At 39.2% G+C, this 66,285-nt stretch overlaps 1 protein-coding gene across 3 annotated transcripts; it reads right to left on the bottom strand.

The window, feature by feature from the left end:
• Positions 1–7,496: 7,496 nt before the first annotated feature.
• On the bottom strand, positions 7,497–61,224 carry LOC130076707 (otoferlin). 3 transcript variants are annotated; one of them, XM_056241900.1, is made up of 42 exons: positions 61,042–61,224; positions 59,866–59,936; positions 59,526–59,628; positions 59,305–59,359; positions 53,097–53,228; positions 52,875–52,937; positions 51,643–51,727; positions 51,392–51,551; positions 50,225–50,411; positions 48,443–48,629; positions 47,229–47,452; positions 46,792–46,900; positions 41,775–41,952; positions 41,555–41,675; positions 39,988–40,088; positions 38,082–38,172; positions 37,871–37,987; positions 37,637–37,789; positions 35,303–35,492; positions 35,090–35,214; positions 33,049–33,183; positions 32,794–32,955; positions 31,966–32,085; positions 28,163–28,324; positions 27,910–28,072; positions 27,257–27,327; positions 26,817–26,846; positions 25,958–26,089; positions 25,787–25,850; positions 24,540–24,634; positions 20,430–20,573; positions 19,916–20,053; positions 19,705–19,832; positions 19,455–19,625; positions 15,841–16,001; positions 15,577–15,719; positions 15,401–15,489; positions 15,222–15,320; positions 12,298–12,539; positions 12,018–12,196; positions 10,845–10,945; positions 7,497–7,753 (listed from the first exon to the last, which is right to left on the bottom strand). In XM_056241900.1, the coding sequence occupies exons 2-42, from the start codon at positions 59,912–59,914 to the stop codon at positions 7,573–7,575; spliced, it is 5,340 nt and encodes a 1,779-aa protein (XP_056097875.1). In that variant the 5' UTR covers positions 59,915–59,936; positions 61,042–61,224; the 3' UTR covers positions 7,497–7,572. The 3 variants fall into 3 exon arrangements, with proteins under 3 accessions (XP_056097875.1, XP_056097874.1, XP_056097876.1); XM_056241899.1 differs by lacking the exon at positions 7,497–7,753 and adding an exon at positions 8,521–8,776; XM_056241901.1 differs by lacking the exon at positions 7,497–7,753 and adding an exon at positions 8,521–8,776 and having other exon boundaries at positions 59,872–59,936.
• Positions 61,225–66,285: the final 5,061 nt, after the last annotated feature.

The raw sequence follows: 66,285 nt of genomic DNA, 5'->3' as shown, positions 1-66,285 counted from the left end.
TGGCCACAATTTGGTGTAATAAACAAAATGTGTGTTCCCCCCTCTAATAACTGTAATAATAAAATGTGTCTTGCTTATAAATCCTTCAATGCTTCCAAATCACTTGTTTATATGCATATCTGTTTCCTTATCATTGGGCAGATATAGGCTGATGCATTTTTATGGTTGTGGCCCATAATACTAAATTGGCCTGTATCTTGTGCACACGTAGAACTGGACAACAGGACGGCTTGAGGAAACCGGCTAAAATGTCTTCACACACACAAACAAACAAAAAGACTAAAGGCATTACATGGCATTTATGATACTGACATGCATTTATGTCAAGTTTAGATTGAGAGAAACATTTGCATACAATGTTGTTACCTACATGAAGAAAATAAGTGGACATTTTGATAGAAAGGCACCATGTTTGATAAATTCACACACTTTCTGTGCATTTTGTGTCATGGGATGTAGGGTTCATCTTTACGGCCAGACCTCGTGTTTCTGGCCGGAGTTGTTGAGCCATTGTTCCTCTTTAGCCTGGGCGTTTCATCCTCAAGCGTTTGGTTCATCGGCACAGCACAGTTTGAAGATGTTGCTCCCGAGTGAAATCAGGTTTATAGACTGGATGAGACTTCAGTGCCTGTTCTGTATAGGCTTGAAAGTCAGTCAGGACTCATTTAAAAATATGACAGTATTAAATGATAGTTTTGAAGAGAGAATTCATAAAAATAAAAATAATTTAAGGCAGTTTTGTTGGGGAGTTTACATTAATACAGTTAAGTTTATACAACAACAACAAAAAAAACGTGTTTAAAGTCCCCATGAATTCAAAATTGACCATACTTACTTTTTGTTTCCCTAAATTGATCGTTTTGTGGTGAACAATTCATCCATGTAAGTCAATCCACACAAAATTTTTTTTTGACTTCGTAATCTTTAATCAAAATCTGAAATTTCCCCTCCCCTCTGCATTGGAGGACCTTCCCTGATGATGTAGGTTTGACGGTTTGGGCGTCTGCTTAACATCCGTAACCACGCCCCTCCAACTGACAGTAGACAGGCGGAATGAAAACACCTACTTTTCTAGATCCAATCAGGTGCTAGTTGGAAAAAAGCCACGCCCACTATTTTTCCTCATTTAGTATTCCGTTTCTCTCGGAAATACGTCACAACACTGGAGAAAAGTCGTTTGCAACTTCCGGTTCACGGGGACTTCAAAGTTGTACTTGATCCACCTATGCATTAAAGGCACGCTGTAATTTGTTGCCGCTAGAGGTCGCTTATTCAGCACAAGAGTACAGCTCGATGACGCCGTGGTTTCGGCTCAAGAGCAGTGGAGCTTTTATTATGCCTCAGACTCTTCCGGTCTACAGTTTAGGTTAGAGATGCGCGGGTGAGCTCCAACATCACCCGAATCCACAGCCAAAACCAATCATCCATCGCACCAATACTTTTCTCAGGTTTAAGTATCCACACCCGATGGTCAAATTACAATTATTCTTGTGTTGTCACGCGTGATGATAAATGGATGATCGTCACCTTCGAGTGGACTCTGCGATGGTTGATGCGCGCATCTCTAATGGTAACATTATACACTGATGAATGAGCGCTGCTTTTAACCACTTCGCTGCACTCTAAAAAATGCTGGGTTGTTTTAACCCAAATTTGGGTCAAATATGAACAAACGCAATTGTTGGGTTAAAAATTTAATTTAAAAATTGAACCCAATGACTAGGTTTATCTAGCCTGGTTAAAACCAGACCATTCTCAGTTGTAACTGGCAAAGCGTCATAGACAAATCATTTCCAGAGGGGCGTCACCAACGGACGTCACGGATAGACCTAAACCCAATCAGAGCGATGAAGGAGATGACGTATGCAGAGAAACATCTCCGAGTGTTGTTCTTTGCTCGGTTTTTAACTAAAAGGAAACGTTCAAATCGCTTAAAACAGACGCGATAGCTGATTGGAACGAGTGATGTTCGACGGCGGCATCCATCTTTGTAATGTAGGCTACAAAATCTGCTTCAAAATCCCAGCGCTGTCGTCATCGTGTAAAGCCCGCCCCAACGTTTCTGATTGGTGCCGCGATTTCGGCGGATTGGAAATGAGCTTGAATGACTAACTTGCCAGAGTAACTTTCAGAGCAAATCTAAATTTGCCGGAAGTGGTCTGGGTTTTCCCAGGCTAGGGTTCATCCATATTTGACCCACATTTGGGTTAAAACAACCCTGCATTTTTTCAAGTGTAAAACGCTCCCACACGGTACTTTTCTGTCTTTTATTCCTTTCGTTTTGTTTTTAATTCTTCTTTTTTACTTCACTCTCGGACCTGCTCCATTTCTCCTTAAAAAAGCGGACCCCGCGTATAGGCTAGATCTTAAAAAGAGTGCAAAATGAGTGCCTGTCTGTCTGGCCGGGAAAAAATTTTTTGTAGACATGCTCATATTTTAGAGAATGTAGTTAATATTTTCGTTAATAATGATTTATCATATCCATACCGCGACCCACCCGAAATTAATCAGAATGTTATTTTTATTACTTGACCCGCCCGATCCGCGCATCACTGGTTTAGATACATTTGAGTGTGTTGAAAGTTGTAATAATGCTACTCTCGCTACTATGCGACACTTGTTACACACTGCTGTGAGATATAACGATATTAGGTATAGTAAAACATGGTACTCGCGGTAAATCAAGAAAACGAGAGTTAAACAAAAAGACTAACTGTGTCGAGCTATATAAGAATGATTAGTTTTCTGTCGATGAATGCATCCAAACAGCTGCTCACCTGTCTAATAAAACATAATATATGAAACCGTCTTTGGTGTTTCCATGGTTTCTACAACATAAATCCGGAAACCGTGGGTACGATGTCATTGATAAGCGACGCACAAACACGGTCCGTATTCTGGTTAAAAATGCCTATTTCAATGGATTTAAACATTCTTGTAAACATTTGGGGTAAAGTACACAAGTCAACAAAATATATAACATTGTTCTAGTGGTTTTTGGATATTTTAATCCAAAAATCTTACATAATGTGCCTTTATTAGTAATAACATCTCTCTTTTTTTGTTACAAACTGGATTGATTTGATTTTGTAACAAAGCTGCTGAGAACTTATGAAAGGCTAAAGTGAGTTGTGTATTATACAATTTCTCCATTGAAAATAAAACAAAAGTCATTCTCTAAACTCACACCAACCTAAAAGAATGAACGCAATATGTGCCAATGAAAGACACACGACTGTTAACTGATTTCTCCATTCTGCTAAATGCACACATGCAAATCATGTTTCAATCAAAGCATTTCAAACGTAGGATGTAGATTACGCTACTAATGTTTTCTCCTCTCAGAGCCTCAGGAGTTTCTTGGCCACATATAGCCAGGCATACTGTATTGTGAACAGACAATGCATGTTTACATGTTTACATCGCTCATTTAAAAAAAAAAAAAAAACGCGACGCGCCAGGCATTACGTAATCACGTTGGAAAGGTCATGCTGGACGTAGGCGTAAGTACCGCCCCATTGTTTACAAGCGTGGAGAAGGAGGATCGTTCAAATTTGATTGTATGTTGAATGACATTTGTCTTTGTGTCAGTGTATTGTTTAAAATGGTCCTTTCGTGTGCGTATCCTGGATGTTTAAAACAATGGGGCGGTACTTACGCCTACGTCCAGCGTGACCTTTCCAACGTGATGACGTAATGCCGGGCGCGTCGCAGCGATCTTGGATGGCATTGGGGTGAGTAAAACATCAGGAAATTTTCATTTTGAGGTGAACTAAATCTTTAAATGTGCCTCTTTATTGCAAAATATTGAATAGACAGTAATTGCGTTCAAAAATAATGTGTATATGTGCAGAAAATGCAGTATGACAAAATGCAGCATGAAAAGATTAATAAATAAAATGCACATTTTTTTTTTTATTGATTTATTAGTGGCAGCCAAAGCACACATTAACACATCTTTCAGTGAAGAAATAACTTCCAACAATCTTCCTTTTAAAGTCCTGTTACCCATGTACTTACTATGTACTTACTATGTACTAGGTACTAACCCTACCCCTAACCCATGTACTTACCTTATATTAGCCAGTACTTTCTAGGTAAGTACACTGTAAGTACACGCAAGTACTGTACTGTAAAAGGAAGCGTTACCAAAACATTTACATTTCCCTTTCGAATGGGAACACACACTGCGTCCGAAGACACTGAGGCCGTCGCTCGTCTGAGCTCCAGCTGGACCATGAAGGGCCTGTTTACACCTGGACATTTCATGGGGTTTTACTGATCGGATTGCTATCTGATTTGTTTAAATGGTTCAATTTACACTTGCCCACATAACACGGATATAAATCTGATCTTCAATTCCCGTGCTCAAATTTACATCAGCAAAAGCAACAGTTATGAGCTGCATTTTATTTATCAGCTCATTTCAAGATCATAGACCGCAATAGGAGAGAGCGCAACAGCACTGGAAGACCATTTAGTCTCACTACTTTTAATGAAGATGATTGTGTTTTGAGCGTCCACGACTTTCTGTTATGTTTGCGCGTTGGCTTGATGAAGAGATGCACAGATTAATCTACGGCGATGCGTGTTGCGGTAGCGCCGTGATGTCTGGCTATAATATGTCATATAGCCTATATAACACGCTCTCACGCGTTTATTTTTTAGCATTTTTGGGAGGAGTAAAATTTACATATGTGGTTTCAACAACCAGATGCATTTACACTTGTCCAGTTTCGTCTGGAAAGGGTCTCACTCCTGATGTGGTTTGAGCGATCCCATTTAAATCCGTCTCGAATGCGTTTTGGAGGGCATTTACACCTGGTCTCTTCACGATCGGACAGCAATCAGATCTGAGAAACGCCTGAAGTGGCCAGGTGTAAACAGGCCCGAAGTGTTCGGCCGCCTTGGTAAACCGTCTTTGATTAGACCCGTCTCGGGCCCTGTATTTTATATTTGCTCAGAGATGCTGACGGTTGAGCATGCCTTTTCAGCTCCCCTGGGGTCCTCAGGGGTCGAACCAGATCCCACTACTATAGTAGTGACAGGCGAGGAGAACTTGTGTTTCTCTTTGCCAGTATTCCCTCAAAGCTAATGCCTTTCAGGGAGCCTGGGATTGCCAGACCTACTCTGTCCGCGCGCGGGGAAGGCTTCTTCCTTGCATTGGGCTTTGAGCTCTAGGTTGTGGCCTTAGGGAATAGAGAGAATGTAGTGTTTACATGAACGCTAAACGTGATCGGGTTGATGTGTGTGTTTATATGTCTCAAGCTTCAAATCGGAACAGATTATTTGACATGCGCACACTGCACAAATATACAGTTTCCGCTGTTTGCACATAACAATTATTCTCCTTCATTCGTTCTTTATTTGTTTTAAACGGCAGACTTAATATTGATCCATTTCTGGTCATAATTTGTAGACAATGAGCATATGAACCGTTGTGCCGCTGCTTATATTTATCACGCAGTAAAAATTCCCAAAACCAGTCGTCTGTGGATGAGAGTCTGAAACGAGGACTGGTGGGCCGTTGTCCTGCTCCACTTCACACACACACGCAGTGAAAGGAGATTTATATAATGACCGGACACTCATTTATACAACACTTTATTCAACAGGAACAACAGCTCGTTCCACGCGTCATTACGCTATCTCTACATCATTGCACATGCGCAGTCCTTTCAGTTTCGGTTTTCAAACCGATCAAGCGTTTACATGTTCTCTCGATCGGATTAGAAGAGGAAAACCGCCGAAATCTCATTCGGATCGAGCTCAATCGGATCGATGAATGTGTTAACATGAAGGCTTTTCAGTTCGATTGAACCGTCAATCTGATTGCTAATGGATTATTTGGTTGCATGTAAACGTAGCCACTGTCAGTTCTGTGTTTGACCTGAGTGAGGTCCGGCATCTGTTAAAGCGTCTTGTGCTTGTCACAGCTGTTCCCTCAGTATAGCGGAGCGGGAACTGATTCCCCAAAGTGTCATTGGACACAGTGCGAGTTCCCATTCGAAAGGGAACATCTCAGGTTACGAATGTAACAATGGTTCCCTGAGAAGGGGAGCGAGACACTGCGTCTCGCTGCTATGCTTCAGGCACACCTGCTCACGTCTCCTTCAGTCAGAGGAGTCGTTGACGTGTACCTCAGGTGCCCTCTTGTACTCGATCGCACACGTAGCCACATCACGGCTGTTGCCAGCCAATCACATTGCTGCGTTAGATTCACGTGCTTCACGCTCGAGGCTTTCCCCAAAGTGTCGTTGGACGCAGTGTCTCGTTCTTTTCTCGGTGAACCATTGTTACATGCGTGATCTGAAATGGTGTTTAGATTTTGTATGTTTTCTGAAACACAAACAGCTAACAACTAACAAACTATGGTTGGAAAGTAACACTTAAAATTTGAAAAGCCAAAACTGTAAATGCGTTTATAGCGTTTCCCAAAACTTTATGTTGTCAGTTGGGCTTTGCCCATTCAACCAGTAATGATTTTTAATAAAGTATGCATATGACTTCAACAAACAAATACATCATTCCAAGTGAAATAACACTGAAGGAATATCAAATATTGCAGGTATTGAGAAAGCGTTTCATGCACCTAGAAGCTTTTTCACCATGTAGCCTGGCATACTGTACAGAAAAATGCCCAGCATTGCTATTATCAACAGAAGAAGCACAATTTTGATGACCAGCCACCTGTATTGGTTGCAGATGAGATGGCGGATGGCCTTTAGCGGGCTAAGGAACCACAGCATTGTAATGTCAGGGCGGCTGGTGGGAGAAAACCATTGAACAAGCTTTTAAAAATTGTGAACATAGACAATTTTTTACATGTTTGTCTTATTGATGACATGCACTTTTGGCAGGTTCAAAGTAATAATTAAAATGCTTTCATGTGTAATGGTGCTCATGCATGGACTGGAAAGAAGTGTGCAAGAGAACCTGAGTGTTGAATCTCTAATGGAGAACAAAGATGGCTGTTCAATTTATGCTTACAATGGATTTTAAATGTGCCTGTTTATTGCAAAATGTTGAATAAACCGTAATTGTGCTTAAATATAATTCATGATTGGATTGGTTTGGGTAAAGGTGCTGGAAATGTAGCATGAAAAGATTTTCACCAACTGTTAATAAATAAAATGCATGTTAGGTATTTTTTTAAATTGTTTATTTATTAGTAGCAGCCAAAGCACACGACAACACATCTTTCAGTGAAGAAATAACTTCCAACAATCTGATAGCCCCAGAAACGAACCAATTGATATAAAAAACATTTGATATACAGAGAAAAGACTACAAGTTTTTAGATGTTGTATGTTTTCTGAAACTCAAACAGCTAACAACTATGGATGGAAAGTAACACTTAAAATGTGAAAAGCCCAAACTGCAAATGCTTCTATAGTGTTTCCAAAAAAAAGAAAGTACTTTATGTTCTCAGTTGGGCTTTTCCCATTAAACCAGTAATGATTTTTAACAAAAAAAAAAAAAAAGTATGCATGACTTCAACAAACACATACATAATTCCAAGTGAAATAACATTAAAGTAATATCAAATATTGCAGGCATGGTGAACGCTTTTCAAGCACCTAGAAGCTTTTTCACCAAGTAACCTGGCATATTGTACAGAAACAAGCCCAGCAGTGCAATTATCAACAGAACCAGCACAATTTTGATGACCAGCCACTTGTATTGGTTGCAGATGAGATGGCGGATGGCCTTAAACGGGCTAAGGAACCACAGCATTGTAATGTCAGGGCGGCTGGTGGGAGAAAACCATTGAACAAGCTTTTAAAAATTGTGAACATAGACAATTTTTACATGTTTGTCTCATTGGTGACATGCACTTTTGGCAGGTTCAAAGCAATAATTAAAATGCCTTCATGTGTAATGGTCCACATTAGTGCTCATGCATGGACTCAGGTGTGCAAGAGTAGCTGTTCAACAAAACCTGAGTGTTGAAGCTCTAATGGAAAACAAAGATGGCTGTTCAATATATGCTTATGAATGGATTTTAAACGGGCCTGTTTATTGCTAAATATTAAGTAGGAATTGCGCTCAAAGATAATTCACGATTGGATTGGTTCTCGAGTATAGGTGCAGAATATGTAGCATGAAAAGTGGCAAGATTCTCGCTAACAGTTAATAAATAAAATGCATGTTTAGTTTATATTATTATTATTTTTATTTTAAAGCACACAATACCATCCTTCAGTCAAGAAATATAACTTCCAACAAACGAACGAATTGATAAAAAAAAAAACATTTTACATCAGAATTGGAGGTGCAGAGAAACTAGACATCTACATTTGTTTAGATTTTGTACGTTTTCTGAAACACAAACAGCTATGGATGGGAAGTAACACTCAAAATTTGCAAAGCCAAAACTGCAAATGCTTTTATAGCATTTACCACAAAAAAAAAGTGCAACGGTCTCCTGTCAGCGTTTGACGAACTTTAAGTTCTCCGTTGGGCTTTGCCTATTAAACCAGTGATGATTTTTTAACAAAATAAGTATGCATATGACTTCAACAAACAAATACATCATTCCAGGTGAGATAGTGTTGAAGTAATATCAAAAATTGCCGGCATTGAAAAAGCTTTTCAAGCACCAAGAAGCTTTTTCACCATGTAGCCTGGCATACTGTACAGAAACAAGCCCAGCATTGCTAATATCAACAGCGCCACCACAATTTTGATGACCAGCCACTTGTATTGGTTGCAGACGAGATGGCGGATTGCCTTTAGCGGGCTAAGGAACCACAGGAAGGTTGTGTCAGGACGGCTGGTGGGACAAAGAAAAACTCATGATAAAAATCTGCGGCACAGCAGAGGGTGAACGTTAGCTGTCAGAATTATTACGGATTTATTCTCAATTTATTCAGACGTGCGTAACGAGGATATATGGCATTTATGGTTTATGTTAACACAGACAGCTCCACTTGAAGTGTTCAATTCACTTACCGTGATTTAAGCACATCAAGGCCTGGTTTCACAGACAGGGTTTCAGGAATTAGGCTTTAGTTTAATTAGGATATTTAAGTCGCTTTTATAAAGGTGCCTTAGAAAAAAATATTACTGGTGGGAATCTTGAGATGAAACAATGGCACTGATATATTTTAAGATATGTCAAAGCAAGTTCTCAATGCAACAGCTCAAACATTATAGCATTTTAGTCTGGGACTAGGTTTAAACCTTGTCTGTGAAACCGGGGGCAAATGTTTCTTTGGAAGATTCTTATTTATAATTTCTTAATTTCTTACTGTTGGGAAAAAAAGCTTAATATTTATGATGCACAGATTATTAACATTGTCCACACGTTTAGTGTCATAGGAGAAATAATCAGATATTTGTTTTATAATTAATTTTATGGAAGGTATTAATGACAGGAGAGATTCCCTTTAAATCAGGATATGAAACGCCATATTTTTGGCTTTATGGCATTTATTTATTTATTTATTTATTATAAATGTATTCTTCAATCAATCCTGGAAGCAAGAAAACATGAATCTACCATATACACCAAAGAGCCAAAACATTATGACCACCTGTCTAACATGCTGTTGGCTGCCAAAACAGCGCCGACCCGCGAGACGTGGACTCTCCAAGAGCCCTGAAGGAGTCCTGTGGCTCTGGCTGCAGATCTTTCGAGTCCTGTAGGTGTCGAGGTGGAGACGCCGCGGATCGAACTTGAAGGTCCAGCACGTCCCACTGATGCTCGGTTGGATTGAGATATGGGGAGTTCGGAGGCCAGGGAAACACCTTGAACTCTTCATCATGTTCCTCAATCCATTCCTGATCAATATGTGCAGTGTGGCGGTGCATTATCCTGCAGAAAAAAGCCACTTCCACCAGGAACACCAGTGTCGTGAAGGGCTGGACCTGCTCTGCAACAATCTTTAGTCCACATGAATGTCCGGACCCAGAGTTTCCCAGAAGAGCATCACACTCCCTCCAGCGGCTCGTCATTATCCCACAGTGATCCTGGTGCCGTTATTTCCCCAGGGAAATGGCACACATGTCCACATGATGTAAAAGAAAACGGGACTCATCGGACCAGACGACCTTCTTCAGCTGGTCCAGCTCCGCCGCTCTCGTGCCCATTGTAGACGCTTCGATGGTGGACGGGCTCATCATTGGCTTTCTGATTGGTCTGCGGCTACGCATGTGTTGTGACATTCCTCCCATAACCATCCTTAAAATCTTGTGTGACTTGTGCCGCAGTAGACCTTCAGTTTGCTCAGACCAGACGGGATGGCCTTCATTGCCCTTCGTGTTGACACTCAACATGATGATCATGATTTGTGTTTGTCCCTCCTCGGACACTGTTGGTAAAGTCTCGCCACTGCTGACCGGGATCAACACACACGTCTCGCCGTTTCAGAGATACTCTGACACCGTCGTCTCGCCATAACAATCTGGGCCTTGTCAAAGTCGCTCAGATCTTTCTTCCTGCCCATTTATCCTCTATCCAACACGTTGATTACGAGAACCGAAAGTCTGCTGACCATCTAATCTAACCAGACCTTAATACATGGCCTTGTTAGGAGATGATCGACGATATTCGCTTCACCTGTGATGGGTCATAATGTTTTGGCTCAATATAGCAAAATAAGTCAAAACCCATCAAACCTTTGCAATTGCAAACTCTTAAGGACTGTTTTTTGGGCTGTTTTAAAAAGTATTTCTTTTAAAAAAAAATTGTATGATAGAGTGTTTTCAGTATTATAAATAAATGTTTGAAAGTGTAGTTCAACAAACAAGATGTTTTTAGTGAAAGTGAAAAATTGTCAGTAGCAAATGACTGCAATATTGAAGGTAGATGTAAAAGTTGGTGTAAATGCTGCTCTTACTTTGGTTTCTCTAGAGGCTCTGGTTCATTGCGTCCTTCACCAACAGGACTCTTCTCGGCCTCCTCACCTGTCAGCAGGTGAAGCTCTGCTTCTACTTTTCCCTTAAAGGATAAAAAATACCCCCCATTAAACTAAACATCAGAGCTGAGTAAAAAAAGGCTGCAAGTGTACACTGGTAGTTTAGGAGTGACATTTTATCATTCACAGGGTTAGATCATGCAAAAAAAAAGTAATTTACTCTGTTATGTGTTTACAATTTGTATGATTATCGTTCTTTCACTGAACACAAAAAGATATTCTGAAGGATGTTCAAAGCACAGTTGGAAGATAACTTTAACTACCAAGCTCCAAAAATGTCCAAAACACCATGAAAAGTATCTTTAGTCCACAGTAGTCCATATGATTTGCACTTTTGTTCAGAATGTTGTGCATCATTTAAATGAGTTTGAATATGCAGAAGTGTAAGATTTGGAATTTGAAAGCATTAATTGGAAAAAAAGGAATATTGCACATATAGTAGTCATACTTAATGTGTAATCTACCAGCCAGCTGCCTCGTGTACAACATGGCATGAGCTGATGGGTCCTGATGTGTAATCCTTCAGCCAATGAACTTGCCTGCATTAAAATAGTCTAGTGCTAGTGAGTGTCACTGTAAGTTCACTGTGTTCACATCACTTTGACCCTCCTCCTCCCCAGCACCACCTGTCTATATCTGTTTACGGGGATTGATGCATGTCCGTTTGTGCAGCTGGATCTTCACTGACACATGTTTGTGTATGTCTTGGTGTAACAGACGTATGTCAGTAAGAGGTGTGCAAGTAAACCACTCCCCTGGCTTCAAGAGGCGTGCTGGCGACTGATGATAGAGGCTACGGTCTTTAGCGTCCTTGTTAGCCTGGAAACCCCGGGTCGAGTAGGACCAGTTACATTGGAATAATGATGCTGAAAATTCAGCGTGTATGCCAGTCTTCAGTTTCACTTGATCCTTTAGAAATCATTCTAATATGGTATAATATTTGACGCTCAATTGATTTACAAAGTTTAAACCAGCAGGCACCACACGCGCAAGCACTTCGGAAAAGTGAATCATTTTGCAAAGCAATTGGTTCAATTGACTCAAAAGTTTCGAAAAGCTTTGTTTCTCTTATCACATTATTTGCAGGTCACTTACTGTAATTTCCATCTCATCATTTTCATCACGGGCCACAAACGGCCACCAGCCTTTAATTCTCTTCTGTTTGAAGAGGTTGACCATGGGCATATCTTGCTCATTTATAACCATGTCAATGGAGCACTGCTTCGCTGTCTTTGCACCTCGAGGAAATCGATTCAGGTCAAGTTCGATTGCACCTGAAACAAAAAGCAAACACACATGTGACTGTATGAATGAAGGCCATTAAGACTCAGCCTGAATCTAAAATGACTTTACAAAGTAAAACACAACAGCACACCCAAGAAATCGTCTGCAGAGAAATGATCCGCGTCCCACACTTGCAAATTCAGTCGGGCAGGAATTTTATACTCAGTCTCATCCCAAGAAAACATGGACTCTTTCTTTGAAATGACGATCTTCTCTTCGGCCTGTAGGTAGTCAAAGGGATAAACATAGCGCCAGTTGAAATTGCCCTCTCCGGTCAGCGAGTGATAGTGGACGTCTGTGTCCTGCTTGTCTTCTTGTTGGCCTTTCAGCCATCTGTTGGTCACAAGTTGCATAGTGATGGTACAGTTAGTTGGTACCCTTGTGATCACTTAAGAGATATGATCCTTCAGATATATAGATATATATACATATATATATATACATATCTGATATGTACATACCTTTTTTCTTGGAATTCCGAGATTATATCTTACAATGCTGAGAATGAAACTTGGAATTGCGAGAAATAAAATAAGAATTGCAGAATATAAACGTGCAATTACGAGAAAAATGTTAGAATTGTGACATATAAAGTAGGAATTGCAAGAATAAAAGCATGAATTGTTAGGTATAAACTTTTTTTTTTTTTTTATCCTTTTTTCATTGCGAGTTCATACATTGCAATTCAGATATTTTTTCTTAAAATTGACAAATAACTTCTCTAAATTCTGTCGGAAAAAAATAGAATAGCATGAAATAAAGTCAGAATTGCTAGATATAAACTCTCAATTACAAGAAAAAAGTTAGAATTGTGAGATAAAAACGTCTCTGTTACGTATGGTAACCCTCGTTCCCCCGAAAGAAGGAACGGAGACGCACGTCAGAGGTGATCCGACGAATGGGGATCTCGCTTGAGAGACCAATCCACTTCGAGTGTAAACTAAACGAGTCCATGTGTTTCACATCGCTGCCCCACCCTGGGTACGTCAGTGGTCCCGCTTGCACGGTGTCTGGAAGCCTGGCTAGCGCTCCCCAGCCCGTCTCGCAGGCTCATCCGTACCATCAGACTCGGCTGTGTGATTCAGTTCGCCCCACGCCCTCCCAAGTTCAGGGGCATCCACTCCACCTCCGTGAGGAGTGAGGATGCTCCTGTCTTGCGGGCAGGGACTTGCACATTGGCAAGCGATGATTGCATCAGCTGCTCTGCCTCGCAACGCGAGCATATAATGAGCAGAAGGTGCGTCACATCTTTGTTTTTCCGCTGAGGAGCCAGACCTTGTGACTCGGCCGTACAGCGGAGGTTCAGCAACTGTGGCAACGGGACGTACTTCTCCGTTCCTTCCTTCGGGGAATGAGGGTTACCATACGTAACGATCCATTCCCCTTCAGTTGGTCACTTTCCACATACGTCAGAGGTGATCCGACAAATGGGGATATCTACCAACACGCCACTGTTGTTGGCCCTTCCACCGCTCTGCTTGAGTCTCTTGGTCTGCCCCCTAGAGATGGGGCGGAAGGTAGGAGCTCTAAGCAGAAAAGGTCAGTCACTGCTGTTGAGTGACCTTGACCCACTCAGTGTGACTAATTGGATAACGGGCTGGGGCTGGGGAGCGCTAGCCAGGCTCCCAGACACCGTGCAAGCGGGGCCATGGACGTACCCAGGGTGGGGCAGCAATGTGGAACACAGGGACTCGACTCGGGAGGCACTGAGGCATCCCGAAGTGGAGTCTGAGTGTGCCATGCAACACTTACCTGGTTCCAGGGTGGGGCAGAGGGTGCGTGGGAAGGCCTAGTGGCATCCCCGAACCGCACACTGCTGCCTGCTGGCGAAAGAAGAGGGGGACAGGGGTGGCAAGGCATGGAAGCGTCGCTAACTACCATCCGCACCCTCTTGTGACCCAGAGATAGAGGAAATTGCTCTTTTATTGAAAATGTGGGTACCGCTGAACTCCCAGACAAACTGAAACAACAGATTCTCCACCCGGCCCTCCTTTTGGGGGAGGGAGTGGTGCGGTCACCATCTCCCAGAGAGCAACTCCTTCCATCGCTGGGTCGCCCATCTCAGGCCCGCTTGCCCTTACGCTAGCCACCTGGTTTGTTGGGGGCATAGACGGGCTGGGTGCTCCTCTTGCAGCCGGTCGCCTGCTGCCTTAGGCTGAGCAGGGGCGGAGGCAGCCGTACCATCGCCGACGACTGGGTGGAGGCAGCAGCTGGTCGTTGGGGCAGGATGTGGTCTGTCGCCTCCATCTGCTTCTGGGCTGCGGAAAACTGCTGGGCAAAGTTTTCCACAGCATCGCCAAAGCGGCCGGCCTGTCAGACAGGGGCGTTGAGGAACTGAACCTTGTCTGGCTCACGCATATCTTCAAGGTTCATCAACAGGTGTCGCTCTTGGACCACTAACGTGTACATTGCCCTACACAGGGAGCATGCAGTGACTCTGGCTCCGAAGCGAAAGACAAAGATGCGACGGACCTGCTGCTCATTATATGCTCAGACTGCGAGGCAGAGCAGCTGATGCAATTATCTCATGCCAATGTGCATTGGCTCGTTTAGTTTACACTCGAAGTGGATTGGTCTCTTGAGCGAGATCCCCATTCGTCGGATCACCTCTGGCATAGGCCGAGAGTGACCGACTGAAGGGGAACTTGGAACTGCGTTAAAAATGTCTGAATTGTTACGTATAAACTCAAAACTAGCTTTTTTTATGCGTGAGTTTATATCTCACAATTCTGACTTTATTTTTCACAACTGACTTTTTTCTCACAATTCTGACTTTATTTTTCACAACTGATTTTTTTTCCACAATTCTGACCTTATTTTTCGCAATTTACTAATTTTCTCACAATTCTGACTTTATTTTTCGCAACAAAAAAAAAGTCCGAATAGCAAGAAATAATGTCAGAATTATGAGCTAAAAAGTCACAGTTAGCTCTTTTTTAATTCCATGGTGGAAACAAGCGTTCATAATATACACGTACATAGGAACAAGTGATTTCAGTGAAAAAGATCCCGTACCCTCTAACAAATATGTCACTTGATTTTTCTCCTGTGAAAATGTCATCGTCCTCCAGAACGACTTCATCTGTGTTCCACACGATCACCCTGAGCTCGAATCTGTCAATGACAAAAAGGTATTTTGAGTATGCAATGTTTATCTATATTTGGCCAAAAGCTTTCAACCAAGTGGTTCCTACTTTTTTGGCTTCCTAGGTGAAATATCAATAGCGGGTCCGGGTGCAGGCATATCCTTCGGGAACATGTCCACCCACATCTCAATTCTCCCCTACATCACAAGCACTCATATTCACTAGCGGCTCATTATCGCCATTTCGTTATCTGACAGTGGTGCTTTTGGGACATTATTCCTGACCTGCTCAATCCCAGGTTTATCAGGATTCAGGAGAGGCCTCGTCTCCACATGCTCTGGAACCAGCTTGCAGCCTATTCTTGGAATATCTTCCCAGTGTTTTAGTACAGCAAGAGCCAGGTGCTCATCCGTCTGTTTCTTCAGTCCTGCCGTAGAAAAGTATGTGCATTTGTTCTGATGTGCTGCTCTCCGATGGGAACTCAGCAAATTTAGAAGACCACCCTTATACTTGTTCCCTTTCGAAATGCTTTGTGAAAATGTACATACCATTTTCATCCTCAATTTCAGTTGGTCCCGTGTAAACTCTGTTTGCCACTTTCACTCTTCCTCCCGGGCCGAACTGGGGCGGATCCATTTTTCCATCTTTGCAGAGTTTGCCAAGGATTTGCGTTGGTTTCAGTGGGTCCCTCCACACATTATAGCCATGACTAAAAGAAACAATTGGAAAAGGTTTGTCCATCTTTTTTGAAGCAATATTTAGGGGCTATTTATACATTTTATATTAGTAAATTTAGAATATTCATTTAAACTAAATGAAAATGATGAAAAAAAGTTTAAGATTTTTATATTTAATTTCAAGTAATGAAAATGTTACATGCAGTTAAACACTTAATTTATACACTGAACACCAGGGTTATTATCGTTAACTAAAACTATTTTAAAAATCAGTACTTGAAATAAACGTTATCTGAAATGGGAGAGAATATAAAAATGTAACTTATTTAATTTCAGCTGATTGCAACATTTCTCATTTTCACTTAGTTTAACGTAAAGTACTAAAATAACTAAAACTGAAATAAAGGTTAGGAATGCACCGAAATGAAAATTGAAAAACAAAAATTTAGGATGCACTTGGCTAAAAACTGAAAATAAGTAATAAATTATTAATTAATCAATATTTAGATCTGGTGACTTTGTTCAGCTCGTGGACAGCATGTAAAAACAACATGACCAATTGTAGTTGGAAATTTACTCCCCCTCAGTAAATAGTTTATATATTTAACATATTTACAATATTTGGAGGGGACTTACATGTTTAAAAAGTTGTTGTTAAGCATTAACCTATTACGTTAATGTTGGAATTGTATTAATTTGATTTGTTACATTTTTCATAATTGGTCTGTTTTTATCCCCCAGGATACGTCGATATATATATATATATAGACCAGGCTTTTATGGCTCATACATGCAATTCATTGCAAAGCAATGATAATTGAGAGATGCACAAATAAATGTCCCCAAAGAGGTAATGTTATGTCACATTTGACATTTACAGTTGTAATTGACTTTCATCTGTTTACAATGAACAAGTAAAAAAAAAAGTAATTGAAATAGCTCAACAAAACAAGAGTTTTAAGTGGTTTCCCCAAATTCAATTGAAAATGCAACTTTGAATAACTTCTGCAATCTCAAAATTATTCAACCCCTTTATGGCAAGCATCTTTAGTACTTAGTAAAAGACCTTTTGCTGTTCTGAGCTGCTGCAAACGAGATGTGTAACCAGACACCAGCTTCTGGCAGCGTTTCTGAGGAATCTGAGCCCGTTCCTCATGAGCAATGGTCTCCAGTTCAGTTATATTGCCTTCAAATCCCACTAGAGATTTTATATGGGGTTAAAATCAGGTGACAGTGATGGCCACTGTAGGATCTTCCAGGACTTCTTCTGCAAACAAGCCTCGGTGGAATTTGAGGTTACTTGGGATCATTGTCCTCTTAGAAGGTCCAATGACACCCAAGATTCAGCTTCCTCACTGACGTCAAGACGTTTTCTCCTGGGATTTCCTGATACTTCAATGAATCCATCTTGCCTTCCACACACTGCAGGTTTCCAGTGCCAGAGGATATAAAGCAGCCGCAGAGCATCACCGATCCACCATGCTGAACTGTAGACAGTGTTCTTTTCAGCATTTGCTTCATTCTTCTTCCTCCAGACACACCGCTGATCCATAGGGCCGAAAAGTTCCAGTTTTGTTTCATTGCTCCACAGAACAGAATCCCAAAACTTCTGTGGCTTATTTATATAATTTTGAGCAGTTTTCTTGTGCTTTTGGTTCAGTAGTGGTGTAGTCTTTGAAACCTCAGTGCCTGTTGCCACCAAGTCTTGCTGCAGGTCTTTTGCAGTCACTCGAGGGTTTTTCTGAACCTGCCTTCTCAGAAATCTGGTTGCAGCCGTTGATATCTTCCTTTTTCTGCCCCGTCCAGGTAGTGTTAAAGTTCCTTTAACTCTGAACATGCAAACTATGATTCCAACGGTGTCTTTAGGAACATTTAGTCCCTTCGCTATTTTTTGTATCCTGATTCTTGTTTGTGAAGGGCGATGATATCTTCTCAACTTTTTGGACCATTCTTTTGACTTGCAGACCATATTTCTAACATGTAGTAAAACGTGACACTTAACAAACTTAGCCAGTTCAGTTATTTCATGTGTTTTAGCTCAAGCACACCTGGTGCAACTAATGAAGCCCTTGATTAGTTTCACCAGGTGTGCTTGAGACAACACCTGATTTGTAGATTTGTGCTGAGGGATTCTATTCAGGGGGTTAAATAATTTTGAGACTGCAAAAGTCATTAAAAGTTGCATTTTCAGTTGAATAGAACCACTTGAAATATTTATTATGTTGAGCTATTTCAATTACTTTTGCTTGATTTGTTAATTGAAAACAGCTGAAAGTCTGTATATTTTGCCAATAAACCTGATTAGCAATGGGGGTTGAATAATTTTGATTACAACTGTACATTAACATGAAAAAATATATATAAAAAGAACTTTTAACATAAAAAAATTATGTATGAATAATCAAAGAAACCCAAGTTACAGTCCAGTAAATGTTTATCTAACATTTATTTTATAAAAATCATTAAAGATTTCTAAGCAAAAAATACTTTACTTGATAAAAACAAAGTCTGAACTATCAATCAGAGGACAGAAGGCATGAAGTTTGTGTACAACAGGTTTTTCAGTCATATTGATAATTTAATGGTCCAATTAAAATTAGCATATTATTAAATATGATACAGAAGGCTAATATATTCATAAATAGGCATTATGCTTATTGTTAAACAACATTTTACCAAGTATGTTTAGTTTAAGTTACGAGAGAATAAATGTTTTAAAAATTTGGCTAAAATGTTGTAACATGCATTGCCAAACAAGCATTGTTTTTTCATTTAATTTTACACCCCCAAAGGGGCGACGTATCCTGGGGGATACAAACATTAAAATAAAAAATAAAAGTAATGTTACAAACATTTAAATTGCACATAAGGCAGTTTTTTTTATATAAAAATAAATCATTGCTGATTAATGAGGTTATGGACATTGAATAGCTTTCTTGAGGTTAAGTGAATGGCTTTGAATTTCGTAATTAAATCGACAGAATTTTAAAGTTGAGACATTGCTTGATATTAAAAGTAACAAACCATAAAGCTTATTGCGTTTATTGGATGACAGGCGTGCTGAAAATGTTTACTGAAGTTTTGTTCACGATGCGTATCAACAGAAAACAGCACAGACTAAAAGATTTCAGATTTAAGAAACCATATAATTTCTGATTTAAATCAAGAAATTAATATTGTCAATCCAGAGCTAGTGTCCAAACAGCTGACATGTATAACTGTTGTAGCTTATCCATGTTGTGTGGACAAAACAGATGCTGAACACAGTCGAAAAGAGCTGTTTCGAACGAAAAGTTTCGATAGCCGAAATTTCGGAGCATCTTTAAAAATTAAAATTAAAATAACAAAACTTACAACAAAATTACAAAAAAAAATTAATTAAAACCAAAATTGTAAAACACAATGATACTAAAGTAACACCACTGAACACAAACCCCATCAGTAAGTCACAAAGTGTTGATGTGTTTAAAAGAAGAATTGCATACATTGCATATTTGGAGCTGATACCACATGTTGCTCTGTGTTTGCTGTAGTAACGGTTCTCCAAGTCAATCTTCGTCTCCCCAATCAGGTCATCGGTTCCCACCAAATCCCAGTCATAGATGGACACAGTGAGGGTAGAATCCATTGGGAGTGTCGCTTCAATATCAAAAAACCTGGGAGTTTGAAGGCAGTTGATGTTAACATTAATATTATCTAGTAATGAATGAGAAGTCTTTAATCAACAGTACTAACTTTCCAAACACAGGGTTGAGTTGCTTAGAGATATAGTTCTCTTTGTCCTTGATGTCTGAATTTCCGAGCTTGATGGCGATATATGGGTCGGCCTTCCCATTGATGTCTGCGGGATGCAGATCTGTTGCCTGAGACAAAGACATAACAATTGTACAAATGTCCAAACACAAAAAGACTCAACTGCTCTCAGGTCTGTGGTACTACTACATACCCTGATGACATAGACCCGGACGAGGATATTAATCGGATCGTTGTGTGGGATGTTCTGGAACATGCCCATGTTGGAATCAAATCCCGTTTCTCTGTACGCCTCATCCGATACAGGGACTTTGTAGATACACAAGGAACCCTACAGTAAACACAGCACACAAACTCGGAGATGAGCTTCAGAATGTCGAATGCGTTTAATACATTTGCGGATCACTCTTTGCTTCACATTATTTGTATGGTAGAATGTTTACGAAGTACAAATTGCACAAAAATTTGACTTTGACATTTACTGTATCAAACTGTAAAAGACATCTGTTTCATAGATCGATGAGGGGGAAAAATTAATCTAGTCAAGGAAAAAATCGGGAGTCTTTAAAATAGGATAATAGGGGCACTTTAATAATAATAATAGTAATAATAATAAAGCATGAGTAGATGTGTCCAAATGTACAAGGAGAATTAGCAAGTCAGAAACAAGAGGAAAGATGGCAATTGGGTAATGATTGACGACAAACCTTGAATTTGCCAATAAGTCTGTCTTCATCTGCTGCATTCTGCTCAACATCAGCATCATCAGAACACTTCCCTCGATACAAGTTAAAGGTGTGAAGCCAGTCTTCAAAGGTGCCGTACTCGTATTCAAGCTCTCTGTTGTACACCTGTAGAGGAAACAAGAATCCCCACACTCCTTTACACCCACAAGGCATCCCATATGTAGGGCTGGCCTGGGGGTCGATTTCCAAAAATAATCAATTCCAAGGTGTTGGGAATCAAGAGTTGATTCCAAAAGTTGCAATCCAATCCATCAAAGGAAATCGACCCCTCTTTAAGAGCCTTTTACAGTTCAACAGAGCTAATCATTATTCTGCCTCTCACTTGCGAATAATGATTGGAAGTGCAATTCATTCCTGTAAACAAGTTATTTTGGACATTTTGTTTCAATGAACCGGTTAAAAAAACCCGAATCTAATAAACTCAATGATTTAGTATTACATTGTAAGACTGGTTTATGTTGTCCACAATTGAAGGTTTTGAATGTCGCTCGGAATACATGAAGAGATTATAGATAAATGATGTAAAGGTCTTTATCTTATTTTTATTTAGAATAAAATGCTACCTTTTTTTTATTACATTTTCGTTCTACCAGCCAATGATAGTGCTGAAAGAAAACATGTGAACAGCCTATGAAGATTGCAACTTCCATGCACATCTGACTGACAGGTTTGATAAACAGCACATTCTTATTTAAGTATCGTTCCATTTCTGTGGGTCACTTATAATGTTTTGTTAAAATACCGACACTAGGGGTCACTCTTTGGAGCTCCAAACACCTTTGACCTATTCAGAAAAGGACAATGAAATTTGAGTGTGGAATTTGCATGTCTGGGTACGGCCCCGGACATACAAGAGAAGCAAATTTCCCATTCACCTCATTGCTGCTGGAACCTGAGCACATATTAGCGATATCTCTTCTCGTTTATACAGATAAGTGCACAGAGTTTCCCCGGTTGCATCAGCGGCATTCTACAAGAGGCAGTTTCCTTAATAAAAGAGCTACACTGCAGATTGCATCTTTTCAAATATGCCATTCCATCCATGTCCTTCTGAGTGCGGGCGATTTCTCTCTCCCTCGGAGGGCCACGAGCGCTGTCTTCAGTGTATGGGGGGCCCTCGTGTTGAAACAGCATTCGTGGATGGGCCCTGCGCTCACTGCGAGAGCATGCCAATGGGAACGTTGCAGTCGTGACTATCGTACTTCGTCTCGGAGGTTTCCCAGGTGGAGCATGCAATTGGAGTGCATTTATGCCCACAAAATGTTGCCACTTGGAGGAATCATCCAAGGCTCCCATCCAAAGCTTGTAAGTTTACCTCATCTCTGATGGTGAGGGCTTACAATGCTGAATGTCCACTGAATGTCCAGCGCTCGTGGCCCTCTGCCCTGCATGCAATGGCAAGGACAAGGCCTGTGGCTGCCGTCGACCAGCAGCCATATCACCCTGTAGCCCAAGACTGTTTGCCCACTGAAGCTAAGCAGGGCTGAGCCTGGTTAGTACCTGGATGGGAGACCTCCTGAGAAAACCAGGTTGCTGCTGGAAGAGGTGTTAGTGAGGCCAGCAGGGGGCGCTCACCCTGTGGTCTGTGTGGGTCCTAACACCCCAGTATAGTGACGGGGACACTATACTGTCAAAGAGCACCGTCCTTCGGATGAGACGTTAAACCGAGGCCCTGACTCTCTGTGGTCATTAAAAATCCCATGGCACTTCTCGTAAAGAGTAGGGGTGTAACCCCGGTGTCCTGGCCACATTCCACCCATTGGCCCCAATCATGGCCTCCTAATAATCCCCATCCACTGAATTGGCTCTATCACTCTCTCTCCTCTCCAACTATAGCTGGTGTGTGGTGAGCGCACTGGCGCCGTTGTACTGTGGCTGCCGTCGCATCATCCAAGTGGATGCTGCACACTGGTGCTGGTTGAGGAGAGAACTGATATGATGAAATGATATGATTGTAAAGCGCTTTGGGTGTACAGTAGTACATATGAAAGCGCTATATAAATGCCTCATTCATTCATTCATTCATTCAATGTCCATCCTGCAAGTTTATCAGGCTAAAGCATTGTAAGACCTGCACAAGGGTAGTCCTGATCAAGAGGTCACGAAGGAGCTGTGCTCGGCAACTGACTAGGCCTGACGGGCTACAAGGGTCACATCGGGTGATGTCCACACTTGTGGTCCAGGAGTGCCCACCTATGGTTAAACCTTGATGAGATGTGGAATGACGAGAAAGTGTGCTTCGCTCACCCATCGCTCAAGGTGGCCTATTCGGCCACTGTCTTTGCATAGTGTCTGTGTAAAAGTAGACGGAGGCTCTCAAGCACATCTTACCTTGGCGCGGGTCTACTTCTAGACCCCCGGGAGCCTACGAAGCCTCCACTCGAGGGAAGGAGGTACCGCCTTCCTGTCAGCAGGCCACCAGGAACCCTCGTAAGGCTTCGAAGCGGTCCTGAGACAGGCGACCCAGGGAAGCAGAGACTGTGGACCTATTCGTCCCAGGAATTGGGGTGAGCCTCACTCCCGTCAGAGGGGGGAATGAATTTAAAAAAAAATCTGAAAAATAGCAAATTCCTCTTTCCCTGGGTCACACACAGTGTTCATGGCCCTCGTTTTCACGATGGCCATGCATCAAAGATTCACACCAGAACCTTGGTGGACGCGAACACTTTTGCCCGCGTTCTTTTGCAACGGGTCTATGCAGAGAGAGAGGTAAGTGTGACAAGCATCAATGCAGTTCAGCACCCTCGACTGTCATCAACTGCCTCTACAGCGGGCCCCGGGAGCAAGGTAGCTGTTTTGACGCCATTCACCATGAGTCCCAAGGGGCTAAAGTCTCCCTACGTAGCAACCCTTCCTCCACCTTGCCACAAGCTACACACCTCGGTTCTGAATCGGGCCCTGTACAGGCTTGCATTCAAGATGTCCACACAGAAACACATGCTCTCATTGTCCAACATCAAGATTTTCGCGGCGATAGACCTCAAAGACGTGTTCTTTCATGTTTCAACCCTTCCTCGCCACAGGCCCTGCGGTTTGCCTTCGAAGGATGAGCATACCAGTACAAGGTCCTCCCTTCGGGTTTTCCCTGTCTCCTTGTGTCTTCACGAAAGTCACAGAGGCTGCCCTTGCATGACTGGCTAATCTTAGCCCACTCACAAGAGCACCTAGCCACTCACATCCCAGGCGACCTCAATCGCACAGTCGATGCGCTCTGGAGACTTCATCCCCAGGTGGTCCAAGGGATCTAGAGTCAATTTAGGGAAGCATAGGTAGACCTGTTCGCCTCACAGAAATCCTACCATTGTACACTGTGGTATTCCCTGACCGAAGCCCCCTCGGTGTCCCTCCTGCCACAACTATGAACTACTGCTGAAGTGGACGAGATGTTGTCTCAGCTCCTGAGCATGCGGTGTGTGGTGCATGCTGGCCTCCTTTTATACCTGTATGTCCAGGGGTGTGGCAATACATGCAAATTCCACAGGCCAGTTGGCCTTATTCTGAATACGTGAGAGGTGTTTGTGGCTCCAAAAAGTGACCCGGTATTTTGACACAACATCTCTGTTCCCTCCATCAGGGAACGAGGTTTACACTAGTAACCAAGATGTTAATGTTGTGGTTATTTTTGCATAGAGTTTACATTCTATGCAACAACAAAGTTAAAGTAAACTTTATAATTAAATTTAACTTTGCACATGCATTTTAGACGTTATTTTCTTGCACCATCCCTGCAATAAGCTCATGTCTTTGAATGAGCGTAACATTTATCTTCATATTTGTGAGCCTTCATTTTATAAGAAGGCTACTTTCTATGATCTTTATATCTTGTGGTCGTGGCCAGATTAAGTAAACATGTTCCTCCAATCTTTCAATTGCAAAAAAGAGTCGCAAACAACAGTGAGGAATTGATTCTTGAAATCAAGTCCAGAACCAAGAATCTGATGGGTCGATTCTAACACATTTTGAAATGGAACGGCCCAACACACTTGTTATCCAAAGAGATGAACGACTTCACCTATGCCTTCCCTTTTCAAATATACTTTTGTTATTAAAAATACCTAACTACAAATGTACCTTCAGCTCTTCTATTTTATGCTTCTTCTTCTCTGGTCCGCCCTCTCCAGTCATGCCTTTGTTCTTGTTTCCCTTTCCTCTCTTCTTCTTGGTCCCTTTCAAATCAGAGGCATTAGGAACATATTTGGTCATCAGTGCAAAGAACAGAAGAGAACAAACAATCATTGATTTTCAATATTGCGAATAGAGGGTATACAACAGGATTATTTGAGTAATATAAATGTGGATTATATGTACATAAATATCTGTCAACTAACTTCATCTGGGCTGTACTAAAAATATATATATTTTTAAGGAAATTGTAGATGTATTGTCGGTAACGCTTCCTTTTACAGTCCTGTTACCCATGTACTTACTATGTACTTATTATAGTAATTATAATTACTGGGTAATATCTAGGTACTAACCCTGAACCTACCCCTAACCCATGTACTTACCTTATATTAGCCAGTACTTTCTAGGTAAGTACACTGTAAGTACACGTAAGTACTGTACTGTAAAAGGAAGCGTTACCGTATTGTCTTACATCATTATTTGTCTTATGCATTAATATATATTGTATGCTAATATCAAGGTATGTCCAATTTAATGAGGAAACTCACATTTTAACTGGACTGAAGCAGCTTAGGTTTACTAGATTATCCAGGTGTAATTTTATAGTAAAATCATGTTCAAATGTGAGTCTCAAATATGATCATCAGGCTTTTAAAGAAGGTTTATTTGGTCATCTCTCAATCAGCATTGCATTATGTTTTAAAACTACAGAGCTTTGATAATAAACCTAAGCATTTAAATATCATCTTACTAAGACATATCATTGGCAGATATAGAGCAGACGAATGATATTCATTTGCATTTTATGTAAGTAATCTGCTAAACTGTTATAAAGATCTCATTGATTTACACGCATTCGAATTTCATCTTGTTGTTCATATAAATATCAGCATTTGCACCAGTTTTTGCTCAGTTTGGGCCTCTGAATAAAATATACATATTTTTTTCCTTCATTCTCACTGTTATCAGACTATATTAGCCATAAACACCTGATCTATCAAATATGATACTCAACGAAAAACGCTTTGTTTTGTTTTTTAATCTATTTTGTCTAATGGTTCAATAAACTGTTCTGTTTCAAAACAATACTTCATGTCAGGCATTACAGGTTTAAATTTAACGTTGATCGATTTTATTCGATTTCTACAGGTGTATTGTATTAGAGACATAATAAACTACACTGCTTCAGTTACCTCCACCCTCTCCAGAGTCAACATCGTCCTTTTCCTCAGCTTCTGATTCTTGTGCTTTAAGGACCTAAATCGTTCATAAAAAAGTATACATTTTTATCAGTTAAAAAAAAAAAACACTGAATCATACATTTTTATGGATTTCAAGGCATCTTCTGGCAAATGTAAAATAACCTCTTTCAGTGTATCAATCGAGGCAAAGTATTTGGACCACCAATCCAGCATGCTTTCATCCAGTTCCTCCTCTTCAACCTCTTCCCCCTTCTTCCGCTTCTTTTTCCCTTTCCCACCTTTGTCATCATCTGGCTGCCACAATGTTCAAGACACAAAATTCAAAAAGCCCTTTTCACACAAAAATAATGCATTTATGAATGTTAATTTTTCCCAGCTAACGGAACATTCTCAGAACTTTCTCAGAAAAGTTATGAACAAACGTTCTACCAGTAACATTAATGTTTGTTCAAAGTTATCTGGTCTTTGATAATGTTCTCAAAGCGTTAGCACAAAAACATTTATACATTCAGGGAACTTTTTTTTCGTCCCGTCTAACGGTTTTAAAATTTAAAACGGTTTTCTAGTTGTTTCAGAATGTCCAGAGAAAATTTCAAAAGTAATATTTGCATAATGTTTACAAAATGATGAAGTGGAATGTTCCTTAACGATTGCATAACAAAGAAGAAACGGTAACGCTTCCTTTTACAGTCCTGTTACCCATGTACTTACTATGTACTTATTATAGTAATTATAATTACTGGGTAATAACTAGGTATTAAACCTACCCCTAACCCATGTACTTACCTTATATTAGCCAGTACTTTCTAGGTAAGTACACTGTAATTACACATAAGTACTGTACTGTAAAAGGAAGCGTTACCGAAGAAACATTTTTAAAAAGAAAAAATGTTTCTAAAACTTTATGGGAACATCAGCAAAACATTCTTAGAACATATTTTTGTTAGCTGGGATGAATGTTACAGGCACTGAACATAATAATAAAGAAAGAGAGAAACACATTTGATATCTGTATACTTACCATATCAACTTTAACCACAGCATCAGATGCCTGCAAACAGATTCAATAAAATTAACAAGTTCAAAAGTCAGTTTAAAGCATAATCTCTTATTTAAATATAAGCAATGTTTTATGAAATTGCTATTGCGTTAGAATATGATTTACCGTATACCAGCCAAAAGTTTGGACACAACTACTTATTGTTTTTAATAAAAATCGAATAGTTCCATCACAAAACCTGTGTAATTACACACATGCGTGATGTAGTGATGAAAACATGTGACACAAATGAAAACACTCAGGAATGAACAATAGTGAAGGAGAAACATGCATCTTTTTCTGCTTCTGCTTCACTATTCAATCCAACACCTTAAAACAATGTACATTATATGTGACTCCAAATGTTTGACGGATAAAGTTAATAGACATTTTTTAAAAATATATTCTGTAGAGTTTCCTACTGAGTCAAGTTTGACCACGGTCTCGGTCTTCTTTATGGATGGTTCTGGCTCTGTGTGGATCACGACCTCCTCTGTTGAGGAAAAACAATGTTACTATAGCTGAGAAATACGGGATACAAAAGTATACACTACCAGTCAAAAGTTACTAAATCTAAAGGTTCAAATATTTTTCCATTTCCATTATTTACCAAACATGACACATGTTTAATTATTTAAAGGCTCTTAGATGAATGCTCTCACATGATGCTATAGACCTTATGTAGCCACGCCCCTTTTCCGCGCTGAGCTCATTGTCTTTTGACTTCCGGTCTGTATTTTCACAGCGATCTTGCCTAGTTATGAATGAACGGCTCGTTAAAAAAAATTCCCAAGGTCCATTTGTTAAGACATATGCTTTACAATGCTTATCATAAACATTACAATGCTCATGATAACTTTCGTTAACTCTACAATAAGTAAATCAACTTCACCAGCTAATTACTCCTGGACAGCGATGCCATAGAAATATACAGAGCGACCGCAAAAACGGAAGTTTAAAGACAATATTCTAAAGATGGCGGCGCCCTCGTTTCTCTGGTGCATAAGGTCTATAAGTCAGTCATTTAAAGCTTCTCAACTAATGAACAGCGTTCCTCTCAGGCCTGCATACACACCCATAGCAGACCAGCTATTGACACTCTTGTCCGCCGGCCTGTAAATGAATTTGCGTAGAGATGTGACGGCGTGAGAGCCGACTAGCGTGTAGCGCCCGAACGCCCGGCAGTCCACCACCCGAATGTTCAGAGGAGGATGGAGAAGCTCGTTCTCAGGAAGGTCCTGGCGAAAAATCCTCAACGTTATCAAATCTGTGTCGCGCGATCAACGATCATTTAGAAAATCCCGAGATATAAAAGTGCAAAGACTCACCACTTCAAACCATTTGACCAGAGTGCTGAAGTTGGGATTCTTCTTGTAGTTCTGAATTAGCGCTGACTGAATGCCTTTCCCCGCACACTCGATGTCCACGCGGGGACGGTCAACTTGGGCCAGGTTCACCCGCTTCAAGTCCCTCAGGCCCCAGAACAGAACCTGCACACATATCGGGTTCATTTACATTCAGACATTTTTATTTGTCCAAAGTTTTTTAAAGCTGTATAAGAGCATCTAGCTTTTTTTTAAAGCAGCACTAAGTAGGAATTCCGTTTTTGTCAAACAGCGACCCCTAGAGTCGCTGTGGAGTACTTGTACTGTCGTGAATAGCACTCACGCAGAGATGGCTCGCACTCACGGCCGGATCCCCTCCCCCTGTACACCGGTACCTGTTCAGTAGGATGGACGCTGTAACGAGTGGAAATAAGGTGTGGCCCCTTTAAGAGCTGCGCGCGCCCTGTTTAACTGTCGGCAGTCTGTATTGAATGTGCGCCTCGAACACCACATGTATACGGCGCCGGGTTATTTCTGTTTGATGCTCATTTTATCAGAATTTTATCAGATCTGTTTTTTGCCGTAAAGCAATTCGTTACCTCGCGAGACCTGATATCATACGGCCCGCCGGCCCAAAGTTGCAAGGGTGGTTTTGCGGCTCACAGGCACCAGGGGGGTGCAAGACGACCACCATTCAACACGAAATCAGTAATATAAACATTACAATGACTCCAAAGCTGTTCGGTTAAGGTAAAACAGTTACTTAGTTCACCTTTAAAGGGGGACCAGTGACGGTTCTGGCACTTCTGTGCTGTCATTTTGTAGTATGCATATGGGACAGGCTCAAATCCTGATTCGTTTCAACAATAAACCAAGCAAAATTGCAACTTATTGCGCTGCATTTTCACGCATGGAAAACAGTGCACTTGACTTTTTCATATTTGATCAAATCACCATTATTATTTTTAAAGATAAGTTTTCACTGTAATAATTACTTAAATTTCTTCAAAGCCAATTATATTCTTTTGAATTATAGCCTGAAGTGAGAATATACAGGTCCTTCTCAAAAAATTAGCATATTGTGATAAAGTTCATTATTTTCCATAATGTAATGATAAAAATTAAACTTTCATATATTTTAGATTCATTGCACACCAACTGAAATATTTCAGGTCTTTTATTGTTTTAATACTGATGATTTTGGCATACAGCTCATGAAAACCCCAAATTCCTGTCTCAAAAAATTAGCAAATTTCATCCGACCAATAAAAGAAGTGTTTTTAATACAAAAAAAAAGTCAACCTTCAAATAATTATGTTCTGTTATGCACTCAATAGTCAATACTTGGTCGGGAATCCTTTTGCAGAAATGACTGCTTCAATGGCGTGGCATGGAGGCAATCAGCTTGTGGCACTGCTGAGGTGTTATGGAGGCCCAGGATGCTTCGATAACGGCCTTAAGCTCATCCAGAGTGTTGGGTCTTGCGTCTCTCAACTTTCTCTTCACAATACCCCACAGATTCTCTATGGGGTTCAGGTCAGGAGAGCTGGCAGGCCAATTGAGCACAGTAATACCATGGTCAGTAAACCATTTACCAGTGGTTTTGGCACTGTGAGCAGGTGCCAGGTCGTGCTGAAAAATTAAATCTTCATCTCCATAAAGCTTTTCAGCAGATGGAAGCATGAAGTGCTCCAAAATCTCCTGATAGCTAGCTGCATTGTCCCTGCCCTTGATAAAACACAGTGCACCAACACCAGCAGCTGACATGGCACCCCAGACCATCACTGACTGTGGGTACTTGACACTGGACTTCAGGCATTTTGGCATTTCCTTCTCCCCAGTCTTCCTCCAGACTCGGGCACCTTGATTTCCGAATGACATGCAAAAGTGAGCAACAGTCCAGTGCTGCTTCTCTGTAGCCCAGGTCAGGCGCTTCTGCCGCGGTTTCTGGTTCAAAAGGGGCTTGACCTGGGGAATGCGGCACCTGTAGCCCATGTCCTGCACACGCCTGTGCACGGTGGCTCTGGATGTTTCTACTCCAGACTCAGTCCACTGCTTCCGCAGGTCCCCCAAGGCCTGGAATTGGTCCCTCTCCACAATATTCCTCAGGGTCCGGTCACCTCTTCTCGTTGTTCAGCGTTTTTTGCCACACTTTTTCCTTCCCACAGACTTCCCACTGAGGTGCCTTGATACAGCACTCTGGGAACAGCCTATTTGTTCAGAAATTTCTTTCTGTCTTACCCTCTTGCTTGAGGGTGTCAATGATGGCCTTCTGGACAGCAGTCAGGTCGGCAGTCTTACCCATGATTGCGGTTTTGAGTAATGAAACAGGCTGGGAGTTTTTAAAAGCCTCAGGAATCTTTTGCAGGTGTTTAGAGTTAATTAGTTGATTCCGATGATTAGGTTAATAGCTTGTTTAGAGACCCTTTTCATGACATGCTAATTTTTTGAGACAGGAATTTTGGGTTTTCATGAGCTGTATGCCAAAATCATCAGTATTAAAACAATAAAAGACCTGAAATATTTCAGTTGGTGTGAAATGAATCTAAAATATATGAAAGTTTCATTTTTATCATTACATTATGGAAAATAATGAACTTTATCACAATATGCTAATTTTTTGAGAAGGACCTGTAGATTATTAATGCCTTAAGTGCCACTATGCCAGCATATTATAAATATTACCCTACAAGTCCTTTCAAATTTTTGACGTATTATGTATAAAGAAATTAATTAATTTAAACCATCAGCATTGTAAACTGCACTGTCTGGAAGCACATTTAGTGAATTAGAGGCTGTTCTCTGTAGTCTAACATGAGACGCAGATTCCTTAGCAAAAGAAAGTCATTTTCACAACATGCTGACATTTAAATGGATATATAATACATCTCACATTAAATGCTAAAACTCTGACTGTATTGTGTTCCCAAATTAATATTTTGTAAAAATATTACCGTCCAGCTCTAATCTGTCAAATGTGACTATAAGATATTGAGTTGTTATAAACATCACAGTTGCCACGAAATCAAAACTGACAATTCTTATTTTTTAATGGGATATTGCAGAATTTATCGGTGCACATCATTGTTTTAAGTTCATGTTCCTGGTAACCTTGAATCAGAATTACAGCGACACCTGTTCCCTGCTGATGACGAGGGCGGGGCTTTAACCTGTCACTCACATAAGATCAGCCAATCGCAAACCACAAACATCCAATCAATTCCCCACAGACACAATCAAGCCCCGCCCACATCTGTTCCTGTTCCAGAAGCGTTTCGCTCGATATACGACACAATAGAGAAGAAAAGACCAGCGCAACTTCTGTTTCATGCAAACTTTCACATCATGATTTTGTATAAAGCTACTTTAAAGCAATGTTTTAGAGCTGTGAAACGATTAATCGCGATTAGTCGCATCCAAAATAAAAGTTTGTGTTTACATAATATATGTGTGTGTACTGTGTTTTATTATTTTGTATATATAAATACACACACATACATGTATATATTTAAGAAAAATGTGTTATTTATATATACATTTTTATATATAATAGAACTTATATATATATATACAGTGTACATAAGCAAATATTTCTTAAATATATACATGCATGTGTGTGTATATATACAAAATATATTATATAAACACAAACTTTTCTTTTGGATACGATTAATCGTTTCCCAGCCCAATGAAATTCACCAAAAGGCAATGAAATTTGTACCTAAATACAATAATTGTGTAACGTAGGGTAAAACGTATTGAGGTCACCTAGGCCTCAAAATGACACAAGATAACGATGAACTCACCTCTATTCGGTATTTACTCAAGACGGGTCTTATGCCGATAGGAACAGGCAGGATTGGACCGCGATCGATATCTGTCGGCCCATCTATTGGAGGCAGGTCAGCCTTTCCAGCGGGTCCGATCTGAAAGATTTACACAGTACATGCATATATATACACACTCACACACGTTTACATAAAATGGGGACGTTCCATAGACGTAATGGTGTTTATACTGTACAAACTGTATATTCTCTCCCTTTACACTAACCCGACCCTAAATCTACTCATCACACACACACACACACACACTAACCCGACCCTAAACCTACTCATCACACACACACTAACCCGACCCTAAACCTACTCATCACACACACACACACACACACACACACACACACACACACACACACACACACACACACACTAACCCGACCCTAAACTTACTCATCACACACACACACACACACACTAAACCGACCCTAAACCTACTCATCACACACACACACACACACACACACACACACACACTAACCCGACCCTAAACCTACTCATAACACACACACACACACACACTAACCCAAACCTACTCATAAAACATGCGCACACACGCGCACACACACACACTAACCCGACCCCTTAACCTCCTACCCATCACGCACACATACACACACACACACACTAACCCCTAAACCTACCCATCACACACGCACACACACACACACACACACAGACACACTAACCCGACCCCTATACTTCCTACCCATCACGCACACATACACACACACTAACCCCTACACCTACCCATCACACACACACACACGCACACACACACACACACACACACACCTGTAGCAGTTCGAAGGCGGCGAGCATCTCTCCCGCAGTGCAGTTTCCCCGGTAGATCTGGTAATACTCTAGTTGAGGAGGGAAGCGTGGCGGCCCGTAATGCTCATCTGACATCTTGGTTATGGGTTTAGCGAATGTCCTACCCATGAAATCGGCTTTTCCCTTGAGAAGCAGATGGAGATCGCAGCACATTTATGATTGTGAAAGCATGAAACGCAGAAGAAAATGAACGCTTCTGAGGATATGGGCACTCACGACAGTGTCCTGGTCATAGATCTCGATGACGATTATAGGAGGATCGTCTCTCAGTTCGCCGGCCTCGCCGTAGAGCTCCACATTATCAAACACCAGCAGCTGATCCCATGTAGGACACAACGTCTCATTCAGGACCTGAGAGAGATACCCAACGTATCATGTGTGGTGATGCACTCAAACAGGTCATTGCTCTGCTCAAGCTGTAAAGCAGCGACAAACTACTTTTTTCCATAAATATTGTCAGTTCAAGCCCGTCAAGCTCTATTATGTTCAATTATTTATTTTCTTCATTTGGCCTGATAGTGCTGAAAAAACGTTTTTTGGGTTTGACACCACTAAACATGGGATGTCGGATAGACGTCCAGATCATGTCTATATTGGGTCCGTCGGTCCATGACCACTTCTAGACATCTATTCGACATTCAAACTAGGTCCACTATTTGGACGTCCAACCATGACCCAACTTGGACGTCATATTGACGTTCAACATTTGACCTTTGAACTGGGTAATTTGTCAGGTGCAGGAAATTTACATGATTTAATATGCAATATTTTTTTATTTACAAATATCAACATTGTTGTTATCAACATGATTAATACATTTGAATATAGATATTTATAATTGTTAAAGATAATTTTCCAAAAATTAGTCTTAGCAGCCAGTGATAATTGGAGACGCACAGGTGTAATATTGTATAGCTCAAACAGTAGAGCGTTGGCGCTTGCAACGTCAAGGTCATGGGTTCGATTCCCAGGAAAAGCAAGAACTGATAGGAATGTAAATGTGTAATGCAATGTAAGTCACTTTGGATAAAAGCGTCTGCCGAACGCATACATGTAAATACATCGGAAAACACGGCCTCTACCCTTTTGAGACATGGGACTACGGTTATAGAAGTTGTATAAAAACGACGTCTAAAATTAGTCTAAATTTGATGTTGAAAAGACGTCCACAAACGACCACATTTGGACTATAAATAGCCCTTACACCGAGGTCCAAGGTCAACATTAGATGTGCGGTAGACGCCGGGAAAAGACGTCGCCTGGCGTTACAAAACAACCCCTTCAGTGGACCGAAACTGGACGTCCAAAAACTACATAGAAAAGATGTTACATTGTGCAGTGGGCATATAAACCTAATTGACCTTCTATTATTTGATGTAGCAAACAGGATGTGGAATTGTGATTTAACTAGCCTGTTTTAAGTGTAGCACATACGTAACATTCAATCATATTAAAATAAAAAATATTGAATAATACGTTAATTTTCGATTAAATTACCTATCAACATGTCATCATACACACAACACAGGGGGTATTAATAATATCATATATATTACTAATAACAAGGTAACACTTTATTTCGATAGTGGACATTTTACTAACTATAAGTAACTTTGCAACTACAAGTCAACTAACTCTCATTAAAGTATTAGTGGACTGTCTGATTAATATCTGCTAATTTTTATTGTGATGGTCCTCAACAGACACTCTACTGACTATAAGTAACTTTACAACTATTCATGTCAACTTATTCTACTAACCCTAACAGTCTACTAATACTCTGAGAGTTAGTATGTACAGGTGAAACTCGAAAAATTAGCACGAATATCGTGCAAAAGTTCATTTATTTCAGTAATTCAACTTAAAAGGTGAAACTAATATATTATATAGACTCATTACATGCAAAGTGAGATATTTTATTTGTTATAATTGTGATGATTATGGCTTATGAAAACCTTTTCACAATATTCTAATTTTGAATTTGGGGTTTTCATAAGCTGTAATCCATAATCATCACGATTATAACAAATAAAGGCTTGATATATCTCACTTTGCATGTAATGAGTCTATATAATATATTAGTTTCACCTTTTAAGTTGAAATACTGAAATAAATGAACTTTTGCACGATATTAAAATTTTTTGAGTTTCACCTGTAGTTGCAAAGTTACTTATAGTTAGTAGAATGAGCTACTAATAATGTCACCTAAATAAATGGAAATGTTATGGATGGCACTGGAAGAACACTTGTATCTCACCTCTGTGACATGACTGTGAGTAGAGAAGAAAACCCTGGCGAACGGGTCAGATAGGCCTGTGCTGTCGGCCGCAAACAGACTCCTGGCCTGGTACATGTGAATCCTCAGCTGGAAGATCTGCTTCACTGTGGGGGGGGGGGGAATAAGACTAAGACTACACCAACTATTGATAGACCATCTGCAGCCAATGATATAGATGCATGGGTCTCTTACTGGTGTACATCAGGCTGGTGGGCGGCAGGGACTGGACGCCAGGCCCTTTCACTGCCATGTTCTCCTCGAAGCCGTTCGGCAGTCCGCTGAGGTAGTCCTTCCGCTGCCGGCTCAGGCCGAGCCACAGGTACAGCTCAGTCTTAGCCTGAACCGTCCAGCCCGCAGGGCCAAAGCTTTTCTTACCAGGAAGCTGGAAAGACAGAGTGAAAGTATATGAGTACTTGTTGCTAAAGCATGTCTATGGAAGCGTGTTTCCGCCACAGAATGAAAAATAAAAAAGGTAATTGCGACTTTATATCTTGCAATTCTGACTTTTTTCTCACAATTGGGAGTTTACATCTCACAATTCTGACTTTTTATCTCACAATTGCATAATATACAGTCACAGTTGTGAGATATAAATTTGCAATTGTGAGGAAGAAACTCGAAATTCTGACTTTTTATCTCACAATTGCATAATATACAGTCACAGTTGTGAGATATAAATTTGCAATTGTGAGGAATAAACTCGAAATTCTGACTTTATATCTCGCAATTCTGACTTTTTATCTCGCAATTCTGACTTTTTATCACTCAATTGGGAGTTTACATCTCGCAATTCTGACTTTTTATCTCACAATTGCATAATATACAGTCACAGTTGTGAGATATAAATTTGCAATTGTGAGGAAGAAACTCGAAATTCTGACTTTTTATCTCACAATTGCATAATATACAGTCACAGTTGTGAGATATAAATTTGCAATTGTGAGGAATAAACTCGAAATTCTGACTTTATATCTCGCAATTCTGACTTTTTATCTCGCAATTCTGACTTTTTATCACTCAATTGGGAGTTTACATCTCGCAATTCTGACTTTTTATCTCACAATTGCATAATATACAGTCACAATTGTGAGATATAAATTCGCAATTGTGAGGAATAAACTCGAAATTCTGACTTTTTATCTCACAATTGCATGATATAAACTCGCAATTGCGAGGAATAAACTCGAAATTCTGATTTTTTTTCTCAGAATTGCACGTTTAAATCACGCAATTCTGACTTTATATCTCGCAATTCTGACTTTTTATCTCGCAATTCTGACTTTTTATCACTCAATTGGGAGTTTACATCTCGCAATTCTGACTTTTTATCACTCAACTGGGAGTTTACATCTCGCAATTCTGACTTTTTATCTCACAAATGCATGATATACAGTCATAATTGTGAGATATAAACTCGCAATTCTGACTTTTTTCTCAGAATTGCACGTTTAAATCACGCAATTCTGACTTTATATCTTGCAATTCTGAGAAATAAAGTCAGAATTGTGAGATGTAAACTCGCAATTGTGAGATAAAAAGTCGCAATTATCTTTTAAAATGTTTTATTCTGTGGCGGAAACAAGCTTCCATACATATCAAGTAAAAGTTAACAATAAGCCAATTAAAAGTATCGTATCATATATTTTTTATTATTCCTTTTTTAAAGGTTGTTTCCACCACGAAATATAAAAGAGTAATTGCAAGTTTATCTACAATTCTAAGAAAAAAAGCTTAAAATTGTGAGTTTATGTGCAATATGTAATGGTGATTTGAGCCATTTTCCAAAGGATTTGATGCGTGAATCCATAACATGTCTTGTAAAGCTTTACTTTTTCTTTGTCTTGTTATATTATAAGAGAAATCAAACTCAAAACTACTTCACAATTAGTCTTGCACAAACCCTTCTTTCTTCTTTCTTCTTCTTCAAAATTGTTACGCGTACGCAACACTTATAAAATAGGTAAAAGTCACGTGATACAATACAAATAACACAAAATCTACATTTATCAAAAACCATAATCACTCTTAATATAAGGAAAAATATTACTAAATTATGAATGTCGTTATGGCTCTAACACAATACATTACGATTCTGAAATTATTCTCTCCGAATTGTAAAATATAAACTCGAAATTGCGAGTCAGAATCTCAATTCTATAAAAAAAAGTCTGAATAGCGAGAAATAAAGTCGCAATTCTGACTTTTTTTCAAGCATTTTATATCAAGGAATTATGACACTTTTTCATTTAGTCAAAGTCAGAATCCCAATTTTGAGAAAAAAGCCAGAATTGCGCTAAGACATTTCGCAATTGTGAGTTATAAAGTCTGAATTGTGAGATATAAACTCACAACTGTGAGAAAAAAGTCAGAACTGTGGGATAAAAATATATATTTAAATTTCTTCTATATTCTCGCCTTCACAAGTGAAATAAGCACAAAAAAATAGTTTCCATATATACAGTATATTTATATAATAATATGGTACTTGCTGTTTTTGAGATATGTTCAGAGTGCATTCATCCCAACCTTAAAAAATATCGTCTGGACCTTCCCACAGTCCTTTCCGGTTTCTTCCTCGACTGGAGAGAAGAGGATGTCTTTGGAGGGGACGCGGGCGTATGCAATGCGCTTGTTGTTGCTTATCATCCATATGTAAATATCTGGAACGCTATGTTGTGGCTATGATGAAAAACCAAAAGGATTTACATGAATATTTTTACAGTGATTTGAATTCATCTAAGCAAGCATTGTGTGCACTACCTCATCAGACAGGAACCTCAGCTTGTGGAGGAAGTTTTGTGCCAGTTTTATCTTGTCTTTCACGTTGCTTTTCTTAACCTGTGACCGCATGGTCTTTGCTTGCTGGCTCATGTTTTCCTGTCAGAAAAATGTTTTTTTTTTAAACATTATAATAGTATATAATAGCATTTATTTGTAACAGGTGCTTTTAATTGAAGTCTGAGTGTTTTACCAGCTCCTGCATGCATAATTTGACCCTCTCCCGGTCCAGTTTCGTCTTCCCGGCCTGATTCTGGTCATTGTTTGCCAAAGTTACAAAGGTACTGAAAGAGATATGAAATTTGCTATTATTATATCCTTCCTTTAACTATAGGTATAAAAAATGGTTCAATGATACATTTTTGTACAAATATAACAGTCGTTCAACAGTGCCATTTGTGCCTCAAAATTTCAGAAATGTTTACAAAGTAACCACTACTGTATATGTAACAATATAGGAAGGTAATTCCCCCAATATAGCTGACCCAAGATTAGTGGTCAACAACAGATTAGTGGGTTTTTAATGGCCGATCATAAATATTTGGTTAAAGCCTTGCAAAGTACTATTAGATATATATTTGTAACTCTAGACTTAACCTTAAACCTGTCAATTGCATCAGTATAAAAGAGGACCTATTGGGCTTTTTTCCATGTTCATCTTTCTTAAATGTAATGTTGCTGTTTGAGCATGAAGAAGGTCTACAAAGGGAGATCTTCTCGATATCAGTGTCAGTGTTTCTGAACTCCTGAAACGCCTCCATTGTAGTCTTGAGTTTCTTCCGGGAACGATCACGTCACAATATTCCTCATTATAATAATTAATACGCAATATAAAGAATAAATGACTCGAAGAACACAGGTAAATCAAATATCATTGCAATCATGTTTATTGTCTTCAAAACATCTTTATCTGCACTTTACAGCGATCTCGGATAGCTTTGTTTATGAATCACGACTTCCTGAATGTCACATGATTATGGCTCTTCTTCATGTGATCCATATATGGACTTTACTGTGCAACAGCGCCCCAGACTTCAGTATGAATGGATAACACAGTAAATCAGAGTATACAGCGCTCAAAATGATTACATCGACGCATTTGGGTATAAATTCAATAAATATTATTCCTGTCTATAGAAGTCTGATGTAAACCTATGAGAATCTATCAATATTTCTCCAAATCTGCACATGTTTGAGCTAAAAGCCCTGAGGGACGTTGTTTTGTGAATCGCTGTCATGACGATCGCACGGGAGTTTTTTTCTGAATGAGAGCAGCTGACGCTCATAATTCATATTAAAGGTAACGACTCATTTTTTTATTTCATAACTCCTGACACAAATTAAGACATAACTGTCACTATAAGTTTCACAGAATACAATAGTGGTCAAATACTGAAACTTGAGTCTTATATCGTTTTAATGATGTATAGTTTGTCAAGTTAATCACATTAAATATGATAGTAACTTTGAACTATTTAAAAAAAAAACGCTTCAGAGCGCCCACGCACTGGTGACGGTTAACAGGTTAATAAAAGTGCTGGAATTAGATCCTTCTCCTTTTACCTGATCACACTGTGACACAGGGAATAATTATCCTTTTTTCTCAGTTATTTCGCTTTATTTCCCGATTCACTCATAGACTCGTTCTTGCGCACTCGAGCTCGTTCACACATGCACACTCTTCAAAAACGGTGCTTTAAATCTCTTGACAAACTCAAAGACGTGAATGACATTTGTATGTATTCTAAATAAAATATACAGATTGCGATGCTGTTTGCGAATGTTCGTTGGGACGATGGTTTCAGGAAACACAGACTCGTTGAACTGCTGATAACGACAGAACTTGCAAACACAGTTGGGTAACGATGCTTTCGGGAAACACACCCCTGAGAGTTACTGGCATGACAGACTGGGAAGAGAGAAGGATCTGCAACAATGTCAAATGTGTTTTTTGAACATTCAAGCGTGAAAACCTGTTCTAGTAGAGCACTATCAAATCTTAATAAGGACATAATATGGCCTGTTTAAATCACTGGAACTCAATTGAAGCACAAATTGCACAGTTTCCAGAGAACGACTCATGATTAACGTGTGCAAACCTGCAGCTATTGCTGAGCTCCTCCAGGACTCCTCTGAGTCTGCGCTCGGGATAGGCCTTCTCGGTCTTAATGATCTCCTGCACATCGTTTAACCCTTCCTCCTGTAAAATGACACAGAGCACAGGCTGCACTGAAACCGTATGGATGTATTTTCACAGAGGGGTTTGTTCATATATCACTTGATTTAACATTTTATTCCAAAAAATATGGTGAAAATTGACGTATTTTCTGATTTATGGAGTGATAAAAATAGACATCCAAATCTGTGTTACAAAAACAGCCTTTTTCCACCTTAGAAACATTGCTAAGCTACGTAATATGCTATCAGTCTCTGATGCAGAAAAGTTAGTTCATGCATTCATGACCTCGAGACTAGATTACTGTAATGCTTTATTAGCTGGTTGTCCTGCATCCTCAACAAACAAGCTACAGTTAGTCCAAAATGCAGCCGCTAGAGTTCTCACTAGATCAAGAAAATATGATCATATAACACCGATTCTATCATCACTTCATTGGTTACCTATAAAGTTCCGTATTAATTACAAGGTTTTGCTTTTGACTTATAAAGCTCTAAATGGTTTAGCTCCAGTCTACTTAACGGATCTTCTATCGCCCTATAATCCATCGCGCTCTTTAAGATCACTAAATTCGAGGCTTCTGGTCATTCCTAGGATATCCAGATCCACCAAAGGAGGCAGAGCATTTTCACATTTAGCTCCGAAGCTCTGGAATAGCCTTCCTGATATTGTTCGTTGCTCAGACTCGTTCTCCCAGTTTAAAACTAGACTAAAGACGCATCTATTTAGCCAGGCATTCATATAAAATGTTTAATCTTACAGTTACTGTAAATTCGGCCTCTACTTCATAAACGCCAGAGGAGAACTGGCCCTGACTGAGCCTGGATTTTCCCAAGGTTTTTTTTTCTCCATTGGGTCATCTGAAGGAGTTTTAGGACACCATCGGGTCACTGGATGGAGTTTTTCGGTTCCTTGCCACTGTTGCCTTTGGCTTGCTCAGTTGGGGATATTCAAATTAAATGACCCATCATACCACTGATCAGCTCTACCAAACTTGGATGTCTTTTCCAGTAATAAACAAACACTGTTAAGTTGTTTTGATTGATACTGTGAAGCAGCTTTGATACAATCTGTATTGTGAAAAGCGCTATATAAATATATTTGACTTGACTTGACTTAACTCTAACATGTCAAAACGAAACAAGAATGTCGAACCTGGCTTTAGTATTCAGATTTCTGTTCTCCATATTTATGCAATATATTGCATATTTAATTAGATAATGCCTCATTTGCATTTTAAACACATAATTTCAGAAAACTTGTAATACTGAACAATTTCCTTGCACTGTGATTAATATACTGGGAAAAGTATGGTGATATTGGTTAGTATTTTAGTGGCATGCCTTAAGATTCAAAACATTTTAGTGCAAAATGAAATCAAATTATGTAAAAAATGAGAATGTGTACAGAACCGTATACAAAGATCAATATTTTAGGAACTAAAACAATATTTCAGGAACTGATTTAACCCATATTCATTGATTTATTACTAGTTTGTCTGCAATGTTGTCCATGATGTTGGCATTATAAAGTCGTCGTCTTTGGTCCTGCCACCAGCTCTTGATAAAGATGCAGGGCTTCCTCTCAAAGTACGGGAGGTGGAAATAGTTTCTGCAGAACAAATAAACAAGATGAATAGTCACATGAATATGCACCAAAAGTCCAAATATAACAGATGAGTTTTGTATCAGCAGTGTTGAGTGACTGAACCTGTCAGTGATGACTGGCTTCATTGGAGGGGTGGAGGAAACTGAAGACATGTCTCCACCATCATCATCCTCCTCGTCACTGGAGCCGTGGATGAGCTCAGACTCTTCATCCCCATCTCCACCCTTCTTCTTCTTTGTTTTTGGCTTGGTCGGAGTGTCAAGGTCACTGCCGTAGTTTCCTGGTGTCGAGAGGATAGTTTAATGAGGCAGGTCTCTGACACATTTCATTACTTGCATAAAGGTCAAGTGTATAATTTCTGGGCCACTAAAAATGATTGTTTTCAAACAGGTTTCCCAGTCCAAAATCAGTGCCATGTCTTTGATTGAGTCAGATTGCTCAAACAAACAGATAAATGTGTAGACAGCACAGTATAATTTTTCAACTTGGATCAAACTACAAGTGTACATAATACTTATAGTTGACTTGTATATTAAACTAGGATTTGACATGCAAATAAATATTGAAATACATTATAATAAATACAACTAAGTTTAGATATCAGGACAAACGTCTTGTTCTTAGTTTCTCCTTTTTAACAAGGCCAATATTTCTCACCAGTGAATGATTTGCATACACTGCCCTAATTTATAGAAGCTTGATTAGTGACTAAGGGGCAGATTTACTAAACAGGGCAAATTAGTGTGAGTGCAATTTCGTAATTTTTTGGGCGGTAAATAATGGCGCAAACAACAGTATATTGGCAAACGCAAACCTTAGTAAATCACCTTGCGTGATTCATTTAAATACTTACAATTTTTCTTTCATTACATTGGTTGCCAATCCGCTACAGGATTGATTTTAAGATTTTGTTGTTTGTTTTTAAATCTCTAAATGGTATGGCACCACCCTATCTCTCAGATTTGTTGCAGATATATTCACCATCAAGATCACTTAGGTCTTCTGACCAGAAACTCTTAACTGTCCCAAGGTCTAGACGTAAATTTTGGGGTGATTGTTCTTTTTCAGTGTTGGCTCCGAAACTCTGGAATAGTCTGCCTTCGCATATTAGAACTGCCTCCACAGTGGTATCTTTTAAATCTCTTTTAAAAACTCATCTTTTTTCTCTGGCTTTTCTGTCTAACTCTAACTGCGGATATGTTAGTAGCTTGTTTGTTTTGTGAGAGTTGTTAGATATATGTAGCCTGACTTTTCTAGCCTGATATTCTAGTCAGAATGTGAGTCAAGTCAAGTCAAGTCAAATATATTTATATAGCGCTTTTCACAATACAGATATCAAAGCTGCTTCACAGTATCAATCAAAACAACTTAACAGTGTTTGTTTATTACTGGAAAAAGACATCCAAGTTTGGTAGAGCTGATCAGTGGTATGATGGGTCATTTCATTTGAATATCCCCAACTGAGCAAGCCAAAGGCAACAGTGGCAATGTGAGTCTGATACTGCTCCATAGGGCTTTGATTATGAGGCGTGTCTTAACCGAACCAGGAAAAAAACAAAAACTCTGCACTCAATTGGATAGACCTACAACCAATCAGAGCAACGCAGTAAGTGACGTATGTTGAGCTACGCATAGTTGCAAACAGAACTCAACTTCATGCACGCTGGAAGAAGTAGTAAAATAATGAGTGTTGCTTCTTTTACTTGGTCCTCCATGAGTGCGACCAAAGGAGAAACCACAACGACCACAGGGCTTTCATCGCGTCCCATCTTCTTAGTGACCATCGGAGCCAGCTGATAAATTAAACTTTTGCCGAATCCCGTAGGAAGGACAGCAAACACATCTTTCCGATCGACAAATGACTTGATTGCAGTTCTCTGTTCGTCTTTTAAAATGAATGCGCTGTCGATTTCTTTTACAACAGACGCGATAGTGGAATCTATATATCTCAGTTCTCCAGCGGCAGTGATCGGGAACACTTTACAATATGGGTGCACTAATATACATTAATTCATGCTTAACTAATGCACAGATAATACTGAATTAATGTGTAACTAACTAATGATTATCTAAGCTATTCATTAATGATTACCACATTAGGAACTAATTAAGAGTCTATATGGTTAATGTATAAGTTCATACTTGAATTGTTATTAATTAAATATGTAACTGTGGATTAATTCCCTAATAACTCATTTTTTTTAAACTAATAGTGTTAATTAATGTTAATTACCAGAATGAGCCAAAGCCTTGTATTTCAACTTCCAGATAAGACAGGTACACTAATATGGATTAATACATGATTAATTACTTCATTGTTAGGGCAAATTCATGTGTAAATTACTACAATTACTAAATGACTAGTTAATAATGATGTGCCTCAACAAGTAAAGTCATAACATAATGATACCTTTGCAAATCATTAGCTAATGATTAATTAAAGCAGACAACTGGACGTTGAAGTGCATAGCTTTGACTAATTGTGGTAATTAACACAATAATTTACACTATTAGTTAATAAAATATGTTATTAAGGAATTAATACACAATGACACATTGAATTAATAGCAATTCATGTATTACTTAATCTATTAATCATATGGACTCTTTATTAGTTGCTGATGCAGTAATAATTAATTAATGGTTTAGTTCTTCATGAGTTATACATTAACTCATGATTATCTGTGCATTAGTTAAACATGAATTAATGCATATTAGTGCACCCGTATTGTAAAGTGTTACCCAGTCATCTCTGAGGGAAACCAGTTCAACCCAAGCGCTCTTTGATAACGTGATGATTACGTAACTGCAGATCATCTGTCAATCATTGTATAAAGCCCGCCCTGGCAATTTGATTGGCCCGACCATTTCTGAACCGATCATAATTACTCCTCAATGGATCGAGTCCAGACCGAACTTCCCGACCAAAAAATGTTGTGTGCGGGGTTCGGGCGGGCATCCAGGCTAAGATATATGTATTACACTTAGGGCTGTCGCGGTGAAGGAATTTCCCTTGCGGTAATTTTGAGTGGCTCAATAGCGCGATATGCGGTATTACCGCCATTTTTTTTTTTATATTTATTTACATTTATTTGTTGCTATATAAATACGTGTTATGATGTGGTCAGCATACACAAAAACAATGTAACCGAAACTAAACAGCGTTTCTGTGCATTGAAAGGCTGTCACTCAGCGCGCACATTGTTACGCCGACGGACTGTCTTTGAGTGAGTCATTAAACCGTTCATTCAACGAAAACGTTCAAAAAGCTGATTCCTTAAATGATAGATGTAATGAAACAAGGTGTTAATTATATTTTAACTTTGAGCTCCACTTTTCAAGGCTCAGCTGGCCAGCAATGCTTCACTTAATAGAGACCAATGCGTGACTGGCTGCTTTCCCCCCACGGCTTCCTCGTGCTGTGTAATGCTGACCAGCGCTGACGCCATTCATGGTAAATACCCTTACACGTTAAAAGGATGATACGACAAATATTTCGCTTTCCTTGGAAACGGCAACCTTTTCACGAATATACATGACTTGACTTCAGAGATAGACGCAGGTAATCGCATGCGCTCAGGCGATCACATTCAATGTCTGTTGCTTTAGGCAAATCCACGAAGCCTCTGTACAAATCACCATGATAAACAGTCTTGTTATCATTATTAACTTACTTAACATTCAATACACATGGTACGAACTACAAAGGGTGGCCTTATGAAAAAAGAAAACGCGGTTCGCGGTTCGCGGTTGCTGCGGTTACTTGCATTCCTCTGCGGTTGGCCTGTCAGTAGCGCGGTATTGCAATATTGCGGTTATCGCGACAGCCCTAATTATACTGTATAAATGTTCTGTACATTCGCTCTTTGCATGTTTCTACAAATTGTACAGCACATTGGTCAACTACCCATTGTTTTTAATTGTGCTTTATAAATATATTACCTTACCTTACCTTACCTTACCTTACCTTACCTTACCTTACCTTACCTTACCTCCCATAAATTTTGCGTCTGAAAGGGAAACTCCTACAAATGCATATGCAATAAGGTCCTCCGCAATAATAACTGTGTTCACGCCTTTTCAGCGCTAATTTCTCACTGCGTGTCTTTAGTAAATCCTGACTGTAGTTTTTTAACGCCATGATAGTTTATGATCATTTTGGATGATGTTTGATGACATTTCCATTGATATTCCAAATTTGTTTATTTGCTGGATGCACAACAATGCATATATTTAGTTTGTGTTAGTTAGTGCCAACGAAGTCCCTTTCTTAGCGGCCATGTTTGCAACGCCTTCGGGCTGCATTTTCGAGCATCCAAGACCAAGTATTTAAATGGGTGAATTCTGAAATTTCAAAAACTTTTTGCCAAACTCACAATTAAATAACATATACTTCAAATCAGCTACCAAATCTACATGAACTGTCGCATAACTGCTGTTTCCTGTGCTCAAATATCGTTAAAAAAGCTTATTTTCAGGCTAGACGAGCCAATGCGCATGCGCAGTCCTCAGCTCGAGTCTCAGGTTTCTATAGGAAACAGCTTCTCACAGCAGTGATGCAATGACTTTACTAATCAGTGATTGGCTCTTTCATTTAGAGGGCGGGACTTATTCCGTCATATTGCATGTTGCAGTTTCTCCCATTCATAAGTAATAGGAGTGAACTGTCTTTGTATATCTATAGTCTTTGGTGGCAATTAATGCGTGTAAAAACTGGCCAAATTTATATTCATGTGTTTGAATTTGTTTTGAATCAACCAAAATATAAAGATTGTTTAATTTATATTAACTATAAACTGTATAAACTTTTTCTTTTAAAAATAACTAATACCTTTTTAATCGTAATTTGTTTAATTCTGCATCCTGTTTGCTATCTCAGTTCAGTAATATTCTGAATGAAAGACAACTCTGACTGCAGTTTATTGCAATAGCTTTTCCTGAAGCTCAAACAGCAGATCATGGCGCTAGCAACGTCAAGGTCATGGGTTCGACTCCTAGGGAATGCATGAACTGATAAAGTGTAGACCTTCATGCAATGTAAGTCACTTCAGAAAAAAGTGTCTGCCAAATTCATATCTATAACTTGAAAGGCTGATAACTAGTCTACCATGGATTTTACCTATTGTAACCTCGAAGTTGATGGGTTTGTCTCCAATCTTCCTGTCAATCATAGTGGCCTCAAGGAAACATCCGAAGAGAAAGAATTCCTCAACTTTGCCTGTGGCATTCTAGATATAAGCAACAAACAATTGATTAAATAATGTTTTGTGCATAAAGAGGGCATTCCTAAGATTAGACAAAAAAAAAAAAAGTCAGTGTGTTTATAAATAATTCTGAAAGAGTTGTGTAAGTTTTCCCGAATGATTAATTTTTAACAGCCAGTCACATGTTGAATGAAGCCTAACTTTGGCTCTGACTGTGCGGATCATTGTATTGCACACAAAGAACTACTATAAGTATTACTGCTAAATGAATAATGTAGGGAGAAAAATAAAGAATGGATGAATTATTCACTGTAATTGGCCTGTCGAACCCCCCCGTCGGTGGATCACTTACATCTGAGATGTTGGGTATCCCCTCCACCTGCACCTCGGTGGAGCTCATTACTTCAGGAGACGAGGTGTCCAGTATCTCCACGGCCAGGCTGATCAACAGACGAGCCCGGAACGAAACCCCTTCCCCTTGCCCTTCATTCAGGTCCTGGTACTCGTCCATGATCGTGTAACTGCGTGTGGAACCGTACATGTTGACCCAAGCCGGGCCCAGAGTCGGAAGAAAGCCTGCGGATGGAAGCAGGATGAATATTTTGTATCTTTGACCTTTTATATAATCAGTTCAGTAACCGACTAGAGTTGATCAATCATGAAATTAGTTCAATTCAGCTATAAGCAGCGCTATAAGAGACAATAGTGTCATTATTCACTTCAATCCAGATGTTGATTCAATTCAGTTCAATAAAAGTGAATACAATTATTCACTTATGAAACTAATTTGATTCAGCTACATTGCAAAAAGATGTAACCTGCAATTATCTGTTGTTTTTGTTTTACTTCATTTAATCCGTAAAAATGTATTTTGTTGGTTAAAATTAAGGCATTTAAAGTCCCCTGTGGTGAAAATCAAGCTTTAATGTTGTTTATATATGTGTATGTGGTGTTAATATGCTTTAAGACAAACCATGTGTAAATTCATAAGTCGACAGCATTGCTGAGTATTTTCTGCTTAAAACTGCAGTGAACCAAAGACAGTCTCAAAAACACGGTTTGAAATCGCTGGTGTTTCTGACGTCACAAACGACCTTGTAACCAATCAGATCAACGTGTGATCGTCAACCAGTGGATCTCTGAGCTGAGGGAGTGAGTGGAGGCGGGGCTCATTTGCATATTCATAGAGCCGCGAATACTAAATGAGGCAAGGGTGTCGAGTTACATTCAAGATATTTAAGGCATTTTTTTCAAGAAAATAAACATTTAAATATGTCATCTTATTGATCAGAGGTGAGTTTTAAGGGACAAAATTATTGATTACAGGGGGACTTTACTAATATTTTCGCTTGAATAAAACCAGTTAATTTAGATGTTTGTTTCAGTGTAAAGTATCATTGTAGAATTCAAGTTTTGTTCTCATCCAATTACTGTATTACAAATAATTTTATAATGATCTTGAAAGGCAATAGTGATGGCTTCTGTGGTTGAGCATTCAAGTCTGAATGTAATAAACAACAAGAAAGACAAACTGGAAATATTATTTTGCCAACTTAGCCCTGTTACCTTTGTCTCCATCATTAGCAATCTTCCGGAGGTCAATGAAGTGCGTTCCGATCGCCACGTCGTTCACTTTATCTGAATCTCGGATCTGGAGTTTCATTCTCCCGCACAGAGGTGGAAACTGCTCGGTGAAAACGATCTGCTCGTTCCAGATCGGCTCATAGCTGCTCTTCTGAATTGAAGTTTTCCCCTGCATTGTGGAGAGATACAAACATCAGTTCTTGTGTCTGCATCGCCTGTGTCCACTTTACCCAATAAAGACCCCATGAAATCAAAATGGAGTTTTGTAACTTTTAGTTCATGTCTGTTAGATTTGATGTCATCTAAATGTTAGAGTACTTCTAAAAGTTAGGTTTTAGCCAAAATGCACACTTAAAATCTAGTCTTTCTTTTAAAGTACAATAAGGGGAAAAAAGTACACTAGCATAATTTTAAAAGAAGTATTTTTTAATGACATAATATAATTTAAAAGAAAATAGTTAAGTGCAAACTGAATGTAATGTTCTAGACACTTAATTGCATGTTATCTTCAATACATGAAAATGCATTATCTTGTACATTTATAATAAATGCCATTAGTTGAACTTAAGAGTGTTTTTTTTTTACCCACTTAAGTACTTATATTGTTTATAATTACTTCTATTGTCTTTGAAATTTGGTTAAAGTGTACTGTCAAATGTACTGTCAAGTATTTATGGTAAACTACAATATACTTTAATGTCATTTCTGTTGAAACTTGCATGTCAAGTATTTAACTACATTTGTAAATTGCAAGTTGCAATTTAGTACATTTAAAATGTATTAACTTTGGTAAAACTTTATTTTACAGTGTCCTTGTTAAACATGTTATGTAGTAATAGCCATGAATTATGCATAATTACATGCAACTAACTCTAAAATAAAGCCTAACCCCTAAAACCCTATAGTAAGTACATGCAGTTCATTATTATTACTAAGTACCTAAATGTATGATTACACTGTAACACGGCCGGACACTTTAAAATAAAGTTAAACCTTTAAATGTAATGTCAAAAAACACTCTATACAGTTAATATTATAATTAAGTACTTTACATGTGCTTTAGTATGTTAGTCAACACATCCAAACATCCGTGACAAAAGATTATTAAAACATAATGGGTTAAAATGTTATTTAAAGTAAAACTTTTGACATTATTACAAAGTGTACTTAAGTGTGCTCGGAAACAGTAATGAAAGTGTACTCTTTTTAAGTACACTTAAGTGGCCTTTTATTTCATTAACATTATATTATCTGCTAGTACCGTTTAAAAAAATATATTTTTAAGATTTGAAGTACACTTAAAGTGCAGATTCAATTCAATTAAGCGTACTTCTTTTTCACAAGGGTCATCTTGAACAACACAGTCTCATGAAAGTGCGTATCCACACCACGAATATTTTTTCTCGTGCCATTTATACGCCAAAATTTGTTTTTTTTTGCGTGCATATGATACGCACTGAAAACCCCTTGGGTAGGATTGTGGGGGTGCGTGTGCGTATTACACGCCATAAAGTGCGTATCATATGCATGCGAAAACTGCGTATCATATGCACTATTTTTGGCGTTTAAATGGCACGAGAAATAACATTTGTTGTATAGATACGCACTTTCACAGGTTGTTGTTTAATCAAGTGTTCTCTAGAATGAGAACGACCCTCCCTCTAATACCACTTGCTTCTGACTAGCAAGTAGGAAATACAGATTCAGCTGTGACGGAAACAATACAAAATTTAATGTCTGTATATTAATAATAATTCTGCCCACCTTCTGTCCTGCAAACAGCACCTGGACATAAGGATCAACCAAGTCCTTATTTTCTCCAATGAAAGCTTTTTTGACATTTGCCATGATGCTGGTGTTCATTTTGGGTAACCCCTCGGCTCTGTATACTTTCACATAAAATCTTGCCCACTGCCGCTCAGCTGGGACGTCCTCCGGCAACAGAAGGTTACTGGAACAAGAAGAGAAATTAATAAAAGAAGTGATATGTGTTTCTGCAAATAGAATTGCCGGAAACACTTTACTTGAAGGGGTGTGCATAAGACTGACATGACACCTTCATAATCATGACATGACACATGACATGAATATGAAGGAGGGTTTATGCATGTTTATGACAACTGTCATTAAGTGTCATTCACTCAATTATGAAATTTTTAATGCAAATATGTCATTGTTTGAGATGTCTTTGTTATGACAACTTGACATAAACCAATACATCATAACCTGTCATAAATATGTCATAAACATGACATAGCAGATTAATTATCAAACTTAAGAAACCACTTAGCTTTATGGGTTAACATTACATTAAACTGTCATGTGGTTGGTTTTGACATTGGCTGTCATGAGGCATTATAACTGTGTCATGAATATGTTTCTTGACCTCGACTACAGTGGTACAAATTGAATTTGTCATTAAAATGTTATAATGGTCTCATGACAGCCAATGTCATAAACATAAACCCTCCTTCATATTCATGATTTATGAATGTGTTATGTCACTCTTATGCACACCCCTTTAAGTAAAGTGTTACCGAATTGCCTTTATGTTGGCTTTAAATATATTGTTATATGTAATTATCTAAGAGATCTCTACATTTTTAATGTTGTGTGACAGGTGAAATACTATACTCATATTTCACATTTCCTGCAGATATTGAGAATGGTGTAATAGTCACTGCCACGATTGCCAGTGCATTGCTAAGGTGTTATGAACGTTTTTCGCCAATGATGGCCAAAGACGAATCAAATTGAATGCAAATGTTTTAAAAATATATATAAATAAAATAGCATTGCAAGTAAATATTTAGTTCATAGGACTGTCCAAACAAGTTGGGAACACTGGAGTTTAGAATCAGGAAGAGTGATGCTTACCTTAGAAAACAACACTAATAATAGCATTAACAATATAGGACAGGTTTTTATTACCCCTCAATGTCATCCTCATCGCTTTCATTTGCTTTGTGTGGAGTCTTGATTGTGTCACCCTTTGCAACAACTGCAATGTCACACTTGACGTATCCTTTGCATCCTGCAGTGATGTCATCGGGATCACATAAAGTGGCCCATTTGTGGAAGAATTGATGTTCTAAAAAAAAAAAAAAAAAAAAAAAAATTCCTGCAAATCTGAAGTCTTTAGTGAAATTAAGAGCTTCATAGAAACATGTAAAACCAGTTACCAGGTTGTGTATATATTGTGCCCACGTCAAGCTTGAAGCTCCCAACCAGTGTGCCACTTCGCAAAAGATTCTTAGAGTGAATAACCTGAATGGACACATTATTTCAAAACAGTTTAAAACGAAGCTTAATGCTACACAAAAAAGGTAATCTTTTATGAATAAGCTCACCCTTGTGCTTAATTTTATTCAATGTGCACTTGTAGTGTACTTCAGATCTTAGAAGTATATTACTGTACTAGCAGATAATATAATATTAATGAAATAAAAGGCCACTTAGGTGTACTTAAAGAGAGAACACTTTCATGACTATTTTTCCTAACACACTTTTAAAAAGTGCACTTGGTAATGTCAACATTTTTACTGTAAAGTACATTTCAATAATATTTTGTCATGCTCTAAAGTAGACTTATTTGGATGTTGACTAACATAAAGCACATGTAAAGTACTTGTGTATTATTCAATATTATATTTAAAGTTAATATATTTTAAATGTACTAAAATGCAACTTCATCATTAGAAATGTGTAATATTTAAATACACAACATACAGTACATGATTAATTGAAGTTAAATTACTTTAAATGATATTTTAGTTTACCATAATCAGTCACAGTCATGTTTAGTTTCTGTTTTGTTTATTTTTCAGTATTATTTTTTATTTTTTTGCCACCATTTTGTTCTAGGCTGAATCCGAAATCGCCCCCTACAACCTCAATAGGGCGTTATTTGAGGGGACAGCTATTTGTAGTGTTGTCCGAATCCATATTGGGGGTTATTGAGTGCACTTATTGAATCCCACATTGCATTGTAATAACGAGTGTACAATCGATGTACGCTCAACGGCTGTCCGAATTCGCTCACTCGTTTTCATTCACTCCTTCAAATGAACAGCTAATGTAGGGAATAGTGAAAGAGAGTTTAGGGGGCGATTTCGGATTCAGCCCTAGTCTTTCATTCGTTTTCATGGTTTCTAATTAGTCCACACCTGTCCCTGTTCTGTTGATTACCTTCCCCTGTGTATTTAAGCCTTCAGTCGTCCTCCGGTCTTGCATTTAACATTAATTGAAACTATATTTAATTGCAATTTATATGCAATTAATTGTCTCAAAACATTGCATTCAGTTCGTATATTATTCTCTTTTAAAAAATTACTCTTTTAAAAAGTATGCTGAACTATACATCTTTTTCTCAAGGGGAGGCTTTATTCTATAACTGTTATTTCATGATACTTACTGACACTTTCAGGATCTTGTCAAACATGACATCAGGAGGAACGTGGAAGTCAAAAACGAAATACTACAAAAAAAAGTATGCATATAATAAGCTTTAGGATGAATCTTCTCAAAACATTTCATTTACAATGCTTAGATAACCATTACAGTTCAGTAAACAACATACAAACCAATTTATGCTTTGGTCATTAATTTTCCATAGGACAATATTACAATCCCATACCTCATTGTAGTAAGGGCAGTTGGTCGACTCCTTCATTGAAGTGTATTTTTTATCATCGCCAATTTCCACACACACCACTGGATCCATGTTCAATCCCACCAGCTGTCTAGCCTCGATTACAGTGACACTAACCTGGAAAGTGGGGCATAACACAAATTTACGAAATAATGTATATGGTATGTATATTGTACTTAAATATACAATGGCCCCAAAACACCACAATTAGAAACCTACAAAATATTAAAGCAAGTGTCTGTATCTGTGGGTGTAGTATATCGCAGGTTTGTTTATCACATTTACTATGAACAATGTTCCACTAAAAATCACACAATAATGACTGCCTTCATTTGCAGCACTTCATCTATTTTTTTAGCATTTCAAACCGAACAAACTTTATGTAAAATGCTTGGCTTCTTCTGTCTTTCTGTACAATAAATGCCCCTGCTTTGATATTTTGTAATCTAATTCAATGACATTCAGTTCCCTTTCGAGGGAACTCACGCTGCGACGTAGTAGTGGTGCTATGGGAACACGTGTTTTGTTACGTGGACCAAACAATGTCAGATCCTGTTCCTTCAGCAAGCATTCTGTGTGAACTGTTGTCTTATTTATTGTTCGTTTGGCATTCATATAATGTACAAAAGCATTATAATGGCAAGCACACAACAGTTCAAATCGTGTGTTCCTCCCTGGGGCTCTGAGGGGGCTGATTGTGCTCACTGTGTGCGTTTACTGTAAAGGACGCACCACTCCCACCTGGCGCTCTTTGAGGAGGGCACCCAGGCACTCGTTCCTCGCGGTTGAGGTCCCGATTCTGCCGAGGCTTAGCAGCAGCTGAGATCGTGGGGATCGCAAATGGACCTAGTGGAGGGGTTGGAGATGGGCTCTGCCTTTTCTCTGCCCTCACCCACTAGATCCAGTGCCATCTCTCTGGGATTGGGAGCACAGAGTGGGGGCCCAGAGCTTCAGCTATCCAGCTCCAAGGAGGTGGATGTGTTCAGCATCAAGAAAGGAGAGATTGAGGACTTGCCATCTCACTCTCCTGTTTATGAGGAGCTGGTGGAGGTTGTCTCTCAAACCGTAGCAAAATTAAATATTGACACTTATCCTAAAAAGTAAACTGGACAAGCATTTCCTGTCAAGTAAAGTGCAACCTCCATATCGGGGCCTGCCATTTTTCGAGGTGTTGAGATTGCAGAGGAAACCATTTTCCATCCGATTTTTCAGCCCCCAAGTCAATTATACAAACATCATGGGGTAGAAAGGGTCCGCACCCTTTCTATGGGTATGGGGCGATGCCTAAGGTGGAGCAGATGCTTGCGTGCTATCGCTCTCTTGACATGGCATCGTCTCTTAAGGCCCCAAACTTTCCTCACCAGGCCGTGCACAACAACATTGACCTTAGTGGGTAAAGCTTATATGGTGGCAGGTTAGGCTGGTGCTAGTCTCAGCCTCAGACGTCACGCCCACGGAACGTTGGCTAAACGTCTGATGCATATGGTACACTTAACTGGAAACACTTCAGGAATGTCGAAGTCGTCATCTGATTGGTTGAATTTTATCGGATTTCCGGGGGGTGCGAGTGTCGCGTTTATTTTCGGTCTGCCGGGAAACAAAGCGCAGACGTGTGATTGCGGAAGAAAAACTGTTGTGTTTACATGAGTGACAATGAGCATTTATCAAGATCAGCTAAACGTAGGATTCTCAAAAGTATGCGAGGTTCACGGCGTAGACTCTTTAAGAGATGTCCAGGAGTTTTGTTTGAGGCACTTAGTGGAGACAAAAAGAGATATTTTAGCCTGTTTGCCGACGGGATTTGGGAAGAGTATTATTTTCCAAGCCTGGCCGACCCTTTGTCAGCATTTATAAGGATTCCCAGCAGATCCAACTTTACTAGTTGTGTGTCCCCTCCTATCTATTACATAGCTGTCAACCCTCCCGTTTTTTCCGGGTTTCTCACGTATTTTAGCTCTTTTCCCGCTGTCTTCCCGTTTTATTATTTTCCCGTAAAATATCCCGTATTTTTACGCTCTGATTGTGTGAGACGTACATGCTCGGGCAGATTCGGCTTGAAGTCGTTCATCCTCGGATGCGGCACCGCGCGCGCTGTTACAAAAAAAGCTGTGCACACAGCCAAACGAAATGGGGTCTTGCCGGTCTTGCGCACCCAACGCGTAATCTTTGCCGCGCTCGTGCGGACGCGTCAAGTATAAACAATTATACTCCGTGTCAGCGCGCGCTTTGATCGGTAAAGGAGCACAGACCTCTCCCTAATCATCTCCAGCAGCCCCCGAAGCACCACGTACCGTTTCCCTCGTAAGCTGATATTAGTATTTAAACATTCTCTGATAAAAAATGTTTAAAAAATGACACACTTTCTCTAATACACACACACACTGTCTCTTTCTCTCTCACTCATTTGTAGTTATAAACTCTTTAGACTTTTAATGATTAGTGCTTTAGTTTAGTTTGTGGTGGGTAAGAATCGTGTAAAAAAATTCCCTTATTTTGGGGATGGATTCCGGGAAATCTCCCTTATATTCAATGTTCAATGTTGACAGCTATGATCTATTATGGAAGATCAAGTGAAATACCTAACTGTGAAGGGGATATCAGCCGCGTTTGCGGGCAAACATGAAACAACAGACGCTGACATCGCAGCTGGCCGATTCAGTATTGTGTTCGGTTTTCTTCTCCTCCTTTGATTTTTTATTTGCTGACTGACTTGTTGCACGCCGGTCTGTTGTTGTGGGGACATTTCCACGTGACGCTGAACGAAACGAACTGTAATTGGTTGTTTGACATGTCGGTCAAACGGCCTTATGGGCGGGCCTTGGCCAAAGAAAGCTGCTATGAGTTCCAGACCTTCAGCCGTCAGTCTGAAGGTCTGGCTACGTGAGACTAGGCTGGTGCATGTCTGCATACAATGGGAATCTTGCAGGGGCACCAGGCTGACCTGTTAAGAGACCTTGACAAAGGTAAAGGGGAGGGATCGGACGCAATCAAAGAATTTCACTGGGCCACAGATTTGGATTCCTGAGGACTAAAGAGATGGCCAATGCCATCTGGATTTCTATGGCAGCCATTGAGAGGCATATTTAGTTAAACTTATGGGGAATAAAGGAGAAAGATAAAGCCTTTCTGTTGGACACCCTGATTTCCTCTCCTGGCCTCTTTGGTGGCGCTATCACCTCAGTTGTCCATAGACTTCCAGAGGCCGAAAAGCAAGAGGCAGCATTCCAACGTTACCTCTCTCACCGAGCTCAGGTCTCAGAGCTGCTGGGCAGGAGTAGCCCGAGCAGTCAACCAGCTCTCCATACACGATGCAACAGAAGCAAAGCGTCACTTCCTGGGCCTCCCCACAAAAAGAATAGGGGTCGGGTTTGACCTCTCTGCCAAGGTCTTCGAGGGGTAGGGCGGATCTGAGGACCTTTATTATCTCAAGAAGGCTTTGGCTCTGAGGGCAGCCTCCTCCGTGGAGAAGTGTCTCACACCTCATCATACGGTGCCCACTTCTCCTCTGTGTCCTCAAGGGACTATTCTGCCATCCCCGCCACTCTTGGTGCATCGGGGCGCACCAAGCAAGTTCAGTTCTCAGTGTCCGCCCGAAGACGTTGTGCCTCCTCAGGTTGACTTTTGAGGGTAAAGCGTACCAGTATCGGGTTCTTCTTTTTGGCCTAGCCTTGTCACTCCGCACCTTCACAAAATGGGTGGATCCTACACTGGCTCCTCTGCGACTCCAGGGCATTTACATATTGAATTATATCAACGATTGGTTGATTTTGGCTCAACTGGAGCATATGGTGGTTCGGCATTAAGGTGTCATCCTCGCCCATTTGAGGGAGCTGGGGCTTAGCCTGAACGCCAATAAAATTGTGCTTTCTCCATTACAGAGGATTACTTTTCTGGGAGTGGTATGGAACTCGACAACAATGCAGGCACGTCTGTCTCCTGCTCGTATCAAATCGATCCCGGCAGCCGAAAAACAGGATAAAACAGGCCAGTCACTCACTGTCAAAAAGTTTCAAGGACTGTTAGTTCTGATGGCAGCTGCATCCAACGTGATACCTTTTGGCCTGCTGTACATGAGACCTTTGCAGTGATGGCTCAAGACCAAGAGGTTTTCCCCAAGGGGCAACCCGCTTTGCATGATCAAGGTTCCTGCAAATGTGCCTTCATCCCTTGATGATGTGAAAGAAAGATTGGTTTCTATCCCAAGGTCCGGTGTTGGGGGCGCCCTGTTGTTGCGGATTGTTTACGACTGATGCTTTCCCTATGTGCTGAGGTGCGATCCTAGAAGGTCGCTCAAAGCAAGATCTGTGGAGGGGGTCATCATTTCTCTTGGCACATAAATTGCCTGGAGATGATGGCTGTTTTTCTAGCTCTGAAGCATTTCCTCCCAGACCTAAGGGGCCATCATGTGGGCAGACTGCTCTCCCTGATTCCCATTAGGACGGACTTTCTTTCTCAGACAGGGGGGGGCACAATCCTTCACCCCCACCCAGATCTGTAGGTTCTAGCTTTGGTTCTAGCCCCTGAGAGGGACCAGTTCCAACAACCAACAACCAGGTTGTTGAGACCATTTTACACTCTAGAGCTCCCCCCACGAGAAAACTATATGCCTTGAAGTGGAGAGTCTTCACTTCATGGTGCGGAAATCACCAGTTGTACCCAGTTTACTGCCTGGTTGGTTGAGTGCTAGAGTTCCTTCAGGATCAGTTCTCCACAGGGCTTTCCCCCTCCACTCTGAAGGTGTACGTGGCGGCCAATAGCTGCTTACCACGCACCTTTGGGTGGTGAGTCATTGAAAGCCTGCAAGCCACGTAAGGGTTCCGGTTTTGGATTTGACCATGGTACTAGAGGGGATTTGAGCCTATTGACACCGTAGGAGAGAAATGTCTGACTCTGAATGGCTCATGGTTAAATCATTTCCGCTCCCTAGACTGTGTTACGTGCCTAAGGTTCCTCCCAATTTTGATCGATATCCTTGCAAGGCTTTTGTCCTCCTAGATGTGTATGCCCACATAGCTGCCCTGTGGAGAAAATCTGTCATTTGCTATTTGTGTGTTTTGGGTCTCCTAAGAAGGGTTCTCCAGTGACCAGACAAACTATGAGCAAGTGGATAGTCAAGGCTATTTCTCTTGCTTATGAGGTGTGCGGTCAGCCTTCACCCATGACTGTCAGGGCACACTCCATCAGGTGTATGGGGTTTTCTAAAGCTTTGTGGTCAGGATTATCCCTGCAGGAAGTGTCTGATGAGGCGGGTTGGACCTCGCCACACACATTTGTTAGGATTTATGACCTGGATATGGGCTCCACACCCATGAGTACCGGGTGCTCATGTTCTGTGCTTGCATAATTCATTCTAAACAGGCATTTGTCTGTACAGTGTAATGGGTGTTAAGGTGCCATTTGTATCTCTAACACAGCGTGAGTTCCCTTGAAAGGGAACGTCAAAGGGTTACGACTGTAACCATGGATCCCTGAGAAGGGAACGAGACGCTGCGTCGCCCAGCCATACTTACTGCATACCTGTAACCGTCTTGCTTTGGCCTATCAAAAGCTGACATTGTTTGGTCCAGGTTCTATTTATAGATATTCCTGGTAGTGATGTCACACTATACGTGCTGATGTCCCGCCACATTATTGGACTGAATTCACACGTGCTTCAAGAAGCAAACATGCAGAGGCTTTCCCATAGAGACACTACTCCAACTCAGCGTCTCGTTCCTTCTCAGGGAACCATGGTCACAGTCGTAACCTGAGACGATATTTGGGTAACACTTTATTTTGATGGTCCCCTTCAGACATTTACCTACTATGAGTAACTTTGCACCTACATGTCAACTAACTCTCATTAGAGTATGAGTAGACTGTTTGCTTAATATCTGCTAACACTTCATTTTGATGCTCTCCAACAGATATTCTACTGACCATAAGCAACTTTGCAAGTACATGCCAACTTATTCTACTAACCCTATATCAGTCAACTAATACTCAACTAATACTCTAATGAGAGTTGACCTGTAGGTGCTACATTACTAATAGTCAACAGAATGTCTAAAGGGGACCATCAAAATAAAGTGTTACCCAAATATCATCTCAGGTTACGACTGTGACTATCAAAATAAATTGTAACCAACATTTGTAAGAGTGGTTAATTGGGTGTTTGATGAGATTTATTTCATTCTCTTTCTGTTTTACATACTTGGAAATCCATTGGTCTTCCAGCACTAGGTTCAATCTTGATGTCAGGCTTTGATCTAAAATATTTAGATAATTTTTGGATGAAGAAAATACAAAGAGTTAATCAACCTACTACATTAGAATATAGTAATATATCATGTTAGAACATATCATAAATAATGTGTAAAATAACTGTAATGTAGAATATCATATTTGATATTTATGTAAATAGGTTTTGGTCACCTCTTATTGGAGACATTGGTTGTAACAGCAGTTACTGATGCTAGTGAGATGGTATCCGGGTCTGGCATCCTCATATCCTCGGTCTCAAGAATGGCCGCTTCATCTTAACAAGTCAAATATGATGAAATGTCATTATGAACAGCACTATGATTTTCAGATTTTTTTTTTTACCACATTCACACGTAAAATACTTAATATAACCTATCAAATATATTATTATATAAATATCATATAATTATAAAAATATATTCATTATCCACTATAAATAGTACTGAAATAATTATGTTGAAGAATTCATGATAATTTGAACATTTTCACACAAATTAATAAAAGCTTTCACCTTTACCTTTGCCATCATCCTTGGAGGCACGATGCTTGCTACGCTTCATTGTAATGAATTTGATTTATCCTCTGGATACATGATAGTTTTGAACATGAAAAATGACAAATAAAAAAGTTAAACATCAGTCATAAACATCTTAAATGTAACGTTAATATCTTTGGAACTGTGTGTGGCTTTATCTTCTAATGCATTCCATTTGAATTTAAGTTGTAAAAACAGCAATAACCAGAAAAAAAGGTAATTTGCCTATAGAATTCATTAAAGTTGATAACCCTAACTAACCCATCAATAATTAGTAGATACATGAACAATTTAATGTTTTACTAACATTGAAAATGCTGAATGTTGTAAATGAGAAAGAAAGAAAGAAAGAAAGAAAGAAAGAAAGAAAGAAAGAAAGAAAGAAAGAAAGAAAGAAAGAAAGAAAGAAAGAAAGACAAAGATTATTACCAACTACACATTCAAATCTGAGAACTATGGATACTCTGAGCTATTTTATACAATCTAAACAAGTCACCGTTATTTATATATTACAGCAGATCAAGAAGAAAATAGCGTCACAGTCCAGCTTAAGTAAGGTCAGTGTTGATTCATTTCTGTTGTAAAAAAGTTAATTTTGTTCATTTATCTATACAGCCGCTCTGGAGAAAACAGTGATGTCATCGTCCAGGTCAGTTCAGTTCTCAAATAATAGTGTCATTGTAGGCAGATCAACAATATTGTTGAATATTAAGTGTCCCGAATAAGCAAGCCATAGGCAAAATAATGAAAAAAGAGTAAATGGATTCCGAGCAGAAAAATACAATATTTTTACTGGATTTTAATGCCTTCTAGTAATTTTTATTTCTTAATGAGCAATTATAAATTAAGATTTTATAATGCAAAGAAAATATTCTCATTGCAATTTCAAAGTATTTTTTTAAATTACATTTAAATGTTACCGTTTTAACTGTACCCTTTAACTGAAACCTCCTTAATTTCACAATAAAAGTAAATTACCTGCTAATTACATTATGTTTAATGTTTTCATTAATACAGCGACACCACAAACACGTATGCCAAATCTGAAAGCCTTTGTCATTAAGTTACAACCTTTAGGATTGCAATGTTTGGTTTCACACAAAGCAAACGAAAGTCTCACATGTAAAGCCTGATGAGATACTGTAAACTTACCGTACAATGCAGCTGGTTCTCAATTTTTCTGAATCACATCTAGGAGTTTGCAGGAAGAACAAAATGATTCCAATATTGAGATGCTTTTGAAATAACTTGCCTACAAACTCATTATTGGCATTTGGAGGACAGAAACGGAGAGGCCACAAAAGTAACTCAAAAAGAGTCTGGTTTGGTCTAAGCCTGAAGATGGTCAGGAGAGATGTGATATGGCCATGAATAGTGTATGAGTGTTGAACCCGAGACACTGGTAACTAGAACTAGTTCCTGATGAGAGAGATCATGTGGGACTTTGACAAGCCACAACTATATAACACCATATCCTCAGAGTAACAAACCAGGTAAAAAGCAACTAAACGGTAAACTGCAGAAGCAACATGTTGTATCAACTCTCACCAGAGATGGGCTACGTGTACTCTAACTACAACTTACACAAGTTTGGAGGAATTGGCAGTGCGATGTGTTGATTTATTTGACTCCAATTATGCTTTTATTGTATATAAACTACTTGTTCAAAACTTTGGAGTCGGTCAGATTTGTCTCCTCTGCTCACCAAGGCTGCATTTATTCACACATTGTGAAATATAATTCCAATTTAAAAGCTGGTTTCTATGTGATATATGCTATTTTAAAATGTAACTTATTCTTGTGATCAAAGATGAATTTTCAGCATCATTACTCCAGTCTTCAGTCATAATTTCTGACTGGTAATGTACTTACCATAATAACAATAAACGGTAACACTTTATTTTACAGTTTCCTTGTTACATGCAACTAACTATATGCAACCCTCAACCAAGTCCTAATCCTACCCTAAGCCTATAGTACATGTAGTTGCTTAATATTACTCAGTACTTAAATATATAATTATACTGTAACAATACTTAAAATAAAGTGTAACCCAATAAACTATACATAGCTGCATCTCTTAACCCTAACCCTATAGTAAGTACAGGTTTCAATTAATATTACTCTGTACTTGTGTAATACATGTATGTAACACAGACAAAATAAAGACCAATGATTCTCTACTGGTTTACTTCCACGTTCCTTTTTTGTCTCTCACTTTGTACATTTTTCAAAAATATCATTGTTTAAACCTATAAATACAAGAGCTGGTCTTGAATACAACTGGAAAGCAGTTCATGTAGAATAGTAACATACAGTATATTAGCTTGCAAACATATGGCTTTCATAAATGAGCGAGTGTTATATCCTCATCTGCACTGAGAAAAGTACTGTTATATAATCCACAAAGTGAGAATGGTGGGTCTGAGCACTTGGTAAAGTAACAGCACACTCAGCTCAACAACACCACATGATTTGAGGAATCATTCATTCAAATCTAATTTTTGCCTCATTGACAGTTGTCTGTAATCGCTTCAAGTGTAAGATGCTTGAACAGAAGCATGTGTAATTGTCAGGAGACAAATCAAACTGACTCTGGCTTCAATAATTGACGATGTCTTGTTCCAACTGCAACTTTCAGACTAGCTGACGACATGTAGCTTCAGTAACGCAGCAGTGTCATGTGCTAATCTACAATGCAAATGTCCTGAAACGTGATACTGGCTCAACAGCTTATTCACCAAGTTCCAGGAAAATAGTTTAAAATATTGGACTTAATTTGGGTAAATTATTTAAAGAAATATAATAATAAAAAAAATGAATTAGCTAGGGTACAAAGACCATATGTTTGAAGATAAAATGTGTGTCTTTACAGGTAAATCCTGTTGGAAATGATCAAATGTGCATGAAGCAAAACACTTGCATTGTGTCTCTTCTATCAACAATGCTTTAGCAGACAGTATATAAAACAAGTGCTTTTGAAAAGTCAAACTAAAGTAGTCAGCTCATAAATAAGACATGATGTTTGTAAGGTATACGTTTAAGGTCTAAAGTTGCCTGTATCCAATGAAAAGTCTTAAATTATTAAATTGTGCCAATCAGTGTTGAATGCGTCATCCACAATGAGGTAGCATCATTTGTATTGTCTTGACAGACATTTATGCATCATTAACCAATAAAAGAGAATGATATATTGAATAAACAAAGTTCTACAACAAACATAGTAGAATATAGAATCCATTAGTCTCCTATTTAATGTTCAATTGCATTTTTGCATAACCTAAACACTTCATATTGAAATATTCATGGTTCTTTGAATAAACAAAACAAAACCGACCAAACTGATATGGTATTATGTAGTGGACATGTTGTCCTGATTATGTGCCTATAAGAGGTTTGAGATGCGGTGTATTGTAATAACTGATGATTTTATTGCTGTCATCAAAGTCTCATGTGTGTAAGCTCTGATAAATGTATGGAATTTTTAATTATGGCTTAACAATGTCTAAATTAGCTGGGTATCCTCTTCAAAACTGACACAAAACTAGTTTTTTGTCAAATTTGCTAAAATAGGGCTTTTTAAATGACTTTTAAATGACAATGGAAGTCAAGTCACATCACATTTATTTATTTAGTGCTTTATACAATACAGATTGTTTCATCAAAAATAAATAAATAAATAAAATGATAAAAAACAATTTCATCTGTAAAGCAGTTCTACAGAAGATAATAATGTCATTATTCAGTTCAATTCAGTTCAATAACAAAGTCGATGTTGCAAAGTTAGTGGTTATTTTGTTCTCATCCCATAGTGTCAGTGCAGTTAAATCGATAATATTACTGAATATTTATTGTCTTTTAAACCCTTGTTTTTTTTAGAAGTACGGTAGTGGCCTAGGAAAATCTTCACCCTTTATATCTAAATATTATTAAAAATGTGTTAAAGATTTTGAAAATAATATTGTGTGTTGTGTTTGGATTGTTTTATTTTTCATAGCGCAATGAAACATGCCAAATTGTACGTACATCATTTTTGGCCAGGCTGTCATACAACGAAATAATGAACACATGCAAAAACAAGAGAGAACAAACAAAATATTAATAACTGATTATGTTGTGGTCAATATACGCTTTTTTCCTTGATTTTAGTCAAATAAAACCTGTAGCTGTAGGTTTCCCTTTTTGTTGCCTAGTTTAATGTTTTGTTCTTCTCTCAAATTTAAAGTATATACAATATTTTCCTCATATTTTGATGATTTAATCAAACTTGTAGAAAAAAAAAACACGAAAATATATCACTTTTGGCCACTGTAACTTTTTATTTTTTTGCCAAAAAGTTTTGTATGATTTGCTTCCAAAAAATGGGTTACAGAATTGAGGTTATAGTAAATATAAATGAGTGTGTAACTTAGTCTACAGACTGACACCTTTCACAATGTCATCCAGGGCGAACCAGAGCCAACCTGATAGCAGGGTGCAATCTTATACCTTCTTTCTTGAAAGCGCTTTCTTGGCTTTGGCTTATTATCCTAATCTCTTTGTGCTCCAGTGCCTCTATGGGTGTACCATCTGACTGTGGTGTAGTATATCACTAATCTATTCCTGTGCTGTTTTTACATGCTATTGGTCAGCTGTGGCCGGTGGCAATGCTGTGTCTAAGCCAGTATGCAGCCAGTTTCATGCATCCCAATGACTGATAAATATCATTTTGCTTTTTTACACTCTTAAAAAAAAAATTCTTTATTGGCATTGATGCTTCTATGAAGAACCTTTAAAGGGCTAGTACTATCTGTTAAACCTGCAGGAATATCTTTCTTCCGCTGAACACAAAAGAAGATATTTTGAAGAATGTTGATAACCAAACAGTTGATTGTCCCCATTGACTTCCATAGTATTATTTTTTTTTTTATTCTACTAATATTTTCAAGTGCTGATATGACACAGACTGTTTGTATGTCTCCACTTCACTCTAAAAAATCCTGGGTTGTTTTAACCCAAATTTGGGTCAAATATGGACAAACCCAGTCATTGGGTTACATTTTTTTAAATTAAATTTTTAACCCAATGTTTGAGTTTGTCCATATTTGACCCAAAATTGGGTTAAAACAACCCAGCATTTTTTAGAGTGTTGTTTGTGAGTGGCATGTTTTAGACAGATTGTCCATGTTACACATCAACATGCAACCTGTCTCTGAACATTGTCCACGTATGCATTAAAAAAGACAAGTGTAAATGCATTTGTGTTCGGAATGTTATTTGATCTGTGTGTCCCACACTTTGTGAAGGGATCTTATTCCAATCTAAATGCAATCTAGCCATCATATCTGAATTCATATGTCGTCATCCAAAACTCACCCACTACCTTTACTCCCTTTACTCCCTTTCCAGGGAACCCGCACTGCATAATAGTTGCGACGCTCTGGGAACGCCTCTGCATGATTGTGTCTTGAAGCATGTGTGAAACCAGCCCAATGGCATGGCAGAATGTCACAGGCGGGGTGACGTCATGACCAGGAACCTTAAAAGCAAGCCCATCAGGAACAAAGTGTTAGCTTCTATGCCTTTAGCAAGTGTTCTGTGTGAAATTGACCCTTCGCTAAGCCCCGCCCTCCCTAGTTACTGTTGCTACGCCTGTCAAGCTTTCACGCCTGGCACATCTAGTATAGTGTGTATGCACCGGTGTCAGACATTCCCAAGGAGATAATTACTCATTTTTGGTGAACATGTGAAATATCTGAGAGAGCCAGACTAAACGGACTACAGTATGCATTCGAGGGATATATTCACGACATAATATGCAATCAAGTATAGAATAATTTTATAAAAATTGAAGCTAAAGCCTATCGGCCCAGCGCAAGCAGCCGCCGCCTCATACGCTGACCGTTCAACTGGGAAACACAAATTGAGGAACAGCTGTGTTCGTGCACAGCAGGGTAAGTGAATGTGAAAATAATCTAATATTTATAAATCAAACTGCTTATCCATAAATCTTGTGGAATAACACTAACACCGGGAGAGCCGCGATCGGATTGGGTTAAAGTTACTTAGTCAGGAGTAGGCCGTCGATTAACAAAATGCTGAAAAATATTTTAAAGTATGTCAGTGAATCTCCGTCTTGTCTTTAATCGTTTTATTTTACGTTAAAATATATGCATTATGAACAAAGAACCGTCATTATTTCCAAGCTAGGTGTGTTTGTTAATCCTGTCGACATTTAGTTGTGAATGGGGTCTCCCACTGCTTGATCCACGCCCATGACGGTTCTCCTCTAGCCTTTAAGATTTTCGGGAAGGAAAAAAAATTCACTCCCCTATCCAAACTTTGAGGATACCGGGTATCAGATTTGCACAATCCACACACAACGCTTTGGCATGTTTCCCTCGCTTGAAAGCTTGT

Source organism: Rhinichthys klamathensis, unplaced genomic scaffold (genome assembly GCF_029890125.1).
Source record: "Rhinichthys klamathensis goyatoka isolate OS25496 unplaced genomic scaffold, OSU_Roscu_1.1 h1tg000682l_1, whole genome shotgun sequence".
Taxonomy (NCBI): Eukaryota; Metazoa; Chordata; class Actinopteri; order Cypriniformes; family Leuciscidae; genus Rhinichthys; species Rhinichthys klamathensis.
Note: the sequence above shows the minus strand (reverse complement) of the source record. Positions and strands in the feature narration are given on the sequence as shown.

Bases quoted from the DNA above. Each gene is read 5' to 3' on its own strand.
- LOC130076707 (XM_056241900.1), bottom strand. From the start codon at position 59,914: ATGAAGCGTAGCAAGCATCGTGCCTCCAAGGATGATGGCAAAGGTAAA. The intron at 59,360-59,525 runs GTGACCAAAACC...TAAATATTTTAG, and splicing joins ACCAATGTCTCCAATAAGAG to ATCAAAGCCTGACATCAAGA. The intron at 7,754-10,844 runs GTAAGAGCAGCA...TTCTCCCACCAG, and splicing joins GAGCCTCTAGAGAAACCAAA to CCGCCCTGACATTACAATGC.